This window comes from Protopterus annectens, chromosome 14.part0 (genome assembly GCF_019279795.1).
Source record: "Protopterus annectens isolate FY-2018-M chromosome 14.part0, PAN1.0, whole genome shotgun sequence".
Taxonomy (NCBI): Eukaryota; Metazoa; Chordata; order Ceratodontiformes; family Protopteridae; genus Protopterus; species Protopterus annectens.
In genome coordinates, this window is record NC_056748.1 from 43,899,719 (window position 1) to 43,971,807 (window position 72,089).

The following is a 72,089-nucleotide window of genomic DNA, read 5'->3' on the forward strand; positions in this document are numbered from 1 at the left end:
CAACTCTCAATTCTGTACCACACTCCTGCTTTCTTCAACACTCATGCCTGACTGTCGCAGATCTTCTTTCACACAATCCATCCACCTCTTTGCTGGACGTCCTCGCTTCCTCTTACCTTCTTCCTGTCTGTCCCAAATCTTCCTCACCAGATTGTCTTCTGCTTTTCTACACGTGCCCAAACCACCGTAATCTGTTCTCTTTGATCTTTTCTGCAATTGGAGCTACTTCGGCTTCTGCTCTTGTGTCTTCATTTCTTCGGCTGTCCCACAAAATGCATCCTATCACCTTTCTTAGGCACTTCATTGCCATGACCTGTACCTTCTTCAACTGTTCTGCCTTTGCTGCCCAGGTTTCCATACCATACAGTAGTACTGGTCACACCACTGTTTTGTGCACCTTGCTTTTCAGCTTCTTTGGCATTCTTCTGTCACAGACTACACCTGCTACTCTATGCCAATTGGCTGCAGCCCCTCTGATTCTAGCTTTGACCTCTTCATTCAGACTACCCTTCTCCTCAAATACTCCTCCCAGATACTTGAAGCTGTTTACCTGTTCTACTATCTTCCCTTCTTGCTCTATTCTCACCTTCTTCTGATTTCCCCAATTTGCTGCCATTACCACAGTCTTATCTGTGCTTAGTTTCATCCCATGTGTCTTCAGATTTGCATTCCATTCTCCTATCCTTTGCTGAAGTTCTAGCTCAGAGTCTGTCTGTACTGTCACATCATCTGTATACAGCAGATTTGTTGATCTGTCCCCTCCAACCTGTTTGCTAATGTAGTCCATCACCAGTATGAACAGCAGTGGTCTCAGAGCTGAACCCTGGTGTACACCTACTCCCACTAGGAAACCCTCTATGAGGTCGAACACTGTTTGTACTTGAGTCACTGGGTCCTTGTACATAGCCTGCACTAATTCTACTAATGTTTCTGGGACTTCAAACCACTGCAGTACTGCCCAGATCAGCTTTCTTGGGACCTAGTCATCATATGCTTTTGCTTTCTCCAAGTCTAGGAATGTCCAGTTGGACTCTCTCCTCATCTCTAGCTTCTTCTCAAGTATCTGTCTCAATGCAAACATTGGGTCAGTTGTGCTGCATCCTAATCTGAATTCAAACTGCTTATCTCCCAGCTTACATTCTACTACTTTGCGTATCTGTTTCTCAGTCACCCTCTGCAGAACTTTCATGCAATGTGATAGGCGTTTTATGCCTCTGTGCTGCCCACATTTGTGGATATCACCTTTGTTCTTATAAACTGGCTCGAGTATGCTTATTCTCCAGTCATCTGGATTACGTACCCTTAGGAACCATTTCTCCTCTATCTCACCCAGCATCTTTATCATATCTACTGTGACCTCATCTGAGCCTGCTGCTTTCCCCAACTTCATCTTCCTTAGTGCTGTTCTTACATCTTCTAGGGTGGGCTCCTCTTCTTCTCTCATCATAGGCTGTTTCTGGGGCAGCACAGCTTCTGTGGAGTTTTCTTCATTCAGAAGCTGCTGTAAATTCTCCTTCCATCTGCCTTTGATGTCCTGTGGACTGGTGAGCAGGTTGTTTCTGGCATCCCTTATGAAGGGTGTCTGACTATCTTCTTTATCTTTCTGTCTTTGCCTTGTGACCTGATATAGTTTCTTTGTTCCCCTTACTGAGTCACTTTCCAGAAGTTGGTACAGTGTCTCCGATGCCCTATCCTTTGCTATTGCAACTTCTTTCTTAGCTTCTTTGTTAGCCAACCAGTAGTCCTTCCTAGCCTGGGAAGTCTTTTCTGTCTCCCACTTCTTCCTGCACTCCTTTTTTCTTTTGATGACTTCCTGGACTTCTGCATTCCACCACCAGATTTCCTTATGTACCTTATTTCCATACCTGGCTTGGCCACATATCTTTTCTGTAGTCCTAACACATGCTGCTTTTAGGTGCTACCGTTCTTCTTCAACTCCACCTATTTCCTCCTCTTCATGTCATGCTAGAGCCTTGAGTAATTCCTTGAACTGCTAGTCAACTTCCAGGTCTTCAGCCTGGTCTCTGTTGACCTTAGAGCCTTCTCTGACCACTGCTTGCAGCTGATTGTGGCAACTAGTGGTTTCTGCTGTGGGCCAACTGTTTCACTGGGGATGACTTTGCAATCATGGATTCTGCCCCGGTGCCGTTTCCTTACTACAAGGCCAGTGATCACTGCATTAATGCTGCCAATTTTTTGTTATACTTATGGCACTATGCTTAAAATTTGCAGGTTTTCTGCTCCTTTAAACTTGCCAATTGGTTGGCTTAATCATGGGTGTGATCTGTAAACTGAAATCTCAAAGCCATATCCTCAAGAGGAGGAGAAAACGTGAATATATAGGTGCATGGCATCAGTAAAAGTGGGGGTGGGAGAGGGAAGTACCCTTGTGCTACAGTTTAAACCTGTATATACTGTATTTCTTTTGGTATTTCCTTTGAATTATCACATAAGAAATACGTATACATACATTACACATAGGTACAAAGAAATAGGCATACATACATTACACATAGGTACAAATACTTCAACAGAAAAGAAAACAAACTGAAATGTTTCACTTTCAGGCATCATGCATTGCATATATATTTTATCACTCAATCCAACATTACATAACTTGATGAGTTCCTGTCTTCCCTTAGTCTTTATCCCTATTTTGTATGTATTGTTCCCACAAATTTTGTTTATTTCTATGTAATTTGCTCCGACCCTTTTTTGAGGATCCCACCTCCATTTCTTTTATCTCCTTTACAATATAGTACTTAGGTTTCGGTACCGTACAGTGGTACGAGTCGCACAACTGATTTGTACACCTTACTTTGGCATTCTTCTGCCACACACACTATTCCTGCTATTCTGTGCCAGTTGGCTGCAACTCTCTAAATCTATCTTTGACCTCCTGATTCATATTTCCCTTCTCCTGCAACACTTCTCCCAGATACTTAAAGCTGTTAACCTGTTCCACTATTTTCCCATCTATCTCAATTTTTAGTTTGTTCTGATAGTCCCCATTTGCTGCCATGATAACTGTTGTCCCTGCACTCACTTTCATCCTGTGTACCTTTAATTTTACATTCCCCTGTCATTTACTAAAGTTCCTATCCAGAGACTGCTTGTAGTGCCATATCATTAGCATATAACAAGTTTTATTGACCTGTCCCCTCCGACCTGTTTGCTAATTTTGTGTATCATCAGTATGAACAGCTGGGGGCTCAGAGCTGAACCATGATGTACACATACTCCCACTGGGAAGCCTCTGTGAGGTTGAACACAGTATGTACTTGTGTCATTGGCTCCTTGTACATATAGCCTGCACTAATTCTACCAATGTTTCTGGGACTTTGAACCATCTTGTAGGACTGCCCACATCAGCTTTCTTGGGATTTGTCATATGCTTTCTCCAGTTCTAGAAATATAATGAAAAAACTGCAGATTTTAATAACATGATAAAGAAACAGAAGCACAGATGGCTGATTACAAGTCACAAGTGTGTCCCACAGAGTTACTAATGGAAGTTACACAAGATAATCTGATGATTTGCAGTGGATAATGTCACATGGAGACCAGGCTGCTATAACGCTCTTAAGACTACTCTGGCTCATTTGTGTCAGTCCAAGAATACACAAGACCCAAAGTTATTCTCAGCAAAAAACAGGATAATAATCTTTGGCACTCATAAATTCCTCAACTCAACTAACAAAACAAGACAGGCTTGCTGTTGACAATGTAGCACTTTTACACATCCTTGAATTACCCCTTCCCATCATTGCTAGTACTGTTCCCAGAAACATTCAAAAACTACAAACAGTGTAAAATCACACGTGCCACCTTACTGCTGAAGCAGACATGGAGCTCCACCATTGTTAGGCAGTCAAGCAGGCAGGTTAACTTCTGATTTCCCAAAGATTTGTCCTTCTCATTGGCATACTTTTTTATACAAGGTCATTTGCATTGAAATGAACAAGTCCTTACAGTGACTAATTTCTGTCAACAATACCCCAGGTCTCTCAAATCTTCAGACTTCTGAATTATGACACTTGACATCTGACATTACTGTCTTGTCTGTGCAGACAGCTTTCTGACACATGGACCCCACAATCTGAAATTCACTCCCTTGCACCATCATTCCAGCTACCTACTGTAGCATCCGTCACCAGTCATTTAAATGTGCATCTACAGCATCAGTCTGACTGTAGATGAGTGGGCTGCTCTTGTTTAAATCGCTGCAGAGCAACATTACCAGCAGCATAGGTGTCATGCGTTTTCTCTTGTATATACTTGTACCCCCCAAAAAAGGGTTAAACTTTACTATTGTAAGCTTAAAATATCTGTCTTCATACACCATGACAGTTTCTTTTTTGCATCTTTTTGTATCTTCATCAGTTTCGTGTATTTTTTCTATGTATATTACTGTCACCATGATTTTGTTTAGTATTTTTAGTATTTTTACTTTCTGTTAATAATTATGTCACTGTACTGGAGCTTTTGTCCTAGGGTCTCCCCTGAAAATGGGCTTTTTTAATCTCTGTTGGACTGACCTGGTTAACAGATGTCAAATAAATAAATAAATGTTTTTGCCTTATACTGTTTTTTTTGTATTATATTTCAAATGACATTTTGTATGTTATTGAATTTTTTGTTGTATTGCTTTAACTAGATTGTGAGAGAAAAAGGCCTCAGTGTGAACTAGTTCAGCTGCCTGTTAAACTAAAATTAATTATATAAGCTAATAGGCTAGGAGTCCTGAATACTAAAGTTTATTCAAGAGGAACTGCACTTTACATAAATGGGTGGTGCAGTGATGCAGCGGTTAACGTTGTCACCTCACAGCAAGAGGTTTTCCAATTCGATTCTCAACTGGGGTGTCTTCTGTGTGGAGTCTGCATGTCCTCCCTGCATTCATGTGGGTTTCCTCCAGGTACTCTGGTTTCCTCCCACATTCCAAAGACACACTTCTGGAGCATTTCTCCCTGGCCTCTACTGAAAATAGACTCTGTCCTAGTTGGACTTTCCTGGTCGACAAATGTTAAATAAATAAAATAAGAGTTCAGGCTCATCTAAACAATATTGGAAATAATCAGATCTTTCATATTCTATCTCAAAGTCCTGCAGAATTAATTGTTTGATCCTTCTGTCTCAGAGTCCTGCAAAGCTAATCTTTTAATCCTTCTATTTTAGAGTCCTGTAGAATTAATCATTTGAGTCTTCTGTTTCAGAGTCCTGCAGAATTAATCATTTGATCCTTCTGTTAATTGTTTGATCCTTCTGTTTCAGAGTTCTGAAGACTTAATTGTTTGATCCTTCTGTCTCAGATACCTGCAGAATTACTCAACCCTTCCTCCATATCCTTTGTAGCCACAATGTACTCTTTAAAGTCAAGCACTGAGATATTCTGTCCATCACTAGTCCAAATCTGCAAGAAAACTTGCCCCATTTAAGAAGAAAAGACCTTTAAAGTATCTGGATACATTAAGCTAAGCTTTAGATTTTTCAGTTTACTTGCAAACCTAAAATCAACAAGTTTTGTTCATCTCTTTAGCTGTTTGATCTAAGTGGTTACTGTTAAAGTGCATTCAATGATTACTTATAGAAGAAACTTTACCAGGCTGATCAAACTGTGATAAAACCTGCTCTGCAACATAGTGTAACTGGAACCTCAAAATATTTTGAGTATGTCCAGCTATTAGTCCTGGTACCTTATATGCACTCCAAATTAAAGTGTTTCACCAGGTAACCCAAATATTCCACCAACCTTCATATAGGCTACACAGTCCAGCACTTATTTCTAGGAGTCTGGTCACATAATATTCTTTCTTCTCACCCTTTTCTCTCAACTCCACCGATTTGGATGCATGGAAATACACGCCAGCACATTTGCTCAACAATTCTAACTTGCTCTTTTGAGATCTTGCTCTTTTGTTGCAGTGACAAAATGGCTTTTGCTTGGTTATCAAGTAAAGAATCCTCATTGGAATCAATCATATCCATTTTTGTCATAACTCTCAGAAATGTATTCCTTTCCAAGAAAACCGTCTGTACTGATCCGTCCATCATAGCTGTAAAGGCAGAAGTGTTGAATTCCTTCTCCTTAGAGATGGTCTCTTTCATCCAGATTACTATGTAAGTGTGATGCTCTCCAAATCACAGTTTTGCATGCTATTGCTCTCCAAACTATACTCTTTCAGCAATTTAATGGATTTATATCACTTCACCTTTAACTGTAACATATATTACTTCACCTCTAACTTTAATACACTTTACTATGAAATAATAATAATACTTTTAATCTTCATTTTATCAACATCTGATTGGGGAAGACACCTATCATCAACATAAGACACCGTTCATTGAGAGGCACCATTACATCATGGTGAGTTTTTAGTTTTGGAACGTTCCAAGGCAGAATGGAAGTTTCACTTCTGCATTTTCAAAGTAAGAATGCTATGGAGGTTCTTCAGAATGTAAGTATTGTATTGTCTCATCAAAAAGCAGGGACTTCAGAGAAGCCCTGTTTATGGTGAGCAGAACATTTATTTCTTTAAGTATTTGTTTACCGGGGTTGAAGCCGCGGTGGTACAGTGGTAGCATTGTTGCCTCACAGCAAGAGGTTCTCCTGATTGATTCACAGCTGGAGTGCCTTCTGTGTGGAGTCTGCATGTCCTCCCCGCGGTTGAGTGGCCTACGAAAGACATGCGTGAATGGGCGTGCCTTCGATGAAGGTTGGGCGTCAGGCTGGCAACTCGGCACCATAACAATCTACTGCCAATCATTAGCGGACCGGAGTTCCGCTGTGGTGACCCCTAACTGGGGAAAAGCTGAAAAGACAAACAACATTTGTTTACTGGGGTTGAGCACTGATCCATCTTGATGATTTCCAGGCTCAACCCATGGAATTCAAACCAAGTTAGCAGAAAACAATTACAAATTCTAAATAGCTGTGACAGAATTTACAATAATTACTGCATGTAACCAGAGCTGTTGGGCATGCTCCATTTAAAGAAATCCCAATCCCTCCGAGCTACACACTCTAGGGACCTAAACCTTGTCACCACAATAAACAGAACATGCTGGAGGGATAGATTCCTGTCCCAGAGACTTCCCATACTCTGGAACAGACTACCTATGTATGTCAAACAGAGCTCCTCATTAGCACTCCAAGAAAAATCTTGATGATTGGATGGGTAATAGGAAATTCACCCCAGGGATCACTTCTGTGGTTCTGCTTGACAGGGGGCACAGGAAACTAATTTTCTTGGGTGGCGAAAGCCAGGGTACCTTTTTGGCTAGGCTTGTATAGGCACTAGGGCCAATAGCCTAGTACCTACCTATGAACCTATGTACAATAGATATAAAGCTATGTGTTAGCAAAACACAGATATAAGGACTGTTTAACAGACCTAGTTTCCAGGTAAAACCTGGCCAAGCAAACATTGGTATCATACGAAAAAAAAAAAACACTTTCAAGATATATAAAAATGTATATGATTTTGCAGATGCAAACAATTACCCCCAGTACCTGTAGAGATTATTGCTATGACAACATATGATAATACAGTTAAAAAATGCTGTCGCTGATCCAGAAAGGAATCCTAATCCTGCAGTGTGAGAGAGTTACTGGTGTTTATATGGACTTATGTGTTACAAAGAATGTGTGTGTGTGTGTGTGTGTGTAGAAAGGCCTGGTAAGAAAAGCGGGAGGAGTAGAATGAGGTCTGAAGGAAGGAACTGGAACATGAATTTGGAGAGAGAATACGGAAAAAAGGGAATGTGGCTAGAAGTGGATAAAGTTATACACTACAGACAGTGATGAGTGTATGCAAAGAAAAAGGATTTACAAAACCAAGGAGGACGAACCACTGTCTAGGTGGGTGACACATTTTTCAAGCATTTTACTGGGACTGCATGAAAAGGTTGTTTTTCAGTTCAACACAAAATTTCTTGAGAGATAGAATGGATTGTATATGTTCTAGAATGGCTTCCCAAATTTTAGGAGTGAGGACAAAGAAAGTGATATTGGTGCATTTTAGCTTAGTTATACCTTAGTTTGTAGGGTATATAGATGGGGGGGATGAAGATTGAGAAAGATCTCAGGTTACATGGTTGGAGGGATTTTTGCAGTTGTTTCTTTGCAAAACAGGGGGAACTTTCATGACTGCTGAATCTGAAGACAAAACTTTATTAAAATTTTCAAGATCTGATATGTTTCATATTTTTGAATACTCTCTGTTTTATGGATATTTCTAGTGCATGAAAATATTAAAAAAAAGTAGGAAGATGGTTACTGAAAGTGTTGCTGTTACACATACATCTGTAATATTGCCTGAAGCAGATGAACAAGGATTTAAGTGTAATAAGCTCTCATGAGTAAAGGCGTTATTGCTTCTTGGAATGAGAGTGATTTTTATCTTTCTTTCGATCCCTGATGAGTTAGTTATTGGCAAATTCTACTCACAGATGCCATCATTCAGTCATCCATCAGGGCTTTTTCTGCTATGACACCTTAACCCCACCCTCCGGTTGCTGATTTGAGCACCTGCATCACCACAGGGGCCTACAGTACCTTCTTTTACATGTACACGATTCCACATGCATACACTGTCACCCCTAGTTTTTTCCCTCTTGTGTGCCAGGCAAGCTTCTCTTTGCTAAGTGGAAATTGATGAACCAGAAACTCTAATCTCCCTCTACCTGAATGGGTGAGCTGGCATTTGCAACGCCCTCATACACCTCCCCATCAGCTGCCAGCTCTTAATTGAATTCTGGAGAAAGAGGTTCGAGTTTTACACAGAGCTGGCTAGTGAGAATAATAAATTAATAATTTAATACTACTACTAATAATAATAAATTATACAAGACCCATAGTTGGTAAGAAATGTGCTGTTCCTTCTCCTGTCAGTGTTTAGATTTATATCACCTAATACAATGAACCCTGACTTCACAACTGAAGTAACTCAGTGCAGGTCATTTTCAGTAACAAAAGCATGAAAGTGTGGGGGTAGGGAAGAGACACAGGACACATCGCAATATAACTCTGGTGATTTTAGCCTGAATGAAAAGGGACTTCATGCACACACATAACAAATGATCTGTATGTCAAGTGAGGTGGAAATAGTGAAGAACAACATCACAAGCTCTTGTGATTTTACACAGACTACAGGATGTTATGCATTGGTGAAGCAATGTCTGAGTCTGGGATGTTTTGTGTGAGCCAAGCTTTGGACAGATTCATAACATACCTCTCAAGTGTACCTCATTATGTGAAATGTTCCTTAAATTGGGGTTTTAAAAAGCCTATGTTCCTCAAAGTTCCACATTGAAAGGGTCTGTCACACATTCAGTGCTAGGAATGTATTTTAACTGTTATCTGTGGTAAATAGTACGGAATCATATTAATTCATCAAAAGAGCTTTTTATAAGTAAAAAGTGTCACATTTTAACCATCCTCTAAGTTTCCTAGTTGAAGCTGTCAGTGAGCTGTTAGAAAGGGTTCCACATTTTGCCCATTTGTTCCACATTATGAGAGATAGTGTTCCTCGTTTTGGAGATAGAAGGTCAAGAGATATGATTCACGATGCTAGGAAAGTAAAAATGCAGTCCAGCTTTGCAAGACATGTTATCTGTTCTTGATAGTGTGTACATTAATATGTACCTGTTTAAGGCCTCTAAACATTGCCTAAAAGTTGTTAGTAGGGTCCAAATAGTGCTGTTTGTGTGTGAGGCTGGTTTGTTGATAAATGTTTCCTGAAAGTAAAGTAAGTGCAGAAAATGATGCAAAACTGTATGAACAGGGTTTTCTAATAGCTTTATACAGAGATTTTCTACTAAGAGATAAATGGTAGTTTAAATATTACCATAGAAAGCAAATCAACAATAAAACAGAAAAGTGCAAATAGCATACTGATTTTAAGAACTTTATTCTCGGGGTACAACCTGACATACCTCTCAACCTCCTAGTGCAAAGAATCCGGACAAAGCCTAACTTAATGGGTGGACAAAGGCCCAAAGATAAGGACAGGCTTTAAACATTGCTCTTATAAACACAGGAAGTTGCTAGAATAATAGGTTGTAACAGCACACATTTTCTGAATGACTATGAGGTCTGTAACTGAAATGTGTGCCATTATTTGATGACTTGATTCCTTGGTAATTTGCAAGAAAACCACAAATTTTTGTAAGGAACAGACCATAATATGAGGCAAAAATCTGGACATTCTGTGAAAATCTGGACATTTGAGAGGTATGCTACCTAGCAGTTGGGAATTCATCAGGACAAATAGATGTAATAGCACCAACACAATAATATATAATTACACAATGCCATTCCTTTCATATATTTGCATATAGGTTCATAGGTAGGTACTAAGCTATCTGTCCGAGGGCATTTTTAAGCCTAGCCAGAGTGTGCGGCTTTCGCTGCCCCATTGATTCAATAACTGAGCCTCTGACAAGCAGAGCCAATGAAGTGATCCCAGGGGTGTATTTTCTGTTACCCATCCACTCATCAAGGCTTCTCTTGAAGAGTGTTAGTAAGGGGCACTGCCTAATGTAGTTAGGAATTTTGTTCCAAAGCATGGGGAGTCTCTGTGACAGGAATCTATCCCTCCAGCATGTTCTATTTATTGTTGTGGTGAGGTTTAGCTCACTAGAGTGTGTGGCTCGCAGTGACTTGCATTTCTTTAGGTGGAGCATGTCCATCAATTCTGAGTTGGACATGGCTTTGTAAGTCAGGCAGAGATCACCTCTGAGTAAGCGATATGCCACTGAGTACAGCCAGAGTTTTTTCAGTTGGGCTGCATAGGACATATGTTTGAGACCAGTAATCCTCTTGGTGAGGTGCTTTTGTGGTCTTTCTAGCTGTTGAAGTGTCTTGTGAGGTATATCCCAAATGGGGCATTGTATTCTATGATGGGTCTGATGAGTGACGAGTAGAGCAGCACTATAACCTCTTTATTTCTAGATGCAAACCCCTTAGTAATTAGATGGGCCACATAGAAGGATTTCCTAACTACTTTGGCAATATGATTGTCAAAGGAGAGATTACTATCTACCTGGGTCCCCAGATCTTCTGTATTAAGGGGGCTGCCGTCCATGTGGTAATTCATGGGTGTTTTGTTTTTCCCAAACGGGATGACTATGGATTTTTTGGCATTTAGCTTGAGGCCATGACTTTGACACCAGGTGTCTGTCTCAGTAAGGCCTTTTTGAAGGATGTCCGTGTCAGCCGGAGAGTCAATTATGGCTCCCAGTCTGCAGTCATTGGCGAACTTAGTTAGCCATAGTCCTCCTGTGTTTGCCTGTACTTCTGAGAAATACATGCTGAACAGTAGGGGTCCCAGAACCGAGCCTTGCAGGACACCACTTGTGACTGGTTTAGAGTCGGACCTGGGGCCTGCTATTCTTACCATGTGAGTTCTGTCTGTAAGCCAGTTGGCAACCCATCTTGTGACGTAGGGGTTTATGTTCAGGCTGGTGAGTTTTTCTATAATACCCGAGTGAGGAATGGTGTTGAATGCCTTGGTGAGATCAAGGTAGGCTGTGTGAACCACCTTTCCCTCATCTATGGCCCTGGTGACTGTCTCGAAGAAGTCAACCAGGTTTAGTAGGCATGATCTGCCCTTAACAAAGCCGAACTGGGTCAGGTCAAGTGTTTGGAAGATCCCAATGTCTTTGTTAATGAGTTCTATGATGATGCGCTCCATAGCCTTGCAGACCAGGCTAGTCAGGCTTATGGGGCGATAGTTACCAGGGTCAGTTGTGGCCCCTCCTTTTTGGAGCAGAATAACCATTGCTGTGCGCCATTCTATGGGCACATAGCCTGTGGAGAGGTTGAGGTTGAACAGCGTGTTTAGGTGGAGGGTTAGTTCGTTCTGTAGTTCGTGCAAGATGCTGCCTAGGACACCATCTGGCCCCATTAATGCTGTGTTTTTGGCTTTTGAAAGGGCTGTTTTCACCTGTGCTTCCGTGATTTCCGGGATACTACACTTTTCCGGTATTGTTGTGGGCCCTTTTGAAGGTGAGAGAGAGGTGAAGTTTGCACTGAATCTATCTGCCAGGATGTTGGCAATATCAGTAGGTTCCGTATATTTTGTGCTGTTTTGCACTAGCTCAGAGCATATCTGCGAGTTGCCACTTAGATTCTTGATATAGCTAAAGAAGGCATTGTGGTTATCTTTCTAATCCTTGGCTATTTTTTCTTTCGAAGTTAGCCTTGGATGATTTTATGAGGGACCTTAGTTTCTTACTGATACTGATCAGGAATGTCTTTCCTTCTTGGGATTTGCTTTTTTTCTGAAATAGTTTCCTCCTTCTGTTGTATAACCTGTTTATGGCAGGGGTCCACCAGACTGGTTTCCATCTCTTACGGGAGTGAGTCTTGGTTTTGCTAGGGATGGCACGATCCATGCATCCTTGTAGGTGCTCATAGAGTGCAATTGTAAAGGATTCTGCATCTTGGGCAGTGTTATCCTTTAGCGTGGGGGCTGTGAAACTTACCACCTCTGCCTTAAGTAAGGTGAAGTTTGCTTTAGAAAAGTTTTTCACTGTGGTTTCCTTGGTTGGGGATGGTGGTGGGGTGTGGACATCCAGGGTGATTAGTTTATGTTCTGATCTAACCAGTGATGGGTTGACCTCCGGTACGGAACACCTGTCGCCCATGTTGGTGATGACCAGGTCCAATATGTTGTGGCCTCTGGCAGGGGAGTTTACCAGCTGATCCAGGGCATTTGAGTTGATAAATTCCAGGAAGTGCTGAGCCTGGGAGATTGTACTCAAGTAGTTTTCCCAGTTAATGGTAGGGTAATTGAAATCGCCCAATATCAGGGTGTTCGGTAGGACCTTCATGTTTTCCAGTGTCTCCAGAAAGGCGGAGTGGTGGTCCTGGGTCATGGTGGGTGATCCGTAGCAGGCCACAATTTGCATTGCAGATTTGCTCGATGTTAGTTGCCCATGCATGATCTAAGAGGTATCATGCTGTGCCACTAACCTGGAGGTGTGAGTATCCTTGATGAATATGGATACACCCCCTCCTTTTGTGTTTCGGTCCGTGTTCTGTGGCCAAAATGTGTGGTATGAGTTGTAGCCCAGTAGTGCTGGAGTGCTCTCTGGAGTCTTGAACCAGGTTTCAGTTACTGCACAGATGTCGATGTTCTCCATACTTAGGAGTGCTTCAAGTGCATGCATTTTGAGATTTAAACTCCTGGCATTGAGTAGCATAACCCTCATTTTTTTACTTGTGCTGTTTACGGTGGTGGGTTTGAATTTTGAGCCTTGCCTAAAAAAGGCACTATGGGGGCAGCAAGAGCCTTGGCCATTATTCAAAAGCCAAGGGGTGACAGGTGCAAGCCATCTCTTGCGAAGCAACGCGACTTGTCGAGCATGTCATCCCAGGCTGACAGACACTGGATCCCCTTTGAATTACACCAGAAGCTTAGCCAATTGTTGAAATTGATCATTTTTTCTTTATACTGAGGTATCATTCTTGGTGAGGGCAGGATGCTGGTCAGGGTCATTCCTGCCTGGGCTACATGATCTCCATGTCTCTTTTCATGTAGTCCAGGGAGGTACATTTCAGGTCATTCACACCAACATGAACAATGACAGAGTCATATTTGTACTTGTTCTGGAGGGACCTGAGTGCTTGTATTATGTGGCAGATTCTGGCTCCTAATAGGGAGCTAACATTAACCTTCTCCTTGTCCAGCCTAGTGAGTGGGGCATCAGTGTGCCTGACTATTGAGTCACCTATTACTAGTGTGTTAGGTATGTTATTTCACCTTAAGGGCTATGATTGTGTGGCACATTGATTTTGTGTTTTATGTGTTGTCTGGTTTGTGACGGGAGGTGCAGGTTTTATGGGTGTCTAATTTGGAGCTCTCTGATGCTTTTGCAAGTTTTTATTTAGAGCCTCCAAGTATGATTTCATGTATTTATGTGTATTTTTTGCCAGTGCTGGTTTAGTAGGTCTATGTGAGGCTGGAGGTGTGGTGCAAGTGTTAACCTTCTCCTCATGACTGTCTGTTCCAGTCTTGGGTGGAGAGACCTTAGCCTCCAGTTTGGCTGTATAATTGCATCTCTTGAATATGTTAGTGTTTTGTGGTAGGAGGAGAGGGCTGTCTGTGTACATGAGGCAGTTGTAACATTACCTCAGGATACGCAGATTCACCAGCTGGACTGGAGAGTACACCTGAAGTTGCCCTTTGGTCATGCCTGAATAGTAGGTTGAGCTGCTTAGTCGCTTAGTTGGTGAGGGGTGGATAAAGAGCCTTGCCCTGCTGGGCAGTCAAGTGTCGGGGTATATTAGTGCTTGCTATTAGGTCTGAGCAAGTGCTAGACTGTAGGATGCTTTTTGAGTGCTTAGGTTGAGAGAGTTAGACTAGTTTCAAGTGAAAAACTGAAGAGGAGACTTAGTGGAGCCGGGAACAATTTAACCCTAACTAACCGGTGCTGCCCGGCGCACAAAACCATGCAACCCGTTTTTTAAACTACTAACTTCTGGGCTGGAACCACTCCTCCAGAGACAGATGGCTGCTCAAAGTTCCCCTCTCTCACAGGTGAACAGAGAAACTTCCCTCTATCCAAGTAAGGTATGGGCAACTCAGAAACTTTTAACACAGACCTGAATTCAGCACTAGCCTGAAAACTGGACCATACTAGCTTAGAAAGGCGGGAAACAAGAATTTTTTTTTTTGAAAAGATAAAGCAAAAACAGTAAAAAGTACACTTAAAACAGCTTTAAACGACTACAAGCGATCAGAAAAGGCTATGACACGTTAGTGTGTAGCCTACAACAGTTAAACAATTTATTCAAACAAAAAACAACTTTTTAAAAGTGCAGGCAGTCAAATAAGTACAATATGTGAAAAAAACAAGCTTTTAAATCACAATAAGTGCTGGAAAAAATCAGCATTTAGGCAGAAAATAGTTAAGTACACCAAGAAAATACAGAAAACTGATAATCACTCCAAAGACTCTCTTTTAAGCTAGAAGGCTTGTATCAGTTTAAGGCTTTCTAGTGCTTTCCAGTAGATTAGTTACAGGAAAGATGGGAAACAAGCGCAGGTGTGGTCTTTTAAACCAGAAAGTTGAAGGAGATTGACAACTTCCCAAATGACCAATAAACTACAATTCCTGGGCCAAGAACCACTCCTCTTGTGGTAGACAGGCTACCTAGTACTTACCACTCCTACTGATAAGCTAGAAGGCTGCACTCCAACACAAAGGCTTGGGGGGCTCAGAAGCTTACAAACAGTCCTGGATACAGCAAATCTGTACCTGGACTAGACTAGTTACAGGAAAGGTGGGGATCAAGTGCAAACATGGGTTTTAGAACCAGAAAGTTGAGAGAGATGGAAAAAAACTGCCCAAACGGTCAATAAACTACAATTTCTGGGCCAGAACCACTCCTCTTGTGATAGATAGACTACCTAGTGCTTACCACTCCCACTGATGAGCTAGAAGGCTTCCTTCCAACACAGAAAGGCTTGCGGAGCTCAGAAGCTTACCAACAGTCCTGGATACAGCAACTCTGTATCTGGACTAGGCTAGTAATAGGAAAGGTGGGAAACAGCGCAAGTGCGGCTTTTAAACCAGAAAGTTGAAAGAGATGGGAAAAAAATGCCCAAATGGCCAGTATCTACAATGTCTGGGCCAGGAACCACTCCTCATAGGTTCATAGGTTCATAGGTAGGTACTAGGCTATCGGCCCTAGGGCCTATACAAGCCCAGCCAAAAAGGTACCCTGGCTTTTGCCACCCAAGAAAATTATTTTCCTGTGCCACTGTCGAGCAGAGCCAGAGAGGTGATCCCCGGGGTGAATTTCCTATTTCCCATCCAATCATCAAGATTTTTCTTGAAGAGTGCTAATGAGGAGCTTTGTTTGATATAGATAGGTAGTTTATTCCAGAGTATGGGAAGTTTCTGGAACAGGAATCTATCCCTCCGGCATGTTCTGTTTATTGTGGTGACAAGGTTTAGGTCCCTAGACCGTGTAGCTTGGAGGGATTGGGATTTCTTTAAGTGGAGCATGTCCAACAGCTCTGGGTTTGACATAGGTTTGTATGTTAGGCAGAGATCACCTCTGAGTAGGTGATATGCAACGGAGTAAAGCTGGAGTTTTTTGAGACGGTCTGTGTAGGGCATCTGTTTGAAGCCGGTAATCCTCTTTGTGAGGTATTTCTGTGGCCTTTCCAGTTGTTGTAGATGTCTTGTGAGGTACATACCAAAAGGGGCATAGTACTCTTTAATGGGTCTAATGAGTGATGAGTAGAGGGGAACAATGACCTCTTTTTTTTGGATGAGAAATCTTTTGTGATGAGGTGTACCACGTAGAAGGATTTCCTGATTACTGTGGCGATGTGATTATCAAAGGAAAGATTACTGTCCACCTTTGTCCCAAGGTCTCTTATCACACTTTCAGTGTTAAGTATACTACTGCCTATGTTGTAGTTCATGGGTACAGAGTTTTTACCAAAGGGGATGACAATGCACTTTTTGGCATTGAGCTTGAGGCCATGGCTTTGACACCAGGCATCCCTCTCAGTGAGGCCCTTTTGTAGGATGTCCACATCGTTAGGAGTTTCGATTATGGCTCCTAGTTTGCAGTCATATGTGAACTTCATTAGCCAAAGACCTTCTGTGTTAGCCTGTACTTCAGAGAGGTAGATACCAAACAGGAGAGGACCCAGGACTGAACCTTGTGGTACTCCACTTGTCACTGGTCTGAAGTCAGATTTGGAGTCTGCTACTTTCACAGTGTGGGTTCTTTCAGTGAGCCAGTTGGCAACCCATCTTGTGACATAGGGATTTATACCTAGTTTAGTGAGTTTATCTATAATTCCAGAGTGGGGGATGGTGTCGAAAGCCTTGGCAAGATCTAGATAGGCTGTGTGAACCACCTTACCCTTGTCTATGGCTTTGGTGACTGCTTCAAAGAAGTCTATCAAGTTTAGGAGACATGATCTGCCTTTTACAAACCCGAACTGGGTGGGATCCAGAGTTTGGAGATTACCAATGTCTTTGTTTATAAGTTCCATGATGATACGTTCCATGGCCTTGCAGACCAGGCTCATCAGGCTAATGGGGCGGTAGTTGGCTCCCCCCTTGTGGAGTTGGATAACCGTTGCTGTGCGCCATTCAGCAGGGACAAAGCCTGAGGTGAGGCTATGATTGAACATGGTACTTAGGTGGGGTGCCAGTTTGTTCTGTAGTTCATGTAGAACGCAGCCTGGGATGTTGTCTGGTCCCATGGATGCTGTGTTCTTGGCTTTGAAGAGTGTGGTTTTTACCTGTGCAGCTGTGATTACAGGAACTTTGCATTCTTCTGGTATAGAGATGGGCTGTTTAGGAGGTGAGAGGGGGGTAAAGTTAGCACTGAACCTATCTGCCAGGATGTTGGCAATATCAGTTGGGTCTGTGTATTTAGTATCATTGTGCTGTAACTCAGAGCAGATCTGAGCGTTGCCATTGAGATTCTTGACATAGCTATAGAATACTTTGTGGTTGTCTTTAGAATCAGTGGCGATTTTGTTTTCATAGCTAGCTTTGGAGGATTTTATCAGGGATCGCAGCTTCTTACTGAGGCTGACCAGGGAGCTCCTCCACTCATGGGATTTTACTCTCTTTTGCAAGAGTTTCTTCCTTCTGTTGTACAGTTTGTTTATGGCAGGGGACCACCAGATTGACTTCCTTTTTTTTGGAGGATAGCGTCTTGGTTCTGTTTGGGATAGCACGATCCATGCACTCATGTAAGTGCTTATAAAGTGCAATTGTGTAGGATTCAGTAGTTGTAACTGTATTGCCCATCTACATGGGTGTCAGGAAGTTCACCACTTCTGTCTTAAGAAGCATGAAGTTGACTTTGGAGAAATTTTTTACCATGGTTTCCTTAATGGGGGGTGGAGGCAGGATGTGGATATCTAGGGTAATTAGCTTATGGTCAGATCGGACCAATGAGGCGTTGACTTTAGGTGTGGAACACTGGTCACTCATATTAGTAATGACTAGACTAGGATATTGTTGCCCCTGGTGGGGGTGTGGATAAGTTGATCCAGGGCATTGGAGTTTATGAATTCCAGAAAGCGTTGAGTGAAGGAGTTGGTACATGAGTAGTTTTCCCAGTTAATGGTGGGGTAGTTGAAATCGCCCATTATTAGGGTGTTTAGTTGAACCCTAATATTTTCCAGTACATCAAGAAAAGAGGAGTGGGAATCCTGGGGCATGGTGGGTGATCTGTAGCAAGCTACAATTTGGATTGCAGGTTTGCCCAGAGTTAGTTGCACTTGGATAACCTCGGCTGCATTATGCTGAGCAACTAGCCTGGAGGTGTGAATATCCTTATTGAATATGGACACACCTTCGCCTTTGGTGTTCCGGTCCAGGTTACATGGCCGAAAAGTGTGGTATGAGTTATAGCCTGGTAGTGCATTGTGGTACCTTTTGTGGTAGATAGGCTACCTAATGCTTATCACTCCCACTGATAAGCTAGAAGGCTTCCCTCCAACACAGAAAGGCTTGGGGGGCACAGAAGCTTACAAAGAGACCTGGATACCGCAAATCTGTACCTGGACTAGACTAGTTACAGGAAAGGTGGGGAACAAGCGCAAATGCATACTTTTAAGCCAGCAATTCGAAAGAGATGGAAAACTGCCTAAACGGCCAATAAACTATAATTTATGGGCCAAAACCCACTCTTCCCATGGTAGATAGGCTACCTGATGCTTACTACTCCCACTGATAAGCTAGAAGGCTTCCCTCCAACACAGAAAGGCTTGGGGGGGGGGTCAGAAGCTAACAAAGAGTCCTGGATACAGCAAATCTGTACCTGGACTAGACTAGTAACAGGAAAGGCAGGAAACAAGCACAAACACAGGCTTTTGAATCAGAAGGTTGAAAGAGATGGAAGAGCTTCCCAAACGGCCAATAAACTATCATTTCTGGGCCAGAAACCTCTCCTCCTGTGGTAGTTAGGCTACCCAGTGCTTACCACTCACACTGATATTGAAATTTAGACTTTCTGCATTTGATCTTCATTACATTGAGTGTGCGCTTTTCGAAGTAAGGCATGGCACCGATTTTAAAATAATGCATGTGTGTTAATGTAAAAATCTGGTAGCCTGTGTCTCGTTTAGGTTTGCATGTTATAGGGATAGATCTTTTTACATTTATTTTGTCCATGAGATTTCCAGCACTTTTGACATTTATTTTGAGAGTGAGATTTTTGGAGCCATATGTTTTCTGTGTGCGACTGCACACATTGCTATTAGGGAACTTGTGCTTTTTCTCAATGCTGTGTGATCTCAGAGTCAGTATATTTAAAGTGCTAGTAGTAGTGGGGGAGGTGGGTATAGTGGACCAAGACTTTTTGCTTGCTTTTTTTATTTCTGTAAGTATAAGTTGTAATTGGTAGCTTGATTAAATTGTTTTGTTATACTGAATCATCAATTAAATGCAAAGGGATGATTAACAATCAACCCTGCCTACTCAGTAAATTACTAAACCTGTGTGTACTTGTATTGGTATGGTTGTGCTGTTTTGGTAACACTAAAAGCAGAGCAGAAGTAGAGTCTGGCAATATGTGATTGGAGTTGTACATACATGAGCCAAACCACTCAATACATCTGGAGAAGTTATTATGGGATTAGAAGGAGTATAATTATAGGGAGAGAAGTTATAACGGAATTAGAGGGAGTATAATTATAGGGAGAGAAGTTATAATGGAATTAGAGGGAGTATAATTATGGGGAGAGAAGTTATAATGGGATTAGAGGGAGTATAATTATAGGGAGAGAAGTTATAACGGGATTAGAAGGAGTATAATTATAGGGAGAGAAGTTATAATGGAATTAGAGGGAGTATAATTATAGGGAGAGAAGTTATAATGGGATTAGAGAGAGTATAATTATAGGGAGAGAAGTTATAACAGAATTACAGGGAGAGAAGTTATAATGGGATTAGAAGGAGTATAATTATAGGGAGAGAAGTTATAACAGAATTAGAGGGAGTATAATTATAGGGAAAGAAGTTATAATGGGATTAGAGAGAGTATAATTATTGACAGAGAAGTTATAATGGAATTGGAGTATAATTATATGGAGAGAAGTTAAAACGGAATTAGAGGGAGTATAAGTATAGGGAAAGGAGTTATAACAGGATTAGAGAGAGTATCATTATTGAGAGAGACATTATAATGGAATTAGAGGGAGTATAATTTTAGGGAGAGACGTTATAACGGGATTAGAGTGAGTATAATTATTGAGAGAGAAGTTATAACAGGATTAGAGGGAGTATAATTATAGGGAGAGAAGTTATAACAGAATTAGTGGGAGTATAATTATTGGAAGAGAAGTTATAATGAAATTAGATGGAGTATAATTATAGGGAGAGAAGTTATAATGGGATCAGAGGGAGCATATTCATAGGGAGAGATGACTGAGTGTGTTCGATATTCAGGTATGTTTCAAACAGTGTAATTCCTGATAACAAGCAGAAAGTGTCTAAGGCAGGATGAGATTCAAATCTGCCAGTGCCTGGAGAATAGTGATTGCCATAATTAACACTGTCAAATACTGTATGTATTAATATTGAGCATTTTTTATTAGTACTGAATAGTCACCAGATGAATGTACTGATCAAGAAAAGATTCCATTTTCAGACATTGTTAAATCCCCTCTGCCCACATATTTTTGTAGGGGAAGGAAGTAACACAGTAGATTGTAAAATGACACAAGAAACCCATTTCCAATGCTGGTGTGAATGCTGTACTGTATGTTCCACTGAAAATGACTGTAGAAAACACCAGCTATCTTATACAAACACAAAGGTGAAATCGATCTGTGGAAAATAAAAAAGCTGAGATCATTTGTAGCTGCTGTTTTTACATTCTAATTTGGTCTCTTCCTATAGATTACCTATTGTGAAAGCCTACAGGCAGAATCATGGTGTTGCTATATACCTTCTGTGCAGTGTATGGATTCACCTCACTGATATGAGAAATAAATTGTTTAAGATTAGTTAATTACTTATCACTTTAGCTTTTTCTTCTGGATTCATATAGAAGATTTCATTTGGCATAATCCTGCATTCATGTGACTTGGATGTTTATTGCTATGTTTTGTTATTCACCTACATTATTACACTTACCATTTTAAAGGACAAAACAGCTTTCTGTAAAACTTACCATCAGACAGCACAGCTTTAATTAACAGTCAAGAAGATTCATGACAAGTGAAATCACATTATTTTATTTTTGTTTCATCCTTGTTAAGCATATTCATTCCTTAACAAAGATCCTTTTCATTTGTCTAATACAAACACTGCATGCTAAAGTACCTCACCTCTGTTAACTTTCTTGTCTGCATTGAAAGTATGAGGTTTCACTGTTTATATCCATATACACTGTCCTTCTAGCAGATTTCCTGACTGAGAGCTCTTGTTCTGTGAGCCATGATATTATTCGTAATACTTTTACAGAGCTATTCTCCTTCTGAGACTAAATTCTTCAATCCGTAGTGAGACCTCACTGAGCTGACGTACATTGTCACAGTGTAGTACATCTGTAACTTGCCCAATAATTGTGAACTAGTTGAGTGTCAAACCTATGTTGCCTGTATGAAGTTGTGGCATTTCTCCAAATGGTAACACAGATCTTGAGATTTACAAATAAAACTGGATTATGTTTTCATTAAACATTTTATGCATCAGAACTGCTTACAAAATGTACCACAAGAAGTATGTCAAGGAATGTGTAATGTCCTATTTGCATACTTTTTGCTGTAGAAGCAAAATAAATTCTTGGTAGGAAACTGTTGACTCACTAGCATCTTCCACCAGATGCTGCATAAATTTAAGGTCTGCAGTGCTCCCGTCTCTAGAATAAAAAAAACATAAAAAGATAATTAGCAAATGATTTATATGCTGCCTGAAGTACAGATTGATAATGAAACTGTGATTATAGTTAATAAATCTATTGGATCAGAACTGCAAAAGGAATATATCATCTTATAAAAAAATTGTAGACAACTTATTTTCATTTAGTTGTAAAGTATGTTTTTTTTTTTTTTTTAAATATAAAGTTAATAGATTTTGCCAAGAACACATTTAACATACCTGGGCAGGGACATCAGCAGACAATAGGCAAGAGGGGGCTGGAATTTAAATAAAACTGGCAAACAAACCAATGTTGTTGTTGTTGTGTCTTTCGGCTTGGAGCAAATAACTAGAGAGGAAAAGGTAATAGATTGGGAAGACAACAAGAGCTTAATTGGACTGCCTTTCCTATCAAAGATTGATATCAGAGTATAGGCAAGCAGAAAGAAATAGGGGATCCTAAACGAAAGACCAGCACTGGTAGAATTTTTAGCAGAATCTAGAACAGAAGCTGCTGTTAAGAATGGAATAATTAGTAGAGCATATAAAATATTGCATGATAACTATTTAGGATCTTTGCTTGGAAGTGTATACATCGGTATTTTATACCGCAAGTAGACTCTAAAGAATTTTTCCTCAGGTAGACAACAAATGTTGGGGGTGTGATGGGGAAGAAAGATATAAATAACATATTTTCTGGGAGTGTAATGAGTTGGCAGACTTTAAAGTTCTCTGCAGACTGCTCTGTCGGAGATACCGGGTGAGCAAATTGGTGTAACTAAGGAAATTATTTTTTGAGCTATGATACAGAATCAGAATTGCCTACACATATTAAGGCTTTGCTGAGTCTAAAAAAAAAAGCAGTCACTAGAAAATGGAAATCAAAGTTTATACCAACTTTACTAGAAGTAACAAAGATAGTAACAGAGATAAAACAACTGAAATTGGGATCTTTAGAAAAGGGTAGAAGCAAATTACATAGCAAAAAATGTGAAATGTGGGATCAACAAATGAAGAAGAGGATTGAGGTTTAAAAGAAGGCAAGAATTGAATGAGCTATGTAATGTTTAACTGACAATGGGTATATTATAAGTGATGCATAATGTTTGCAGCTACAGTTGTGTCAGCATGGATTGCAATGTATAATGTTTGCAAGTGAAAAAAAAACAGAAAGAAATTTAAAGTATGGAGGTAGGCAGTGTTCAGTACTACACATAAGCTAATGTGCCAATTTGCTGAAAATAATTCTTTTGCACAGACAAAAACTCTCATGAAGTTTGTAATACCTGCTACAAAGTACCTCATGTGCCATCAAGAAGCACTGTTTTAAGCTAATATTCTGCACAGGATAGGAACAAAAAATTAAATTAGAAGGCTTTTGTTAGGAGTTCTAGCTATTGTGTAAAACTATCCCAGCAAACATAGATATGTCTGCTTTTTTGTTGTCAAGTTGAAGAAAATGGTTATGAAATATTTATGAATATTATTCTATAGGACAGTTTCAATTTGTTGTGTATGACAGGCATATGAACATTTCGTACACATTTCCCAACAATATCATGTTCAAAAAAATACCAAAAATCATTTTCAAAAAAGTATAACATATTCTCAGCTGGAGCTGCTGAAATTGCATATTTCCTGGTCATTGCAAGACAGACATACCCATTTGGTAGTTTTGGGGTTGCAGGAACTGGTTATAAATTATTTGCAGTAACCTGCAGTCATGTAAATGTATATCCAATCTCAGTTTCTCTGTTATGATAGCTGACAAATACCCTAGTTATATGTCCTGGGATATTGTCTGTCGGGTCCACAGCCAGGTTTATTAAAGATGTATGACAGCTTTCAGAATGTAACCCCCTCCTCTTAAGTGTTGAACTCCCCAACACCAAATCCTACGTTTTCACTCCTAAAAAGACAACATTAAGCAAAAACTGTAGGCCATTCAAGAATTCTTAAAAACAAGTGTTTAAATGCAAGCACACCCCATTGCACCAAATGAGATTATTTTTAAAAAGTGTACGCTGTTGAGTATATGGAGTATGCCTGGCTACACCCCTGATGTCCATAAGTAGTTCTATATTAGTTTGCCATTATGGGGCAGAGTTACCTGCACACTAGCTGCTAGTGATAGAACAGGTTATAGGATAACAGTGTAGCAGCCAGCTGTGTGATGTCAGTTTTCCAAATGCACACCCTTAAAAATGCTATCTCATCTCAGTACTTCCACTGTGACTCTCACAATTATAAATTTTACTCCGATAATGTACACATCTGTGAGGAAAATAAACATCCTACAATTTGTACCAATTTCTGCAGTTATTGACTAGCAGATTATCAAGTTCAACAGAGTAATGTTTGCTTGGATATCACGTTTTTCAGCTTAATCAAGGGATTCAGTAACATCAGTCACTTGCTTATGAACTCAAGGTTGCCTAGAATGAGACTGGAACAATTAAGCATTATGTGGTTTTCCAGATACCTTTGTAAATGCAAACAGATACTTCAGAAGTAAATGATTGTTATGCTAACTGAAATTGCTACTGGGATCCTACAATAGTCTGTACTTGTTTAGCTACTGTTTTTTTTTATTTTCATAAATGTGTAAGCAGACATTATGGCAGCTTTCATCTGTTTTTTCATAACACAGATGATTCTCCAATTCTGTGTCAAAGCGTTTCCTTGTGGAATACAAATCTAAACTTCAGCAATGCTTTACTCTGGTGTCATATTCAGTATGTAAAATACTTCAAGGTAACTACAGTGTCAGCATAGGGATAGAGAAAATTGCTTCTGTAAATTATTTGGGTAAATTAAAAGCTGAGGATTACATTCAAATTATATCCCAAAATTCTGAAGAACAACTTGACAGGTTATACCAAATTCCATACTTCATTATGGCTTCTGCCATGAAGGCCCTATTGCATTACTCATGCCTAACATAGTTGTAATGCACGCAGACATCACATGTAATGTGACTGTTGTTGGACAATCATCACAGTCCCTTTGGTCAGGTGCCACTCATCCATGCCGACTGACTGAGTGAAGCTCTCATTGATTATGCATATGTATGAAGTGTGCAAATTGATGCACAGTGTGTGTGAACACCTGTGCATCAGATCACTGGGTCTGTTTCTCTCTTATGTTGTAAGTAGTTGTTACTACATAGCAGAGGTGTGTGTGTGTGTGTGTGTGTGTGTGTGTGTGTGTGTGTGTGTGTGTGTGTGTGTGTGTGTGTGTGTGTGTGTGTGTGTGTGTGTGTGTGTGTGTGTGTGGTCACTAATTTGGTGTGCTCTGTGCAAGTAGGTGTGTTTAGTGGGTATTCTACAGGTAGTACAGTGGTGAGTGTTAGTACTATGTGAGAGTTCAGAACTGCATGTGTGTGTGCATGATCACCATCTGCATGCAGCAGAGGTTGGGAGTATGTGTAAGAGTGATTGAAAGTATGGTTTGCACTGAGAGATTAGAAGTTTGCAGTGTTTGTGTGGTCAGAGTGTTGTGTGAATGTATAGCAGTGTGTGTGTGTGTGTGTGTGTGTGTGTGTGTGTGTGTGTGTGTGTGTGTGAAGAGTACTTGCATTCAGGAATGATCAGTGAGTTTTTGGAAGTGTTTATTGCAGTATGTAGGCTGTGTAAAAGGCATTGTATGAGAACGTTGATTGCATGACTGTGTCCTATCTGGCACTTGCTTCAAGGTAAATGTAATCTTAGTTGTAAGAAGTGTTTGGGATCTTTTTTGGTCTGTGTTTGTTTTGGATGGATGTGATACTGAATGGTGTGTTGATTGAGAGTGAGTGTGTGTGTTCATGTTTATAATGTATGTGGCCTCAATTTGTAATGTAGTTGACAAATAGGATGTTGATTTGTTTTTTCTTTTGACCAGCTGCTCGTCACCTAGCCTGGCACTGATGTTTAAGACCAGACCCAGTTTGATGACAATATTAAAAACTGCCTGCAATAAAGCCATGACCTTTTAAAGGTGCTCTACATAAAATGAACAATGCTGTAGGATAAACTTTCACCTTAAAGAGAGAGAGAGAGACGGAGAGAAAATGGGCCATAGGGCTGTCACTCCAAAGGGAAAAATTAGTCAGTACAGCATCTGGAAAGAGGCTACATCATGAAGTGTGGGACTGGTAGAAGAACATAAAAAAAAAATAACATCACAGATTTCTTCATTCTACCTCCACCCCCAACTTCCACAATGCACACACATTTTAGACTAGGCAGTTGGATGGTCACAGTACCGTAGACCAAGGTAATCTCTAACAAAGTTTCTATTCATGTGCCTCTGACAGTCCACTAAAAATCTAAAGGTTACAATTATATTGTAGCAAAGTAGGTTTATTTCCAAACAGGATAAGCAGCACCTTGAGAATCACAAATACAAATCTAAATGTGGCAGACTAAATGGCTAGTGCATGTATATCTATCTATCTATCTATATATACATATATATAAAGTACAAAATTGGCAGGTCCTGAGTTTAGACGGTTCTTTTGGAATATTCCCCATCTTCAATTTACACTTTTTAACTGACTGTTACATCATGTGATAAACCTTTCTTTCTTCATCTAAATGTAGAAACTATTCTGTAGGTAGGTACTATTCTGGGAGGTTTCTGGTCTCATGACAATTACTTCTCACATTTATACATCCAGTAAATTTCCTTATGCTTGATTAATACATTATTCACACAGTACATATTACAGAGCAACATCAAAGCATACCACAGGCATACTCATCTGCCCAATAATATTTCTACCTATAGTTCTAGTCATGCAAAGTCTGACAATACCTTTGTTCACACTGCAGCCTAACAAACGAAGCACTGTTGTGCTTACTTAATATCAAACTGCAGCATGATGCCTGAAGTAATTTCAAAGGACACAATTATATTTTCTGTTTTAGCTTGCATAGATGTAATGCCTGAAATAATTTACTGAAGAAATCCATCCCAACACTTCTAATTTAGCACTCTGCCAAAAAAGTTCCCCCTAATTTGTGACCTTGTTCATTAATTACATTTTCATTTACTCAGGAAAGAGGGTGTAGGAGGCCAAACTCAGAGCTGTATTAGGTAACCAGAAAATGTTTCACTCTTATCATGAACAGGCTTGACAACATTTTCTTCATCCAATCATTCTTGCTCTCAGATCAACACTGAGAAGTAACTCAGTGGGATAGGCAGAAGGTATACAGAAAAATGAATGTCAGACTCGCACTTTGGCTGGAGTGTTATGATTCACGCTATGCATTTCTATACATTACTTGTTTATAGCTAATTTACCTGTCCTATTCTGAACTGTCATCATCATTAAGGTCCTACACATAAAACAGCAAAATTAGAATTATAAATGCTACAGCCATGAACATTTCAAAAGTCTCCCTCCCCGACCCAAATACAGATTGATTCGCCATGCCCATGATAAGCTATCGACTCTTTTGGCATGTGAAAAATTTACAACTTGCCAAAGTATAGTCAAATGATTTCCAGTCTTATTTCACTACCTGGTATAATCATGCAGTGTTTGTATCTCACATATTCTTTCTTCTCTCACGGAGAATAAATACATCTCTCATCTATCTGTGCGAACTTTAGAAGTATATATCTGCTTAACTTTGTGTTAAAAAGATAAGTATTTAACCTCTGTGAAGTTGCTGTATATATTAACCATTTGCATTAACCCTATATACACTTTTACCTTTTATACTGCAATTTCACAAACCCATTTACAGCTTGTATTTCTCCTCTGTTTGTCCTGTCATGCATTAAAATGATGTGTTTGCACAGTTATCTAAGTAAAATGTATAATGTTTGGTTGGTGTTGTTTCATTTCCCATATCTCATGGCCACTGCTCATTAAATAATAAACAGATATGAAACCTTATTTATTATATCTTAGATCCCATTAAGTAACTTTTGTAACTCATTTCCTCAGGCATTCATGTCACAATAAACATATTTCACTTTTCATGCTAATGCTTGAATAATGTCAGCTGTGGTGCTATCCTGTGAAATCCGTTTGATCATACACACATACCATGCAGAATTATTTATTGGTGGGTCTGTTTGTATTTGGTTACTGGGAAGGTTTCTCTGGGTCATGCAAGACCCCTTTTCAGTGGAGGGCTAGGGATAAAAACTTTGAAAGCATATTTAGTGAATGACAAACATACAAAAAGATTGTAACTGATCCTTTATGAGTACACATTGTAAAAATCTGTCTGGCAACATCGTAAACTAAACATATTATGATGTGTTTTGAAGGAACTGCCTTTTCTGTTGACAGAATTCTAACAAATTCTTGCTGTGCTTTAAAAATCCAGTAAGGTCATTTCATCTGATACCATTATTTTCAAGAGAAGAAAGTCATCAAATAATCAGTCCTTAGGTCAGTATCACTATAAAACAGAAACTGTAATCACTAAAAGTGTCTCACTTTTCCTAAGTAATTAACCCCACAGATGCACAGACATAAAATGCCATTCAGGCCACACCTAACTTGGTCTGATGCATCATGTTTAATTCTGCAAGTAGTTCTCTAAATCAATTTGTTTTGTCCTTTAACTGGATCATCTTTTTCCCCTCTGGCTTTAATTAGTCCTATGCTATTCATATTCCCCCTCAAATGTATTTGAGAATTACTAATAACACATTCCTGAGCCTAAGCTAAAAAGTCTGAATAAGAAAATTACTTCTGGATTGAAATTTTATTTAGTCTCCTGTAATTTCAGAAAAAAAAATATTTTGTGGAAAATCCACAAATATGCGTATGTATAGAATAACTTGGATACATTTCTAATGGACTGTTTATCACTGGTTTGAAACAATTGACAATACTTGTTGTTACCACCTTCTACAGGAATGAAGGTTGGTATATTTATCTACCCATAAATTCACCTATAATGAAATTCCTTGTAAAACCCATGCTGTGTTTTCTTTATAAGCTATTAGATAAACATAAAACATTATCTGTAGTTTTCTGACACATTAAGCAGAAAATAAGACACTTTTATTAAAAATCTGCTATATACTACAAAACATCTAATCTCTTATGTGCCAGATTAACAGTTACTAGTTAGCCTGGAATTGAACTTCAATCATAGGATCTTAGGTATATACTATACTAATGACCACAGGTGCCTTTATAAGCCTAGCTATGCACCCCAAATGCAGCCAACAAGTTTTGGTGCCCTAGATGTTATTTTAAGGGATATATGTAAGTTAAGGTATGAGTGGTCAAGCAATTACAGACTGCCTTTGTCCATTAGAGACATATGTGCCAAACCAGGGCTGAATTTCTAGTTTCCCATCCACTGGTCAAGGTGAGACTTGAAGCTTCAAGGAAGAACATGGATGGGAAGCCTGTTCCAAAGAAGGAGTAGTCTCTAACAGAAGTACCTGTCCCTCTAACATGTCCTATTAATGTCACAAGCAAAGTTTAAGTCCCTGGATCAGGTATTTATAATGCTATTTGTTTTGTGGATATACAAGAAGTCCATCAGAGCAGGATCCAGGGATACCATGTATGCCAGACATAGATTACCCCACATAACTCTGAATGAGACAGAGTATAGGGATAGGGCTTTGAAGTGGTCTGCTTAGGACGTATTAGTACTCGTGTCTTCTTTTTATGAGGAACCTCTATGGGAATTCCATTTATTACATGTGTTTGGTTAGGTACATACTGAAAGGGGCACTGTGCCCAGTGATGTTTGTGATGAGGGCTGAATAGTGAACAAAGATGACGGTACATACTGAAAGGGGCACTGTGCCCAGTGATGTTTGTGATGAGGGCTGAATAGTGAACAAAGATGACGGTACATACTGAAAGGGGCACTGTGCCCAGTGATGTTTGTGATGAGGGCTGAATAGCAAACAAAGATGACGGTACATATTGAAAGGGGCACTGTGCTCAGTGATGTTTGTGATGAGGGCTGAATAGTGAAGAACTGAAAGGGGCACTGTGCTCAGTGATGTCTGTGATGGTTGAATAGTGAACAAAGATGACGGTACATATTGAAAGGGGCACTGTGCTCAATGATTGTGATGAGTGCTGAATAGCGAAAAAAGTTGACTTCCTTGCAGCTAGATGCCATACCCTTGCTTATGCATTGAGCAACATAGAATGATTTCCTTTCTACCTTAACCACATGTTGGTCAAAAGCCAGGCTACTCTCTACATGTGTACCCAAATCCCTGACTACTGGGTCTATTCTTAAGGGTGTGTTCTCAATGAGGTAGTTTCTTGAGTAGCCGACTTCTCAAAGGGCACTGTTATCCATTTTTTGGCATTAAATTGTAAAACATGGCTCTGACAGCAGTCATTTGTCTGTGTTAGCCTTTATTGGAGGATATTAATGTTTTGCGGGGGGGCGGGATTTTATGACAGCAATAGTCTGCAACTTCATCAACCAAAGGCCATTATGTTGGCATTAACAAGTAGATGCCAAAAAAGAATGGACCTAGCACAGAGCCCTGAGGGACTCTACTAGAGAATGGCCTCTTTGTGGAGGTGAATTTCCCTATCCTAACATCCTGGGGGGGGGGGAGTCTATATTAAAATCTCGAAGTCTGACAATATCGAATATGATATTGTCGATACTAGAATAGTGAAAGCGCACTACATCGAACATTTAAATAAAAAATCTCCGTAGGGGAGATTTCCGTTTACTTCAATGTAGTGCATTCTTGGAGTTGGTATATTTAAGTGTGGGGGGGTGTGTGGTTTTGATGGTTTAAGACTTTGATCACTAAAGTTCAATCTTTAGTGATTCGAAGTTTTAAACCTTCGAGATTATAATATAGACCTCTTCCTGAGTCCTCTCATTAAGCCAGCTGGCTATCCAGTTGGTGATGTCAAAGTCAAAGTAAACTTCATTGTCATTCAGAAATCACACAAGTGCAAAAACTGAACATAATTCTGTGTCTCCCGACTCAATGTGCAGACAACATATAGACTATTTTCACAGACATTTGCACATACAGTGGATATAAAAAGTGTACACACCCCTGTTAAAATGCCAGGTTTTTGTGATATAAAAAAATGTACAATAGGTTAGTTGCATAAGTGTTCGCACCCTTAAACTAATACTTTGTTGAAGCACCTTTTGATTTAATTACAGCATTCAGTCTTCTTGGGTACACACCTGCCATCAATTAAAGAGACTCTGGTTAATCCCAAATAAAGTTCAGCTGACCTAGTAGGATTTTCCTGACATTTACTCGGATGCCTGCTACAGCAAAAGCCATGGTTCACCGAGAGCTTACAAAACTTCAAAGGGATCTCATTGTTGAAAGGTATCAGTCAGGAGAAGGGTACAAAAAGATTTCCACAGCATTGGATATACCATGGAACACAGTGAAGACAGTCATCAAAAAGTGGAGAAAATATGGGACAACAATTACGTTGCAAAGAACTGGACGTTCCTCCAAAATTGATGAAAAGACAAGAAGAAAACTGGTCAGGGAGGCTGCCAAGAGACCTACAGCAACACTGAAGGAGCTGCAGAAATTTCTGGCAAGTACTGGTTGTGTACTACATGTGACAACAATCTCCCATATTCTCCATATGTCTGGACTATGGGGTATTGTTGCAAGACAGAAGCCTTTTCTTACACACAAAAACATCCAGGCCTGGCTAAAATTTGCAAAACTTTACATCAAGTCTCCCAAAAGCATGTGGAAAAATGTCACAAAACTAGAAAATGGGTTGTTTGGCTTAAAAGACCACGAAAATACAGAATTGCCAAAAACTGCTGGAGCCACGGATGTCGGAAACAGTATTTTATTGAAAGCACTACAAACACCGTTAAAACACATAAACTCTTTATACCAAAATTGCGTTTTCGTCTAAACAAACCAACTTCATCAGATACTCTCCTTAAAACAAACCATCCTTTTGTAAACTATTCAAAGTTCCTAATCCAATCAGAAACAATTAATTAATTAAAAATTCATTGTATTCTTTTCCTATATACATTCAGCAATGCCTACTTTAAAAATTCTATAACTTATTTAATCAATAAATAACCCCAATACCAACATTTATGTGGGAAAATGTATTATGGTCTGATGAGACCAAAGATGAACTTTTTGGCTACAATTCCAAAAGGTACATTTGGCCCAAAAACAACACTTTGCATCACCAAAAGAACACCATCCCCAAGGTAAAGCAGTATCATGCTTTGGAGTTGCTTTTCTTCACTTTTGGCTCAAAACCTTCAGGTGTCTGCTAGAAAGCTGAAGATGAAGAGGAATTTCACCTTTCAACAAAACAATGACCCCAAGCATACATCCAAATCAACAAAAGAATGGCTTTACCAGAAGAAAATTAAAGTTTTGGAATGGCCCAGCCAGAGCCTAGACCTAAATCCAATAGAAAATCTGTGGGGTGACCTGAAGAGGGCTGTGCACAAGAGATGCCCTTACAATCTGATAGATTTGGAGCGCTTTTGCAAGGAAGAGTGGGCAAATATTGCCAAGTGAAAATGTGCCATGCTGACGGACGCCTACCCAGGAAGACTGAATGCTGTAATTAAACAAAAAGGTACTTCAATAAAGTATTAGTTTAAGGGTGTGCACCCTCATGCAACCAGCTTACTGTACACTTTTTATTTTTTATATTTTTCCGCTAACATTTGTTTGTTTTTCAATTGAATTGCACAGGTTAGAGATCAAATTAAAGGTGGGAACAGCTTTGAAATGATTTATTGTGGTCTCATTTTTTTATATCACAAAAACCTGGCATTTTAACAGGGGTGTGTACACTTTTTATATCCACTGTACAACACCTAGCTATTACATCATGGACATGCATGCAGACAGACTAACTAATACTGCACATAATTAGAAACACATTTTAACACTTTTCTCAGTGAACAGTTACTTGCATGAGACTTAGTATTGCACAGGTTCTTGGTTCTTGGTTAAGACATTGCACTGCTCCCTGCACAGAAAGAGACATTTGAGCATTGCACTGTGAACATTAGAGCATTGCACTATGGACCTTAGAGTGTTGCACTATGGTTAACTTATGAATTTGCAACATGTATTGCACTGAAAGAAGACATATTTGACTGCATTGCTACTGCTGTAGATAGCCTATAAGTTACAGTCATGGTGAATATTGCACCATCTATTAGATGAGACTGGTAACCAGGTTAAAGCACAACATGAGACAAGCTACTGCAGTTTCTACAGACCCAAATGGCCATCACGGAGTACACTTCAGCAACCTGATGACATTAGGGAAGAAGCTGTTCCTGAATCTCGTAGTTCTGCAACGTATGCTTCAGACGTGCTTTCTGATGATGGATGCAGGAACAGTCTGTAAGCAGGGTGAGTGCAGTCTTTAATTATTTCTCCGGTCCTGCTGAGACATCTGGATAGGTACAAGTTATGGATAGATGGTAAAGTGGTCTTGGTGATCCTCTCAGCTGTCTTCACCACTCTCTGCACACAGAAGTAGAGCAGCTTCCATACTGTACCATGAGGTTGTTCATCAGGATGCCTTCTATAGTACCTCTGTAGAAGGTAGTAAGAACTGTCGCTCAGAGATTTGCTTTCCTCAGCCTTCTCAAAAAGTGCAATCTCTGGTGTACTTTCTTGACTGTGGCATTTGTATTTGTGTTCCAAGACAAGTCCTCATCGATGTGCACCCCCAGAAACTTTGTGCTTCTTACTCTTTCCACTGTTTCCCCATTGATGGTGAGGGGAGAATGCTCCTTGCGGTTTTTCCTGTAGCCCACAATTATCTATTTTGTCTTGTTCACATTTAGTGCTAAGTTGTTAATTCCTTACTAGGTAATCAGTTGTTCCACCTCATCTCTATACACTGTTCCATTATCATTACTGATGAGGCCCACCACCGTTGTGTCATCAGCAAACTTGATGATGTGATTTGTATTGTACCTGGCTGTACAATCATGTGTTAACAGGGTGAACAGCAAGGGACTTAGTACACATCCTTGTGGAACTCCATTCTTGAATGATGCTAACTGAGGAGTTATTTCCTGCGCACACTTTCTGAGGTCTGTCCGTGAAAAAGTCAAGAATCCAGTTACAAAGTGGAGTGTTGACGCCTAGTTGGAGTAGCTTCATTACCAGATGAAGAGGGATGACCGCGTTAAACTCAGAGCTGAAGTCAATGCATAGTACCCTTGCATAGGTGTTTTTATTCTTAAGGTGTTCCAGTGACAGATGGAGTGCTAGAGAGATGGCACCTGCTGTAGAGCGGTTTGCTCATTAAGCAAGCTGCATAGGGTCAAATTCAGCAGGCAGCCCATATGTTATGGTGTCCTTGACCAGCCTTTCAAAACACTTCATCACTGTGGAGGTGAGGGCTTCAGGGCAGTAGTCATTTAGGCAAGATGGTGGAGACTTCTTTGGTAATGGAATGAAAGTTGTATCCTTGAAGCATTTCAGAACTATTTGCTGACTCATTGAGTTATTGAAGACATCCATGAGGACATTTGTTGGTTGGACCGTGCAGTCCCTGAGCAATCACCCTAGGGTGTTGTCAGGCTCAGCCGCTTTTGTAAGTTTGATGTAAGGGTTCATATCTAATTTAGTGAATTTGTCTTCAGTGCTTGAGTGGGATATTGTGTCAGATGTCTTGGCCAGATTAATGTAAGCAGTATGCACCATTTTGCCCTCATCCGTTGCTTTGGTGACCTTCTTAAAGTAGTCCACCAGGTTGAGTAGGCGTGACCTGCCTTTGATAAAATTAAACTGATTTGGATCCAGTGTCAGAAGGTTTCCTGTGTTGTCATTTATCAAATTCATGATTATACTTTCCATGACTTTACATACAAGACTAGTAAGGCTTATGGATCAGCAGTTTTCCAGGTCCATGAATGACCCACTCTTATGCAGATGGATAACAGCCATGCTTTATATTTATGGATCAGTACTTTCCCAGGTCCATGAATGACCCACTCTTATGCAGATGGATAACAGCCATGCTTTATATTTATGGATCAGTACTTTCTCAGGTCCATGAATGGCCTGCCCCTGTGCAGAGAGATAACAGCTGTGCTTTATATAACCTGAACATTTTATTTGGCTTTTACTATAAACAGGGTCTATATTAGAACATCGAAGTTTGAAAACTTCGACTGTTCTAATATTGAACCCTATTCAGCGAAAGCTGAAAACATCGAACATACAGAACAGCGAATTTTTTCCTAGGGAAAAAAATTTGCTGTTCCAAAACGCACACACACACAACACAAGCACACCAAACAAACAGCAATCCACACACATACACCTAAATTCTTACACCTAACCCTACACTAAACTATACACACACCACTAACTATCCACTTACCTTAACCTAAACCCTAATCCTAAGGTCCGTCACTATCACACACTCACCTCACCCGCTCCCTAACCCTAACTCACCTAACCCGCCCTAACCCTCACGTCCACACAATCGCACAGTTACCTGAACCCGACCCGTAACTTTCCACCACTGCGCTAAAAATACCAAAGGAACAGAAATGGACAACCAAATTCTTTCCCTAGGAAAAAAATTTGGTTTTCTGTTGCTTCGATATTTTCAGCTTTCGCTGAATAGGGTTTGCTATTAGAATATTCGAAGTTTTGAAACTTCAATGTTCTAATATAGACCCCTATAAAGATACATATACACAAAATAAACTTTGTTGTCTTAAATATTTCAGACATGTAATAGGCTGCCCTGGTTTATATTTAGATTTTAACACTGGCTAATGAATAACAAAAACAATAGAAATGTACTCCTATTTAACCCTCTGTTTTTCTCAATAACTAGTGTCTGGTATAAAACTTAACTTTGGCTAGAATCTGGAACTGTGGAAACTTCCTTGCCTTTCGGCTGCACTGTATGTTAGACTCAGTCTGTCCTTTTGCTCCACTTGGAGGTCAGTGAAACTCTTCCTATATTCGTTATGTAGTTAGCTTTTGCTTAGTTCTGGAGATGTGCCTTTTTTGCATGTACCTTGTGTAAGTATATTGATAATTAGTTGTGCCTAATACCATATATGTATGAGCAAACATGTCTGTTCTATAATCCTTTTAATTAAATCTACCACTATTCCCAGTTTAAGTAGAATATCCATTTTCATGACGAGGAACAATGTGGATTTATTCAAAACAGCTTCTGTAAAAAACTCCTTTAAATTTTGAAATGTACGCCTGCATATATTACCTTCCCCCTTTACAAAAGTAATGTTTTAAAACCTTGCCTGTCACTATACCTCACAAAAAAATCAGAATACTTTCAGTTTTGTTTTCAGTGGATATTGCAAAACAATGTTTATTTTTGTAATATCCAAGGGCCTTTTTGGATAACAACAAAAGCAACACCTTTTTCATTGTTTTCCCAGGATAGCCAAAACATTTTATTTACTATTTAATTCTCAGAAATACTTAATCTTTTACATTAATGCAGATGCCTATCATAAATCTTGTGATGTTCCTCTCCAATGTCTGTGAGCCTACAAAAAACATATACTAAATATGTCTGAATCTTTTTTTCACTCTGTAAACGACACTTATAATCTTGTAAGCAGACAACCTTGCAATTAAATTATGTGGTCAAACCCCATAAAAGGGCATAAACATGCAATTCATTGCATGATTACACATATAAAATTCTTTCATGAAATCATTACCATTAAGAAGTGCTATGTGAAATAAATCAAAAAATATTTGCTTCAAGCTGTAAATGTTAAATTTTTACTCTAAGGAATTAATCATCTCTCACAGTTCAAACATCCAGTGTTTTTTTAAACTGAGTATGTCAATGTGTGGGACTATGAATGTATAGATGTGTGTGTGTGTCTGCGTGCATGTGTTTGTGCTTGTGTGCATGTGTCTGTATGTGCACCCACCTTTGTGCAAGTGCACAGAAAAATATCCTTTAAAAAATCATGCAGAAAATATTTACTTTTGCCATTTCTCCTTTGCCTGTGAATTGGCAAATATAAAATGATACATTTATGCTATAAGCAATGTCTCTCAGTTATGATAATATTACCTTTTGTCCTAGAGTACCTAATATGTGAGATGTAATATCAATATTCACGTAAAATAGCAGAGCATTACTGGACAACCCCACCCTCATTTTTTTTTCTTTTTGCATTAAAACAGAATGACACAAAACAACCTAAAAGTCTGAAAGTGTACATAATAGGTGAATGGAAGTGGAAAGAATTGAACTTTGCACTCTAAAACAGTATTTGAGCATGTTACATAATCATCCAGACTAACTGCCAGTAAAAATTGTTGTCCTTTTTAAAATGTAAAATCTAAAACGTATTTGCCATTTTCCGTAGAATCCTGGATTTGCAACTATGAAAAACCACTGGCCAAATATTCAAGTTATTTTTGAATTATGAAAAGCATGTCTGGTGGCCACTTATATGTCAAATATCAGGAAAATTGGAATGTTACCCACCTGACAAATAGCCAGTATAGTAACGTTTCTGTAGTTCTTGTCAAAATAAAACTTCTAGTCATTGTCAAAACATTTTTGCTAACTTTATGAAAAGTAAAGGTTATGCTTTTTCTATCTCAGCTTGTACAGAAATAGTTGTAATATGATAACTGAAATAATTCAACCTAAGAAATCCATTCGGACACTTCTGCCTAAGCATTCTCGCTAACAAAGGAGAGACTACTGTCCACCTGTGTCCACCTGGGACACAGGTAGATAGTAGTCTCTCCTTTGATAATCACATCACCACAGTAGTCACAAAATCCTTCTACATGGCACACCTCATCACAAAGGGGTTCAACTCCAGAAAAAAAGAGGTCATTGTTCCTCTCTACTAATCCCTCATCAGACCCACTATAGAGTACAACGCCCCGTTTAGCATGTACATCACAAGACATCTACAACAACTAGAAAGGCCACAGAAACACCTTACTAAGAGGATTACCAGCCTCAAACAGATGCCATACGCAGACCATCTCAAAAAACTCCAGCTCTACTCCGTCGCTTATCACCTACTCAGAGGCGACCTCTGCCTAACATACAAAGCCATGTCAAACCCAGATCTGTTGGACATGCTACACTTAAAGAAACCCCAATCCCTCCAAGCCACATGCTCCAGGGACCTAAACCTCACCACCACAATAAACAGAACATGCTGGAGGGATAGATTCCTGTCCCAGAGACTTCCCATGCTCTGGAACAGACTACCCATTCATGTCAAGCAAAGCTCCTAATTAGCCTTCTTTAAGAAAAATCTTGACAATTGGATGGGAAATAGGAAAATCACCCCGGGGATCACTTCTGTGGCTCTGCTAGATAGGGGCCAATGAAAATAACTTTCTTGGTTGACGAAAGCCAGGGAACTTTTTTGGCTATGCTTATATAGGCCCCAGGGCTGATAGCCTAGTACCTACCTATGAACCTATGAACAATTAAAAGTGGAAGTTGTGAGTTATAACAACCCCCATCTTTACAATTTGGAATATTGTAAAGTCCAGATTGATGAGATGTGGCAGTAATGTAAGACGTACTAAATATCGCATATACAGCAGGAAATGGGTAATAAGCTAAGTGATGATGTGACTGAAAGCAAGGGGGAAAGGGCAATACTTCATCTTACAGCCTGGGCTTAAAGAAAGTCATTCGTTTTAAAGGGTTAGGATGCATTCATTTATTTATTTATATAACAGAGTAGGGAGCACTGATCCACTTGGTACTTTTTTAGATTCAGTCTGAGGGCACTGCCTGATTTAAGTGACTTGCTTAGAGTCACACAGTAGGCAAATGAAGGCTGGGGGAATCAAACCTGGGGACTACAAGAAGCATTCGCTATGCATAGGCTGTCGGAAGGAAGTGAGGCTGACAGCAATGAGTGCAGCACTTGAAGGTTAATAAACGGATTCAGAACTGGTTAGGAGATACCACTTTTCAGCCTTCCCTTGTGCTGCTCAACAGCTATATCAAGGCATACGATGAAGAAGCAAACTGGAAACAAAACACCAGTGCCATGGAATACACCTGCATGAATGCCCCTTAAAACATTCAATCTAAAACACAGGGCAAAAAACAACACCAATGACAAAAATATGAATGTGTTACAAGAAAGATTGAGCAGTTTCTTTCCGTAACCTGGAACTTCTTCAGAATCTGTGCAAATTGATACCTCATTTCATTTGATACCCATCTCTTAAAGAAATAAGCAATCGATTTTAAAATATATAACAAGTTTCACCATTAATATCCAAAAGAATAAGCAAATAAGCAAGCACAATGTACTAATTTATCAAATGTAAAAAACTTTGTCACATAAATATAGATCAGATATGAGGACATAAAAGTGAAACCTTTTAAACCTTGTAAGTTGTTTTAAATTAAATTAAATACATATTAAGTGTTCATAGAAAACTGTTTTGTAAAAAATTGAATGGATTAAATATCGATAATATTTACAATAATTCATCATTTATTAATGTTGTAATAACCATCTTTTAAGAAGAGGATACATGGATACCATTTCATTAAGACCTGGTGGATGTTTGGGATTCAACCTCAGTTGCCATATTAGCTCATTGAATTCCAATTTTAATTCCCAATCACCACCTCTGGGATCAATATGTACCTTATCCAATATAAGAAATTTGTGCTGACATACACCTCTACATGTAAGGGAATATTTAAAAATGCATTATTAGTAAATAATAAATGATGAATTATTTTCATTGTTGATATTAAATCAGTTCAATTTTATTACAAAATGGTTTTCTATGAGCATTTAATATTTAGTTAATTTAATACAACTTACAAGGTTTTAAAGGTTTCACTTTTATGTCCTCATGTCTGATCTATTTTATATGTGACAAAGTTTTTTTTATTTGATAAATTAGTACATTATATTTACTTATTTGCTTATTATTTTGTATATTAGTAGTTAAACTTGTTATATAATTTAAAATAGATTTCTTTAAGAGATATATATTAAAAGAAATAAGGTACGATTTAGTACAGATTCTGAAGATGTTCCGGGTTACAGAATGAAAGTGCTCAATCTGTCTTGTAATAAATTCATATTTTTGTCATTGGTAGTGTTTTTCACCATTTATGGTATTGGATTGAATTTTTCAAGTGGCATTCTTGCAGATGTAATCCATGGCATTGTCTTTTGGTTCCAGCTATCTTTAATAGGTTCATAGGTTCATAGGAGGTTACTAAGCTAATGGCCCTAGGGCCTTTACAAGCTCAGCTATGTTATACCCATGTTCCCTAACTGACCTTAGAGGTTAAAGGTAGATGGTCTTTATTCAAAGAGAAAGTCTATGATCAGCACAGACTGCCCCTGTCCTTAAGGAATATAAGTGCCATCTGCGGGCTGAATTTACAGTCTCACTCCATTGTCCACTGTTACAGATGTGCTGAACAATCAGTTCACTCAGCAGCAGAACTCTTTCAGCAGTACCTCTCTGTACAAAATTCAAGTTCTGTAGGGTTACAATGTACATTGCAGGGAGCTGCCATGATTCACTTGAATGAATTGTCCTGTTGTACTATGTACAGAACCTGTTGCACTATGTACAAAGCCTGTTGTACTATGTACAGAACCTGTTGCACTATGTACAGAACCTGTTGCACTATGTACAGAACCTGTTGTACTATGTACAGAACCTGTTGCACTATGTACAGAACCTGTTGTACTATGTACAGAGCACAGTATGCATGTCCTGCTTACAGGATTATGCTTTATGTCTATAAGTACACCAGCCTCTTCTCAGCACCAGTACCAGATAATGTGCATTGCCTGCTCTCTCTCACTCCTGATGTTCCTTATTACATGCATATTTCAGGTCTTGTGGTTTCCACATATCACGTTAACATGGCCTGTGGCACTGTTACTGTAGAACATTAATTAGTTGTGCATGTTTAATGATGAATATAACTGTTTAGACGAGTAACCAGTAACAACCACTGAATGGAGTTATGTGCCACTATCTGTCCATCTTTTTGATGGACAGTCCTGTTTTGGGTAGTTGTCTCCAGCATAAATACACGAAAAATGCAAAAGCCGTAATATTTTAGGGAAAAATGTTTTCTAATGTTCCTCTCAGTGTTGCAGAAAACTCGAATACCATACTTGAAACACCATAATATGAATAAAAACTATATAGTGACTATTGTTTATAATAATGAAAGAAATAAGTCTTTTGCATTGATTTTGGATATTGTCTTTCTTGTAAAATTCAAGTTTCAGTAAGAAATATCCCATTTTCAACACTTAAAAGGTAACAGATATGCCAAATTAAGTTAGAGTTAAAGCTCTGATAAAAGAGTCTTAATCTGTATCTGTAGAACATTTAGGAAAATGTGTTTAATTTGTTCCAAAATATGTTTAGTTGAGTACAAACTTAAGTTTTGTTTTTCTAATGTTTAACTTGGTATGTATACATCTTATATTCTTCAGCCTTCGGGACCGTATATCTACCAGAAGATTTTGCAGTGAAAAAACTGACTCCACCTCATAATGTCCACCATTTGATCATTCAGAAACTGTAGATTACTTTTTTATTCATGGAGTTATTGCCTTGTTCATTAGTTGTTTTTGTTTTTCTTGCTTGATTATTAATTGATTAACTTTTTATTAACAAAATAAATCACAATGAGCTCTTTTAGGTTACACACAGAGGTAAATTGAGCTGAACGTTTTGAGCTGATGTCCTTAGTGTAACTGGCACCTTGAACTGGCTCATTTTGTGAAAGTTGTGCAGCTTCTGCTGAATCATGTTTTGTATGGTGTTCAGCTTAACTGGCTTATTCACTACCTTCTTGTATTTGAATAACACAGCCAGCGGCTGTTTCCTGGTTTCCTTGTTTAAGCAGGCATCATTCACTCATACTTTCTTCTTCTACACACAATGTGCAAAACTTACTTTAACTTTCACATAGTTTGTTAGTTCACCAGAGTTCATTAGTTCCAGCATCCAGACATTAACTTGACCTCGCCTCATATACTGTCATATGAGAATGGTCTTGTCTTATCCCTTTTAAAAATAACATTGTATGTAAGTTCACTATATACTGAGTATTGACCAGAAAAATAATGTTGATAATCATATACTGTCAGTAATACATATTAACTGTATTGTTTGATGCTCAAGGTAACATTCAGTAAACACTAATTCATGATACATATCCATTTACATTAATGTAATTATTGCAATATTTGATTGTTTTAAATAAATGCACTCTGCTTTCTGAAACATACAGATCCACTATATGCATGTATATGGGCTCATAATACTTTATCGAGTTTTTGGAAACTTGAAATTCATATGGTCAAGACCATATGATCGAGTTTACAAAAACTCAAAAAAAAAATCTGCATTTTTTTACAGTCTCGCAAACCCCTGCACATCATATATACCAACTCCTCGATCGCACTACAGTGGGGATAAGGGTAAATTCCCCAATCCCGAATATACCATGATCTACATAGAACTGCTTCAAATGGGAATTTATCCTTTTCCCCACTGTAGTGGGATCTTAGAGTTGCTATATATAACTTGCAGGGTTTGTGAGGGTGCAGTCCCTCACATGGGGAGTGTAGGGGGGGCTTGCCCCCCTGCAAAACCGTAGATTTGTATTTTTGGAAACTTAATCATTTGGTCCCGACTATAAGAATTTTGAGTTTCTGAAAACTCGGTGAAGTAATATAAACCCATGTGATATATATATATATATATATATATATATATATATATATATATATATATATATATATATATAGTTGTCTATCTAGCTAATCTATCTTTATTGTTTGCTGAACTATGCCTTTATTAGAAATTCCTGATGTAAAAACTCCATCTAAAAACAACCTCAAGGTTATGCTGTTAAATGCTACGAGTCCTAACAAGAAACTGCACTCACTGGAAGCAGTCCTCACTTTTGAAGACACACTTGTTTCTGCAGTCACGAAGACCTGGTTCAAGGCTGTGGAGTGCACCCCAGCCATACCGGGTTATACATCCTTCCGCACATTCAGACTACAAGCTGAAGGCATGAAGACCGAAGGAAGTAGTGTACCAATATTCAATAAAGAGAAATACACCTCCAGATTGGTTAAACAGTATGATTCCCTGGAGATACATCAGGTCCAACTAACTGTTGGTAGGACACCTGTTCAAGTCATTGCCAGCTACTGGGCCCAGTCCCTGAATCAGGACATCCACTCTGTCTATTTGGATCTACTTGAGTCTATCAAGATACATCCAAACACCATGGTTTTGGACAACTTTAACTACTCATCCATTGACTGGGTAATTTACTCGTGCTCAAACTCAATGCCCAAAGGTGCCTTCACATTGTTAACTCCAATACCCTCGATCAGCTGGTTGACACCCCTACAAGGGGTACCAACATCCTGGAAGTGGTGCTTACCAATATGGGGGACCACTGCAGCACCACCACTGTGAGGTCTTCCCTGGTGAGATCTGACCGAAAATCAGTCTCATTCGAAGTAAGTATCACATCTGACCCCCCCCTCCCCACAGCAACTAAACTAAAAAACTTCTCCAAAGCAGATTATAACCTCTTACGGGATGGTATAAATAGCGTCACTGCACCCCCTCCCCTCCCTGATGGAACTGGCAGCTATGCCAAGTTCTACACCAATGCTTTATACAAACACCTGTATAACTGCATTGACTCGGACATACCTGATAGGACCAAAATAAGCTCCTCAAGGAAGAGCAAACCTGCCTGGTGGACAACCACATTAACAGGCTTTACAATAAGAGGAAGAAACTGCTATCTAAGACTAAGAGGGAGCAAGTCCTAAACTGGAAACACTCCCTCCTGAGCTTATACAAGCAAATAAGACTTCTTGTGAAGTCTTCCAAAACAAACTACAAATCCAGATTAGCTTCCTCAACTAAGGACAACCATAAGGTGAACTTTAGTTACATAGGTTCATAGGTTCATAGGTTCATACTAGGCTATCTGCCCTAGGGCATTTATAAGCCTAGCCGGAGTATGTTTGGCTTTCGCCACCCATTTTAAATTTATTTTGCTATGCCCTTTTTCGAGGTTAGTATACTGTGCCTCTGTCTAACAGTGACACAGAAGTGATACCTGGGGTAAACCTATGATCTCCCATCCACTCATCAAGATTCCTCTTGAAGAGAGTCAATGAGGGACTCTGCCTAACCTGGACTGGGATTTTATTCCAGAGTGAAGGGAACCTCTGGGTTATGAATCTGTCCCTCCAGCATGTCCTATTTATTTCAGTGCTGAGGTTCAAGTCTCTCGAGCGTGTAGCTCGATGGGATTTGGATTTTTTGAGGTGCAGCATGTCCCTTAATTCCGGGTTGGACATGGCTTTATACGTCAGGCACAGGTCGCCTCTGAGCAGGCGGTATGCCACTGAGTAGAGCTGGAGTTTCTTTAACCGGGCAGCATATGGTATCTGTTTGAGCCCTTTGATCCTCTTGGTGAGGTACTTTTGGGGTCTTTCCAGTTGCTGCAGGTGTTTGGTAAGGTACATCCCAAAAGGGGCATTGTACTCGATTATGGGCCTGATGAGGGATGAGTAAAGAGGCACGATGACCTCCCCTAATCTAGATGTGAATCCCTTCATGATTAGGTGGGCTATATAAAATGTTTTTCTAACCACTTTGGCCACGTGGTTGTCAAATGAGAGATTGCTATCAACTTGGGTCCCCAGGTCCCTAATTACTTCTTCTGTACTTAATGGATTACCACCTATGTGGTAATTTGTGGGCACTTTGTTTTTGCCAAAGGGGATGACTATACACCTTTTGGCGTTTAGCTTGAGGCCATGGCTCTGGCACCAGTTGTCTGCTTCTATGAGGCCCTTTTGGAGGATGCTTGTGTCGGCTGGAGAGTCGATTATGGTGCCCAGTTTGCAGTCATCTGCGAACTTGGTCAGCCACAGTCCTTCTGTGTTGGCCTGTACTTCTGAGAAATATATACTGAACAAGAGAGGTCCCAGGACTGAGCCTTGTGGGATGCCACTTGTAACTGGTTTGGAGTCCAACATGGCTCCAGCAATTCTAACATGTGGGTTCTGTCCTTGAGCCAGTTTGCAACCCATCTAGTGACATAGGGGTTTATATTTAAGCTGGTGAGCTTATCTATAATGCCCGAGTGGGGTATTGTATCGAAGGCTTTTGCGAGGTCCAGGTAGGCTGTGTGGACCACCTTCCCTATGTCAGTGGCCTTGGTGACTGTTTCAAAGAAGTTGACCAGGTTTAAGAGGCAGGATCTGCCCTTAACAAAGCCGAACTGGGTAGGATCCAGTGTCTGTAGGTCCCCAATATCTTTATTTATGAGGTCCATGATGATCCTTTCCATAGCTTTGCAGACCAAGCTAGTCAGGCTTATGGGGCGATAGTTTCCAGGGTCCGTTGAGGCACCACCTTTGTGGAGAGGGACCACTGTTGCTGTACGCCACTCTTTGGGTACATATCCTGTAGTAAGGCTGAGATTGAACAGTAATTTTATGTTTGGGTTTAGCTCTTCTTGGAGTTCATGTAGGACGCAGCCCGGGACACCGTCTGGTCCCATTGATGCTGTGTTTTGCTTTGGAGAGGCGGCTCTTACCTGAGCATCTGAGATGTCAGGGGGGCAGAACTCTGCTGGGATAGATATTTGCCCTTTTGGTGAGGAGGGGGGGAGAAGTTTGCACTGAACCTGTCAGCTAGGATGTTGGCAATGTCTGTGGGTTCGGTGTATTTTTTGTCATTTTGGACTAATTCTGAGCATATCTGGGAATTCCCACCCAGGTTCCTAACATAACTAAAGAAAGCCTTGTGATTACCCTTAGTGTCCTGTGCAATTTTTCTCTCGAAGCTGGCCTTAGACGATTTTATGAGTGCCCTTAGTTTTTAGCTAATACTGATCAGAGATGCCTTCCCTTTTTGGGATTTTGCTCGATCATGTAGTAGCTTCCTCCTTCTATTGTATAGTTTGTTTATGGCTGGGGTCCACCAGACAGGACGTCTGCCTTTGGAGGATTGGGTCTTGGTTTTATTTGAGATTGCATGATCCATGCATTCCTGAAGGTGTTCATAGAATGCATTTATAAAGGATTCTGCTGTCTGGGCCGTATTTTCCACAGGCCCGGGGGCTTTGAAGGATTCCACCTCGGTTTTGAGGAGTGTGAAATTTGCTTTAGAGAAGTTTTTCACTGTGGTTTTCTGGGCATGGGGTGGGGTCGGGATGTGAATATCCAGTGAGATCAGTTTATGGTCTGATCTTACCAGTGAGGGATACACTTCTGGTCTGGAGCATAGAGTCCCCATGTTGGTGATGATCAGGTCCAGTATGTTTTCCCCTCTTGTGGGAGTGGTAACAAGTTGTTCTATAGCATTTGAGTTTATGAATTCTAGGAACCTTTGGGCTAGGGTGTTGGAGCTAGAGTAATGCTCCCAGTCTATGTTTGGGTAGTTGAAGTCACCCAATATAATGGTGTTTGGAGAGACCTTCATATTTTTCAGTGTTCTCAGGAAGGCCAAGGGGGTTCCTGTGTTTGGGAGGGTGGTCTGTAGCAGGCTATAAACTGGAAGGCAGTTTTACCCACTGTTAGTTGCACATGGATAGTCTCTGATGCTTCGTGCTTTGCCACCAACCTGGAGGTGTGGGTATCTTTGATGAATATCGATACTCCCCCTCCTTTTGTGGTTCCGTCCAAGTTTTGGGGCCGAAAAGCATGGTATGAGGTATAACCTGGTAGTGCTGGGGTGCTCTCGGGAGCCCTGAACCAGGTTTCTGTTACTGCACAGATATCGATGTTCTCCATGCTAAGAAGAGTTTAAAGTGCGTGCATCTTGAGGTTTAGACTTCTGGCGTTGAGTAGCATTACTCTTAGTTTCTTATCACTTGTGATACCTATGGAGGTGGGTTTGTCTTTTGAGCCTTGCCTAAAAAAGGCAATATGGGGGTAGCAAGAGCCTTTGCCAATATCCGAAAGCCCAGGGGTGACAGGTGCAAGCCGTCCCTAGCGAAGCATCATGGCTTGTCGAGCATACTATCCCAGGCTGACAGGCATTGGATCCCCTTTGAATGACACCAGCACTTAAGCCAATTGTTGAAATTGATCATCTTGTCTTCATATTGTGGCATCATTCTTGGTGAGGGTAAGATGCTACTCAAGGTCAGGGTCATACCGGCTTGGGCTACATGCTCAGAGAGCTCCTCTATGTCTCTTTTCATGTAGTCCAGGGAGGTACGTCTCAGGTCATTCACACCAGCATGGACAATGACTGAGTCATATTTGTACTTGCCTTGGAGTGACCTGAGTGCTTGTGTTATGTGGCGGATCCTAGCGCCCGACAGGCTGCTCACCGTGACCTTCTCCTTGTTCAGCCTGGTGAGCGGGACGTCAGTGTGCCTGACGATAGAGTCACCTATTACAAGTGTATCAGGTGTGTTGTTTAGCCTTAAGGGCTGTGAGTGTTCGACACACTGGCTTTGTGAGATATGTGTTGCACGTGTTTTGTTTTGGGGTAGCGGTTGCTTGGGTGTCTGCTTTGGAGGTCTCTGCTGCTTAGGCAGATCTTTATTTAGAGCCTCTGAGTATGTTTTTGTGTGATTATGTGTTTGGTTTGCTGTTGTGGTAGGTCTATGTGAGACTGGAATTGTAGTGAGTGTGGTTTCCTTCTCCTCCTGACTGGTTATGCCAGTACTGAGTTGAGAGAGCTTAGCCTCCAGTTTGGCTATATGGTTGCATCTCTCACATGTGTTGGAATTTGTTAGGAGGAGGAGAGGGTTGTCTGTGTACATGAGGCAGTTGTAACACTGCCTCAAGATTCCCAGGTTCACCAGCTGGACCGGAGAGGAGATTGACAACTGACCTTTGGACATGCTAGAATAATATTGGGAATTCCTTTATAATTGAAAACAAGGGCCAATGAGGAGTGAGGGTGTAGTGCTTTTAATTTTTAGTGCTGACTTATATAATTGCTTTAGTGAGCAAGTGCCAAGTAACTTCAGTGCAATGTGTTACAGGTAACTTAAATGCAAAAACGACAAACAGTAACTTTCTTTCAAGTGAAACAAGGAAATAAGTACAGTAAGCAATGCAGATATCACTAGGGATCCACAGAAGCGCTGAGAAGCCACATTTTAGGTGGAATTAGCATTCCAGGGAAATAACAAGCAAACAAACAACAAGCATACAAACAAAGCTAGATTCAGCAGGCCTGGATCTAGTCTATGCTACAGCAAACAAGGTGTACCAATTTCAGTAAGAAACAGTTCAAATATGCAGGCACTATAAACCTTTAACCAGAAATTCCCAGCTCAGAAGGGCAGAGTCCAGCCTCTCCTCCCACAAGAGTGCAGACCACGGACTTTCTTAATGTAAAATAACTGGCCTGAAGCCCAAGTGCATAAACCAGAACTAATACACTTTAGGAATAACAGACACTGAGCTCTCAATCAGCAGTTCCCAACTTAGAAGGATGAAAGCTACCTGTCCTGCCACCACAGTGCATGCCACAAACCTTCCTAATGTAAAACAACTGGTCTAAAGCCCAAGTGCTTAATCCAAAAGACTTAGAATGATAGCTACACTTTAATCAAGTTACTACCAAGCAGTAATAAATACAATTGAATACTTTAAAGAATGCCTGGATTAGTGCTCAAGTTATACAAACAAAGCTAGATTCAGCAGGCCTGGATCTAGTCTATGCTACAGCAAACAAGGTGTACCAATTTCATTAAGAAGCAGTTCAGATAGGCATGCACTATAAGCCTTTAACCAGAAATTCCCAGCTCAGAAGGCCAGAGTCCAGCCTCTCCTCCCACAAGAGTGCAGACCACGGACTTTCTTAATGTAAAATAACTGGCCTGAAGCCCAAGTGCATAAACCAGAACTAATACACTTTAGGAATAACAGACACTGAGCTCTCAATCAGCAGTTCCCAACTTAGAAGGATGAAAGCTACCTGTCCTGCCACCACAGTGCATGCCACAAACCTTCCTAATGTAAAACAACTGGTCTAAAGCCCAAGTGCTTAATCCAAAAGACTTAGAATGATAGCTACACTTTAATCAAGTTACTACCAAGCAGTAATAAATACAATTGAATACTTTAAAGAATGCCTGGATTAGTGCTCAAGTTATACAAACAAAGCTAGATTCAGCAGGCCTGGATCTAGTCTATGCTACAGCAAACAAGGTGTACCAATTTCATTAAGAAGCAGTTCAGATAGGCATGCACTATAAGCCTTTAACCAGAAATTCCCAGCTCAGAAGGCCAGAGTCCAGCCTCTCCTCCCACAAGAGTGCAGACCACGAACCCTCTTAATGTAAAATAACTGTCCTGAAAGCCCAAGTGCTTAAACCAGAATTAATACACTTTTAGAATAACAGACACTGAGCCCTCAATCAGCAGTTCCCAACTTAGAAGGATGTAAGCTACCTGTTCTGCCACTACAGTGCAGACCACAAACCCTCTCAATGTAAAACAACTGGTCTGAAGCCCAAGTGTTGAAACTAAAAGGCTTAAAATGAGTTACACCAAGCAGTAATAAATACAATTGAGTACTTTTAAGATGATGCAAAAGCAAAATAAAGTAGGAAGAAACACAAGTACAGTAAAAGCAGATGAATTTTTTTTTTTTTTTTTTCAGAAAAGTAGCAAAAGCAGTAGTAAATACAATTCTCATGCAGTGCAAGCTGGCACACTTGAATATGTAGCAATACTAGTCCACACACAGTTTGAAAAAATGTAATTAAATTAAAAAGGAGTAAAAGCAAGTGCAGAAAGGGTTAATTAGGTAGAATGCGGTAAAGAGATGGGCCTGGGGGAGTGTCTTAGATCAAATCTACAGTGGGGCGGGCACTGCAAAAGCCACCAAATTTAAACTACAATCAAGAACTGGGAGGGGTGGGTGGGGAAAAACAGTTTCAACACAGATGTGAGGAATGTACAAATTATAAAGCCAAAAAATATATACTGTTCTCTCTCTCTCTCTCTCTCTCTATATATATATATATATATATATATATATATATATATACAACAGATATCTAAGCAAACAATTTAGCTCTATAATACAGAATAACACAGAAAAGTATACTCAGCTCTATATATTTGCGGATAGTTCTGTAAGGCTGTCTCTCAGACTAAGGTTCCAGTTTGAATACAGATTGTTAATTACATCCGTAACCTGAAATAAAAGGCCCCAATTTGTGCCAAACTGGTAGTTAATAATACCATATACTGAACCTGTGGACATAGCAAACCTGCTGGCTGACAGGTTCTGTGAAAACTTCACTCTCTGTCCCCACCACACATACCCCATGACATCCATACCATTTGTCTCCTACCTTGTATCTCTAAAGAGCAGGTGATAAATGCCCTCTATTAGGCCAAAAACACAGTATCTATTGAACCTGATAACATCCCAGACTGCATCCTACATGGGCTCCAACAAGAATTTGCAACACCACTGGGTACTCTTTTCAATTACAGTCTAAGCACCAGCTTCATCCCAGCTGAATGGAAAATGGCCACCATTATTCCCTTGCACAAAGGTGGTGCTTCCACTGACACCAGGAACTATAGAACTATTATCCTGACTAGCCTCATCTGCAAGGCCATGGAGCAAATCATCATGGACCTTATCAACAAAGATATAGGTAATCTCCAAACACTTGACCCTACTCAGTTTTAATTTGTCAAAGGGAGATCATGCCTGTTAAATATGGTGGACTTCTTTGAGACAGTCAGCAAGGCCCTTGATGAGGTGAAATCTGTGCATACAGCTTACCTAGACTTAGTCAAGGCTTTTGACACTATTCCCAACTCAGGCATAATTGACAAACTCACCCAGCTAGGTATCAACCCTTATATCATTAGGTGGGTCACTAACTGGCTCACTGATAAAACACATATAGTCAAAATAGGGAAATCCACTTCCAACAGCAGACCTATAACCAGTGGTGTTCCACAGGGATCAGTCCTGGGACTTCTGCTGTTTGGAATCTATTTCTCTGAAGTACAAGCAAAAACTAAAGGTCTGTGGCTGATAAAGTTTGCTGATGACTGCAAACTGGGAGCGGCCATAGAATCTACAAATAATGTCAACATTCTACAAGAGTGTCTTAGACAAATAAATGATTAGTGCCAAAGTCATGGCCTTAAACTCAATGCAAAAATAAGTATTATCATCCCTTTCAGTAAAAGCAATGTTCCTGCTAACTACCACATCTATAGCAACACCGTAACTATGCACTCAGTGGTGAAAGACCTGAGCAGACAGGTTGAGAACAATCTTACTTTTGATCACCATGTCTCCACAGTGATAAGAAGGACATTCTATATTGCTCATCTCATAAGTAAGGGCATTGCTTCCAGACAAAAAGAAGTTATAATCTCCCTGTACTCTTCCCTCATCAGGCCAATAATTGAGTACAAAGACCCTTTTGGTATGTACCTTTCCAGACACCTGCAGCAATTGGAGAGACCACAAAGGTTCCTCACAAGGAAAATTCAAGGTCTTCAGCATCTGTCCTATGTGGATCGTGTGAAATCACTGTTACTTTATTCATTTTCATACAGACTACTCAGGGTAATCTCTGCCTTGCATATAAGGCAATCTCTAACCCTGCATTATTGGAAATGCTGCATATCTGCAAATCAAATGGTACACGGATTACTCGCTCTAAAGATCTTAACCTGGTATGTGACATTAATAGAATTTGCTGGAGGGACAGATTTTTCTCCCAGAGGTTACCACATCTTTGAAACAAACTCTCACTTCATGTCAAACAGAGAACCTCATTGGCCCTCTTCCAACGTAATCTGGATGATTTGATGGGTAACCATAAATTCACCCTGTGAATTCCACCAGTGCCCCTCTTGGACATGGGCATTAGGTGCTGATCATGGAAATAAGGGTACATCTTGACTAGGCTTGTAAGGGCCCTAGGGCCATTAGCCTAGTTACTTCCAATGAGCCTATGAACTGTCTGATCATTAGAAAATTATTTTCACAAATGCACAATGTAATAGATGCATATTCTCTGCATGTAGTTTGTTTCAGTATTCAACAATTATTGCACATGCTTGACAGTTTTAACTTAATTATTGCCTTGAAAAAAGTTTGGAGACAAAACTATATTTTATGCCATATTAGTATGACTTCTTAATCTGTCCAAAGCAGACTGCCTTGGTTGTTTCACAAAACAGATAACTACAAAAAGTTTTTGCTATGTACAGTGACTAATTTCTTGCCTCTTTTATTCAATATTGTATTCAGGCAACCATCTTGTTTATGGCTCAGGTCAGTTCAAAGTTTCTTTCCACGTAATGTATTCCTGTTTCCCCTTTATCGTTTTAACGTTACTGATTTCACGAATGAAGATGGCTTTCACTACTCATGCTCTGCCATCACCAATATCTGTATTTGCCGTAAGCATACATAAATATAAATAAACACATGGATCTCAGTCGCACTTCTATCCATAAGCATGTATAAACATAAATAAACACATGGATCTCAGTCGCACTTCTGTCCATAAGCATGCATAAACATAAATAAACACATAGATCTCAGTCACACTTCTGTCCATAAGCAAGCATAAACATGAATAAACACATGGATCTCTGTCACACTTCTGTCCATAAGCATCCATAAACATGAATAAACACATGCATCTCAGTTGCACTTCTGTCCATAAGCATGCATAAACATGAATAAACACATGGATCTCAGAGTTGCACTTCTGTCCGTAAGCATGCATAAACATGAATAAACTCATGGATCTCAGAGACGTACTCCTGTCTATAAGCATGCATAAACATGAATAAACACATGGATCTCAGAGTCGCACTTAGCATGCATAAACATGAATAAACTCATGGATCTCAGAGACGTACTTCTGCCCATAAGCATGCATAAACATGAATAAACACATGGATCTCAGAGTCGCACTTACGTCCGTAAGCATGCATAAACATGAATAAACACATGGATCTCAGTCGCACTTCTGTCCGTAAGCATGCATAAACATGACTAAACACATGGATCTCAGAGATGTACTCCTGTCCATAAGCATGCATAAACATGAATAAACACATGGATCTCAGAGTCGCACTTCTGTCCGTAAGCATGCATAAACATGAATAAACTCATGGATCTCAGTCGCACTTCTGTCCGTAAGCATGCATATATATGAATAAACTCATGGATCTCAGAGATGTACTCCTGTCCATAAGCATGCATAAACATGAGTAAACACATGGATCTCAGTCGCATTTCTGTCCGTAAGCATGCATAAACATGAATAAACACATGGATCTCAGTCGCACTTCTGTCCATAAGCATGCATAAACATGAATAAACACATGGATCTCAGAGTCGCACTTCTGTCCGTAAGCATGCATAGACATGAATAAACCCATGGATCTCAGAGACATACTCCTGTCCATAAGCATGCATAAACATGAATAAACACATGGATCTCAGAGACGTACTTCTGTCCATAAGCATGCATAAACATGAATAAACACATAGGTCTCAAGAGTCACACTTCTGTCCATAAGCATGCATAAACATGAATAAAAACATGGGTCTCAAGAGTCACACTTCTGTCCGTAAGCATGTATAAACATGAATAAACACATGGATCTCAGAGACGTACTTCTGTCCATAAGCATGCATAAACATGAATAAACACATGGATCTCAGAGACGCACTTCTGTCCATAAGCATGCATAAACATGAATAAACACATGGATCTCAGAGATGTACTTCTGTCCGTACGCATGCATAAACATGAATAAACACATGGATCTCAGAGTCGCACTTCTGTCCATAAGCATGCATAAACATGACTAAACACATGGATCTCAGAGACATACTTCTGTCCATAAGCATGCATAAAGATGAATAAACACATGGATCTCAGAGACGTACCTCTGTCCATAAGCATGCATAAACATGAATAAACACATGGATCTCAGAGACGTACTTCTGTCCATAAGCATGCATAAACATGAATAAACACATGGATCTCAGAGATGTACTTCTGTCCGTACGCATGCATAGACATGAATAAACACATGGATCTCAGAGACGTACTTCTGTCCATAAGTATGCATAAACATGAATAAACACATGGATCTCAGAGTCGCACTTCTGTCCATAAGCATGCATAAACATGAATAAACACATGGATCTCAGAGATGTACTTCTGTCCGTATGCATGCATAGAAATGAATAAACACATGGATCTCAGAGTCGCACTTCTGTCCATAAGCATGCATAAACATGAATAAACACATGGATCTCAGAGATGTACTTCTGTCCGTACGCATGCATAGACATGAATAAACACATGGATCTCAGAGTCACACTTCTGTCCATAAGCATGCATAAACATGAATAAACACATGGATCTCAGAGATGTACTTCTGTCCGTACGCATGCATAGACATGAATAAACACATGGATCTCAGAGTCGCACTTCTGTCCATAAGCATGCATAAACATGAATAAACACATGGATCTCAGAGATGTACTTCTGTCCGTACGCATGCATAGACATGAATAAACACATGGATCTCAGAGTCGCACTTCTGTCCATAAGCATGCATAAACATGAATAAACACATGGATCTCAGAGATGTACTTCTGTCCGTACGCATGCATAGACATGAATAAACACATGGATCTCAGAGTCGCACTTCTGTCCATAAGCATGCATAAACATGAATAAACACATGGATCTCAGAGATGTACTTCTGTCCGTACGCATGCATAGACATGAATAAACACATGGATCTCAGAGTCGCACTTCTGTCCATAAGCATGCATAGACATGAATAAACACATGGATCTCAGAGATGTACTTCTGTCGGTACGCATGCATAGACATGAATAAACACATGGATCTCAGAGTCACACTTCTGTCCATAAGCATGCATAAACATGAATAAACACATGGATCTCAGAGTCGCACTTATGTCCGTAAGCATGCATAAACATGAATAAACACATGGATCTCAGAGATGTACTTCTGTCCGTATGCATGCATAGACATGAATAAACACATGGATCTCAGAGTCGCACTTCTGTCCATAAGCATGCATAAACATGAATAAACACATGGATCTCAGAGATGTACTTCTGTCCGTACACATGCATAGACATGAATAAACACATGGATCTCAGAGTCGCACTTCTGTCCATAAGCATGCATAGACATGAATAAACACATGGATCTCAGAGATGTACTTCTGTCCGTACGCATGCATAGACATGAATAAACACATGGATCTCAGAGTCGCACTTCTGTCCATAAGCATGCATAAACATGAATAAACACATGGGTCTCAGAGTCGCACTTATGTCCGTAAGCATGCATAAACATGAATAAACACATGGATCTCAGAGATGTACTTCTGTCCGTACGCATGCATAGACATGAATAAACACATGGATCTCAGAGTTGCACTTCTGTCCATAAGCATGCATAAACATGAATAAACACATGGATCTCAGAGTCGCACTTATGTCCGTAAGCATGCATAAACATGAATAAACACATGGATCTCAGAGATGTACTTCTGTCCGTACGCATGCATAGACATGAATAAACACATGGATCTCAGAGTCGCACTTCTGTCCGTAAGCATGCATAAACATGAATAAACTCATGTATCTCAGAGTCGCATTTTTGTGCTGCTTTACTTATTCAGTTTGTAGGTCGGTGCACCCAGGCAGTACTCATTTATAACTATATCAGTCCTTCCAATGCAGATGAGAAACCCTAAGTATCATGACACCAGGGAACTACATTGCTAATCGCAAACAACCAAAACACAGTAAGGGTAACATGACACCAGGGAACTACAGTGCCAATCACAAACAACCAAAAAACAGTAAGGGTAACATGACACCAGGGAACTACAGTGCCAATCACAATCAACCAAAACACAGTAAGGGTAACACATGACACCAGGGAACTACAGTGCCAATCACAAACAACCAAAACACAGTAAGGGTAACATGACACCAGTGAACTACAGTGCCAATCACAAACAACCAAAAAACAGTAAGGGTAACATGACACCAAGGAACTACAGTGCCAATCACAAACAACCAAAACACAGTAAGGGTAACACATGACACCAGGGAACTACAGTGCCAATCACAAACAACCAAAACACAGTAAGGGTAACATGACACCAGGGAACTACAGTGCCAATCACAAACAACCAAAAAACAGTAAGGGTAACATGACACTAGGGAACTACAGTGCCAATCACAGACAACCAAAACACAGTAAGGGTAACATGACACCAGGGAACTACAGTGCCAATCACAAACAACCAAAACACAGTAAGGGTAACACATGACACCAGGGAACTACAGTGCCAATCACAAACAACCAAAACACAGTAAGGGTAACATGACACCAGGGAACTACAGTGCCAATCACAAACAACCAAAACACAGTAAGGGCAATAGCTCAAACTCTATGCACTTTTTACAGGAGGGCGACCCTCCCATGTAGAGCACAAGACACCCAGACCTGGCTAAAGTTATATATACCAGCTTCACAGCTGCATGAATACAAAGAAGGGGAAATCGCCCAAAACAAAGTAACCACTGCCAGTAAACAGAAACTTGTACCAGCAGTGATTTCGTATAGAAAACTGTCTTCATCATTTTGTACCTCAGTGACTTTGACTCAGAAACTTGACACTTGTGGAAGTTGACCTCAGTGACTTGTAGATGTCTTGTTTTGTTTTTTAACTGCCCCATGGATTACACAAAGTACTTCAGTCACCTCCTGATACATGCTGCATACTATTTAATATACTGGTTTATATTTGTAGCTGGTACAGCCTAATTCTCTGTGTTCTTGACTGCTGAATCTGTTGTTGGGTGTTCTGATTGCTCTGTTACCATCCAAAGTATTTGCTCATGGTAGGGAAGAATATTGTTAATGTATTGCATTACTTAAATCTTCAGCACTGATTTAATTATTTCCTAGAGACAGAGTCTCTGCTGCAAAGGATCCATTTTGGACCATTCAACCCACTTGGTTAATGATCAGTCAAGCAATAAAGAGACTGATGGCTAAATAATGAAAGTCTTGGTACATTCCAAAGATGTTCTAATTGCAGTCCCAGAGTACCACTGGTCACTTTGCATTTAATTGTATTTAATGTCAGAGCAGTTATTCATTTAATAGTTGAATTACAGATAGCAGATTTCTAAACCAGTGAGACAACCTCACACCACCATATTAGATAGTAACACCAGCTTAAATGCACTAAATTGTAGGGTTCTGTTTACTTGCCTTGTTAGTTTCATTTATATTTTTATCTTTTTTTGTTCCATCCCTCTTCATCTGCCACCATCCAACCCCACCACAGCAGTTCACACCAATTTATTCCTTGATGGGGTGAGAGCTGATTACAATGCTGCAGTCATCCAAACCGCCATAGGATTATAGGATCATAGGAGGTTACTAGGCTAATGTCCCTGGGGCCCTTAGAAAACTAACCAAGAGTTTATCCCTAAAAAGGAAATGTCAGTCAGTACCTGTCACCCCTGTCAGTGAGGGACACAGGTGGAACAACTGGGACAAATTTGTGGTTTCCATACACTCATCAAGGTTGTGCTTGAAGAGGGCCAGTGAGGTACTCTGATTGACGTGTATGGGAAGTCCATTCCAGATATGGGTCAGCCTCTGGGAGACAAACCTGTCTCTCGAGCCGGTTTTATTGATGTCACGTATTAGAGTCAGGCATTTCAAACATGTAATGCTCAAGGAGTTAGACTTGAGATATGGAGCATCTGTAATAGGGCAGGGTCCACAACTGCCTTGTAGGCGAGACACAGATCACCTCTGAGCACTCTGTGTGATACTGAGTAGAGTGATAGTGATTTGAGCCTGACTGCACAGGATAGGTGTTGGAGGCCATGGATTCTCTTTGTGAGGTATTTCTGTGCCCTTTCCAGTTCATGTAGATGTTTGGAGAGGTACATACCAGACAGGGCATTATATTCAATTATTGGTCTAATGAGAGAGGAGTATAGAGTGGTAATAACTTCTTTTTTTCTGGATGCAATCCCTTTACCTATGAGATGAGCCAAGTAAAAAGTTTTTCTGACCACTGCCGCTACATGATGGTTGAATGTGAGATTGTTGTTAACCTGAGTACCCAGGTCTCTCACCACAGGTTGTGTACTTAGGGGGTTGCTTTTGATGTTGTAATCAGTACAGGCTGTGTTTTTTCTGAATGATATGATGACACATTTTTTTGCATTAAACTTAAGGCATTGACTTTGCCACCAGTCATTAGTTGCTGTGAGACCCTCTTGCAGTATGTTACCATCATTTGGGAAGTTAATGACAGCACCCCAACTTACAGTCATCTGCAAACTTGGTCAGCCACAGGCCTTTTGTCTTTGCCTGGACCTCTGAGAAGTAGATGCCAAACAGTAGGGGGTCCCTGGACATATCCCTGGGGAACTCCACTAGTGACAAGTCTGCTATCAGAGGTGGAGGCCCCTATATTGACCTTATCTGGTCTTGTCAGTGATCCAGTTGGCCACACATCTAATGAGATAGGGATTTATGCCAAGTTGTGTTAGCTTTTCAACAATGCCCAAGTGGGAGATTGTATCAAAGGCCTTGGCCAAGTCAAGGTATGCTGTATGTACTGACTTTCCCTCATCCATGGCCTTGGTGACAATCTCAAAGAAGTCAACCCGATTCAACAAGCAAGATCTCCCCTTGTCGAATCCATATTGGGTGGGGTCAAGTGCTTGGTGATTGTCTATGTCCTTGTTTACGAGAGCCATAATAATGTGCAGCATGGCTTTACAGATCAGACTTGTCAAGTTAATGGGGCGATAGTTTTCTGGGTCAGTAGTGGCACCACCTTTGTGTAAGGGGACAACAATGGCAGTTCTCCACTCTGCTGGAATGAAGCCTGTACTTAGGCTGTGGTTGAATAGGGTCAGTAGTGGTACCACCTTTCTGTAAGGGGACGACAATGACAGTTCTCCACTCTGCTGGAATGAAGCCAGTACTTAGGCTGTGGTTGAATAGGGTGATCAATGACAAAGCTAGTTCTTTCTGGAGATGTTGCAGAATACAGCCTGGGAAACTGTCAGGTCCCATGGAAGCTGTGTTCTTTGCCTTGAATAGGACCTTTAACAGAGATGTGAGGTGCGGAACAAGTATCGGGGATGTCAAAAGGGCCTTTGGGGAGGGACAAGGGGGGTGAAGTTTGTGCTGAACCTATCTGCTAGCAGGTTGGCTAAGCAGACAGGTTCAGGAAATTTTCTGAATTCAGTCCTAACCCTGACAGCTGACATGCCAAAGCAAGGATACACTATGCCCATGCACGAGCATGCATACACACATGAAAGAGGAAAGCTAGGGCATGAATGCAGCTTGGCAGAACTAACCAAGCCTCCATGGCCCATTTGCTGCATGTCATACATCTGTATTCCAGCAGGTGTCAGCGTTGCATACACTTGACAACTTCCCTACCCAAACAGGATGAGCTGGCGGTGACCACTCATATCTACCTTCTCCTCTACTGCCCAGTTCACTAATGAGTACAAGGATGTCTACATGTCCATGTGTGTCATAAGCTGGCTTTGTTAGTTTCATTATTATTATTATGTTACAGAACGTTAAAAACTAAACACATGCAGATGTAATAATATGAAATCAAATTCAAATACTCACTTGATGATATAGCAGACTGAGTTCAGAGATTTTCCTTTTCTTAGACACTGGATGAGATTTTGAATAACTAATGATTCTGTATTAGGTAATTCTTGTAGTTTTCGCTGAAAAAGGTAACAGACAGAATTAGTGAGTACCCATAAATGCAAAGGAAGCTTAGTACAGTTCTTATTATAACTTTGCTTGTAAATAGAAAATTATATTCTGAAATCATGTTTTATGGCATCTTCATTAATTTATTAGTTGACCTCCTAGATGTGCAGACTGGGATACCTTCTCAATAAAATAACTGACTTGATTTCAGGCTTGGTTGAAAAACGTAACTTGTTCTTAAAGATGTTTAGGTCTGTATGTTTAACTTTTATTTCTTTTCTTTTGATAATAGCATGGATTATATTCATAGGGTTGATGAACAGGTATCCACTTCCTTTTATCTGACAGTTACAATTTACTGTATGATAAATATTAAAGTACATGACCATTCCTGGAGTCACAGTCCGTATAGGCTTTCTAAAACTCTCTGGGTAGCATTATTGAAACAAAGTGAGTTCCTGCTTTTCCCTTTATGTGAAGTCTTCTAGGTGTCCAGCACTCTGTGTTGCAAAAGGTTAACTATTTTAATGATACTGCCTTCAGGCATGTGCACTTCTCATTTTGCAGGCACCACTGTTTGATGTTCACTACAGTATGTTTTATAGGTTCATAGGTTCATACTAGGCTATCTGCCCTAGGGCATTTATAAGCCTAGCCAGAGTGTGTTTGGCTTTCGCCACCCATTTTAAATTAATTTTGCTATGCCCTTTTTCGAGGTTAGTATGCTGTGCCTCTGTCTAACAGTGACACAGAAGTGATACCTGGGATAAACCTACGATCTCCTATCCACTCATCAAGATTCCTCTTGAAGACAGTCAGTGAGGGACTCTGCCTAACCTGGACTGGGATTTTATTCCAGAGTGAAGGGAGCCTCTGGGTTATGAATCTGTCCCTCCAGCATGTCCTATTTATTTCAGTGCTGAGGTTCAAGTCTCTCGAGCACGTAGCTTGATGGGATTTGGATTTTCTGAGGTGCAGCATGTCCATTAATTCCGGGTTGGACATGGCTTTATACGTCAGGCACAGATCGCCTCTGAGCAGGTGGTATGCCACTGAGTAGAGCTAGAGTTTCTTTAACCGGGCAGTATATGGCATCTGTTTGAGCCCTTTGATCCTCTTGGTGAGGTACTTTGGGGTCTTTCCAGTTGCTGCAGGTGTCTGGTAAGGTACATCCCTAAAGGGGCATTGTACTCAATTATGGGCCTGATGAGGGATGAGTAAAGAGGCACGATGACCTCCCCTGATCTAGATGTGAATCCCTTCATGATTAGGTGGGCTGTATAAAATGTTTTTCTAACCACTTTGTCCATAAGCATGTCAAATGAGAGATTGATATCAACTTGGGTCCCCAGGTCCCTAATTACTTCTTCTGTACGCATTAATGGATTACCACCTATGGGTAATCTCAGAGTGGCACTTCTGTCCATAAGCATGCATAAACATGAATAAACACTTTCTGGCATTTAGCTTGAGGCCATGGTAAACTCTGGAACCAGTTGTCTGTCCATAAGCATGCATATCTATGAATAAACTCATGGATCAGGATGCTTGTGTCCATAGCATAAACATGAATAAAACACATGGATCTCAGTCGTATTTCTGTGGATCTCAGAGATGTACTTCTGTCCGTGCGCATGCATAGACATGAATAAACACATGGATCTCAGAGTCACACTTCTGTCCATAAGCATGCATAAACATGAATAAACACATGGATTGGATCTCAGAGATGTAATTTCTGTCCGCACGCTGCATAGACATGAATAAACACATGGATCTCAGAGTCGCACTTCTGTCCAATGCATAGACATGAATAAACACATGGATCTCAGAGTCACACTTCTGTCCATAAGCATGCATAAACATGAATAAACACATGGATCTCAGAGTCGCACTTATGTCCCAGGTCGCACTTCTGTCCATAAGCAGACATGAATAAACACATGGATCTCAGAGTCGGTTCTGTCCTGCATAGAAGCATGAGCCAGTTTGCAACCCATATAGTGACATAGGGATTTATGCCAAGCTGGTGTTAGCTTATCTATAATGCCCAAGTGGGAGATTGTATCAAAGGCTTTGGCCAGGTCAAGGTATGCTGTATGGACTGACTTTCCCTCATCCATGGCCTTGGTGACAATCTCAAAGAAATCAACCAGGTTTAACAGGCAGGATCTGCCCTTAACAAATCCATACTGGGTGGGATCCAGTGTCTGTGATTGTCTATATCTTTATTTATGAGGTTCATGGTGATCTGCAGCATGGCTTTGCAGATCAGACTTGTCAGGCTAATGGGGCGATAGTTTTCAGGATCAGTAGTGGCACCACCTTTGTGGAAGGGGACCACAATGGCTGTTCTCCACTCTGCTGGAATGAATCCTGTACTTAGGCTGTGGTTGAACAGTAGTTTTATGTAAGGGGACTACAATGACAGTCTCCACTCTGCTGGAATGAAGCCAGTACTTAGGCTGTGGTTGAATAGGCTAGTTCTTTCTGGAGATGTTGCAGAATACAGCCGGGACACTGTCTGGTCCCATTGATGCTGTGTTCTTTGCTTTGGAGAGGACCTCTTACCAGAGATGTGAGGTGCGGAACAAGTATCGGGGATGTCAAAAGGACCTTTGGGGAGGGACAAGGGGAGTTTGTGCTGAACCTGTCTGCTAGGAGGTTGGCTAAGTCTGACAGGTTCAGGAAATTTTCTGAATTCAGTCCAGCTGAGCTGACATGCCAAAGCAAGGGTACACTATGCCAGCATGCGCACACACATGAAAGAGGAAAGCTAGAAATAGGGGGCAATGCAGCTTACAGAACTAACCAGGCCTCCATGGCTCCTGCTGCTGCATGTCATACATCTGTATTCCAGCAGGTGTCAGCTTGCATTGACAACTTCCCTGACCACTATATCTACCTTCTCCTCTACTGCCCAGTTCATTTTGAATAACTAATGATTCTGTATTAGGTAATTCTTGTAGTTTCCTGAAATAGGTAACAGACAGAATTAGTGAGTACCCATACTGGGATACCTTCTCAATAAAATTTCATAGGGTTGATGAACAGGTAGTATCCACTTTTATCTGACACAGTTACAATTTACTGTATGATAAATATAAAAGCACGTTGACATTCCTGGAGTCAAACAAAGTGAGTTCCTGCTTTTCCCTTTATGTGAAGTCTTCTAGGTGTCCAGCACTCTGTGTTGCAAAAGGTTAATTATTTTAATGATACTGCCTTCAGGCATGTGCACTTCTCATTTTGCAGGCACCACTGTTTGATGTTCACTACAGTATGTTTTATGCTGAAACAAATAAAAGTAGGAAGATTTCTACAGATTGTGCATAAGGCTTTAGAAGGAATTTGTTCGGCTGACTTAGAAAGAGACAATGACATAAGGACAATTCATAAACATGAATTGCGCTAATGTTTGACCACATACAGGATGTGAATGGCTGGCTGTCAGCTTTCTGCTTTGGTATACGTATTGCCCTACCATTAGTTTAAAGCACACATGGGGTATTTCAGTACTATGTGCACTACAGATTACTACCATGGATCACAGGAATACTGGGATTCACATAATGCACTTGATGGGAATAATATAACATTTCCATTAAATGTCTAGGCCATGATTCATTATGAACTGCAGCGCATCTAAGCTGTGTGGTGCTTTGCTATCATGGCAAAGGCTGGCTCATGAAAGTTTCATCCTTTGTTGCCATGACTGCAGAATATGTGTCATTAGCAACATATGGTAATGCAGGGATTCATTATGGCATGTTGTCCTCTCTGATGAGACATCAACCATGTCACTGCTTTAGTACTCTAGTTGTGGCAGCGTGCTTCTCTGCACTGCATTTCACACCTGCAGTTCCTTGTTATATTTGTGATCTCTTCCAAGTATTGCCAATTTACTCATTGAATTGCATTAAGCTGAGTAACACATCACTGTTAAGTAGTAATTAGGTGGCACATTATGTTTTTTGAAGTTTTTGGTCTACAGTTGGATGCCCATAAACCCCTGTGATTCACACACTTGTGAATCATGGACTCTGCTGTGGAGATCCCATTACATACCAGCTGCACGCCTGCACTTCTCATAGGTACGTGGTTGGGAAACATTGTTACTCCACTGCATGCATGGGATTTGGTATTTTGTATATCTCAAGCACCAGCTCCATGTTATTGTGAGTGATGACAATAAACACTACCCATCAGAGTTTCTTTGTATATTTTAACCTATATAATTTCAGTTTTCCATCTGAAGTTTTAATTTCTAACACCTGCAATGACCTCCTTTGACCACCCTGTGTCATTCACTCATTCACTTCATCTTTTTTTTGTTATGTGCCTAAACCCCTCCACCTGCCCCCTGCCATAGGTTAACTTCCACTACTGCTTGCCTCAAAAGGTGCGTGTGCATTTCCACACATGACTACCCAGTGGCATGTGGAACATGGCTTGAACAGTTATGAAGATCAGGATCCTCTCAGTGGCCCAACAGTGAGAAAGTTGGAAATTATCACTCCTCTGCCCCCTCCCCTATGCCAAGGGCAGAAGTACCAGAGATATAAATTAAACCCAGGTCATTAGTGCAAATGTTAAGGCTTTATCCATCCTTGCCATTTGTAGCTGGCCATCAGACATGCTTTGTTTATTCATGCCATTCCACTGATATATTGATCAAGTGTTCATTGTATTATTCTGTTTTAGTGTAACAATTGACAGTTATTAAATTGTCATCTGTAACACTGACTGACCAAATCACGCAGCACTAACATGGCTAGAACAGCTATTTCATCAACTGCAGCTCTTTAAGTCAAACTTTTTGCAAACAAGAAATAGGGTCTGTCTCTGAACTGCAACTATCTCAGAAGTGATTTATTAATTAATGTTTGGTCAGTTCTGCTTCCTACAAGAAAGGCATTAGAGACCCTAAACTCAAATACACACATAAGCATACACATGCAAAAAAAAAAATGAAACTATTTAGGGACATGGAAGGGGGAGGTAAGCAGGTGAATGTGATACTCATTCAGGATGAAAGGTATATATATATATATATATATATATATATATATATATATATATATATATATATATATATTTATTGACATTTGATTACCGGGAAACTCTGACTGTGTAGAAGCCTATTTTCCGCGAGATCAGGGGAGAAAATCTCCAAATTATTACAAAACATTTTTAGAACAGTAATTTTATACTCTTCAAAATAAAACAAAAACATCTTCAGTTTAAATAACTATAACAAATTAGACATAGTATAAAAACATTGGTTAAGAATCTTTACAAGGTATATGACAACCATTTAATATTTAGAGACATTTTAGACAGTTTGTAGAGGAATTAAAGGTAAGTTAGTCTGTTAGAAATGGGGATTGCAATATGAAGTGAGGGAAAAACAGGCTTATGGTATATTTAGAGAGAAAGTCAAGGAAGAGAATTAGATAGCAGTAAGGACGTAAGTGAAGAAGGGAGAGTAAGGAGGTATAAGGAATGAACAGGTGCTTGTTCACATTTAGGGATATATAGTTTATCCTGGTTTTGAGCAAGAACAGAGACAGAGTTTAGTTAGGAAGTCTTTCTGAATGGTTTTGAAAGATGTGAGGTGGGGTATAGACCAGGCCTTAACAACCTTGTAGGATTACAGATAATGCCCAGCAGATTTGGTTACTGCGTCATGATGACCGACTGGGAACATAGTTGCATAGAATGTTTTTTAGTGCTGGACAGGCAGACGTATGCTGGATAATTTTATAGGTGGTAAGAAGCCGTGCATATGTTAATTGATGTGGCAGTTCTAACCAATTTAGGCTTTTCAGTGATATACAGTGGTGGATTCTGAAAGGAGTATGTGCTGCAAATTTAGTGACTTTGTTATAGCATTGTTCAAGTTTTAATTTTTGTGAAGCCTGGAGGTAAGTAAGGATGGGAGCTTCACAAAGGAGAGCGGGGAGGAGATAAGTAGTGGCAAGTGTAGTTTTAGTTGTATTGGTGATGGTGGAAAAGTTTTAGCTCTGTAAAGCATCCCTAGTTTTTGCTGAGTTTTTTTATGCAATTTTGTATATGCAGGCGGAATGTAAGATTATCATCCGCTGTCACTCCTAACAGTTTGGTATGAGAAGTGACTTCAATGGTTGTATTATCAAGAGAGAGGATTTTAAATTTAGTTTTTTCATGAGAGGGTTCCGAGGAAAAAAAGTAGTAGTTTCATCTTTTTTTGGGCTGAACATGAGTTGTGAGTTACAAAGCCATGTTTCAGAGGTTATTAAAGCTTCCTGAGTAATATTTTGGAGGTGTACAAAGTTATGCAAAGGAGAGTGTAATCATCTGCATATTGTATTAAGGTGGCCTGTTGTGTGGATGTACAGAGGGTGTTAATGAAAATGTTAGAGAAGGGCACCAAGGATAGAGCTTTGGGGTGCACTGGTGGTAACTGGGTGGCAGGGAGAGAGAGTGTGGAGTGAAATTTTACTGACTGATACCTATCAGACAGCTAGCTTTTGAACCACAGAAGGGTGGGCAGAGAGAAACCTAGTTAGGACATTTGAAGTAGAAGTTTGATGTGGCAAACTGTATCGAAGGCTTTAGACAAGTCTAGAAATAGGGAGGAGACTAGTTTGCCATTACCTCCAGCTTTACTGACAGTATCTACGTAGGATAAAAGAACAGTGCTAGTACTGTGGGAAGGACAGAAGCGACACTGTGTAGGGCATAGAAGTTATTCCTGCAGGAGATAGTCTGGCAATTGTTTTTGAATGCATTTTTCAAGTATTTTAGCGAGGGGAGATACGATTGCTATAGGTCTAAAGTTATTAATGTCTGTTGAATTTCCTCCTTTGTGAAGAGGGATAATGTTTGACTTGTTCCAGAGAGAGGGAACATGGGATTCCTGGATTGGCTTATTTATAAAGACTGAGACAGGATAGGCAATGCTATTGGCTGCTGTTATTCGGTACTCAGTTTGGAGGTCATCAGCTGAAGAAGAGCATGGTTTAAGTTCGTTTTAGAGTAGTTTTATATAGGATATGGGCACAGGTTTGAAGGTGAAAGTAGATGTGGTGATATGTGACTGATGGGCAGGTTTGGGACTAGATGTTGAGGAATCCCTGGTTAAAGATGCTATACTATCTATAGAATAAGAGATTAACTGTATTGCAGTTTTGAGTGGTGAGTTATTGGGAGAGGGGTTTAGGTTGAATTTTGGCTGGGATATAAGATTTTTTTAATGGATGTCCAAAAATGTTTATGGTTGTGTTTAGTATTATACTGAAAGTTATTATAGTAATGTTTTTTGTCTTCATTTATTTGCTTTTTAGTACAATTGCTAAGAATTCTGAAGTTTTCAAGATATTGCGGTGTTTTATATTTTGCATTAGCATTCTACTCATTCTGGATAAACAAATTGCATTATTTGTTTTCACTCTCTTCTTTCTAGGAGGTGCAAATCTATTTAGGATATTTAGAAAATTTGTATTGAATTCAATTACAGCATCATCTAAGGGTGGATTTTTAGGAAGTTCCAGTTAGTAGATGATAGTGTAGTAATGAACATTTCTGGGTTAAACCTGTAAAGGTTGCATGTTGCTTTATAAAAATGCTGTTGAACTGGATGTATGAGATGTCTGGTTGTATAGACTGGGAGATGATCGCTGAGAGAGTCTGACATTGTACCTGTGGTGGATTATTTGCTATGATCTAATACTAGGATCCAGTCTAATAGGGAATTTGATGTCTTGCTATAATGTGTGGGGCTATTAATTAGTTGTTTGAAACCATACAAGTTCATGCCAGATGTAGGGGAATTAGGCTTTATGTCCAACCAATTGACATTCACATCACCTAGTAGCATTTTTTTCTTGTGGAAATGTTAAGGCTATCCAATGTAGGATATATTCTGGTATAGCTGTATTGTCGCCAGGAGGGATATAAAGGACAGTGATACATATTTGTTTATAATTGATTATTTTGAGGAAATCAATAATAAGCTATGCTGAACTGAATTTTGGTGTTGATCTGCTGTAAGGGGAGACGTGCTAGGTATTGGGAAGTATTACAGCAATACCACTACCTTTCCTCTTTATTCGGTCATTACAGATGATATTATAGCTAGGAAGTATAACTTCGGAGTTGTTTCTGTTGGGTTTAAGCCAAGTTTCAGTTATAGCGAGAACTTCAGGCTTATGTTGGGTAATGCAGGCATATAGTTCAGCAGTTTTATTTCTTATATTTGTAACATTTATTGCAATAAAAATCAGATCACCAGGATTGGGGGTTGGCTGTTGTTGGCTTGCAGAAGTGTGTGGGAGAGAATTATCTTTGTATTCATTGTGATAGGTGGGTTCAGGATTAGGGTGTATATCTCATCCTAGAAGGATTTTAGTATAATGGGGAATTATGCATACTTGCTTTTTGGAGAGGATTCTTGCACTTAATTTTGTTTTGGTTTGAGTCGAGGTGCAGTTAATCAGTCTATATTTGGAATAAAGGTGAAGGGCAATATTAAATAAGTTTGGAGTGATATGTAGAGAGTGTAAAGAGGAAGTATGGATAGGTGGTTGGGACACAGTTGAAGAGATATTGAGAGATACTGTTGAGTCATGGTAGGATGAAAGACGGCTCAGCAGGAAAAGAAGAACAGAAGATAAGCTGAAGAGGAGCATAACTAAGTACAGGAATCTGTGTTTTATACATGTCAGGCAGTGGGGACGTAGCAATGAAGAAGGAAACAAGAACTTACAGGGCAGTAGGAGATTCAGGGATGCTGGATTCTGAAAACTGCTAGAACATAGTCAAGGAGAGAAGTATTTTCTATAAAAGAAGATAGGTTATCCCAGTGTCTTATCTGGAAAGTAAGGAATAGAAGGGTATTAAAGACATGACTATAACAATTTAGTCAAAATAAGAATACAGGTGTCTTTGTTAACAGGCAGAGTGGGATATTGCTGAGTGCACAGGTGAGTGAGAGGTTGAGTAACTGTCAGTCAGGTAGACTGACATGTTACACTAGTCACTTCTGGAGTAGAAGGGCATAAGCAGAGAACTGCAGTCATTGACAGGATGGGTGAGGAAGTAGTCAGGTGACTAATCAGTAGTAATGTGCATTGTGGAATGGGGGTCCTTCGGCTGACAAGATGAGGAGGCTACAATGATCACTGGTACGTGGGATGGGAAGGGTGAGGTCCCTTCTCTGTTATCATGTGGTATGTTGGGGTGAGGTGCAGGGGGAGTACTGATCATCATCGGGACAGGAAGGAATGGAGTTGGTAACCTGCAATGCTAGTCTGTGTATGGAGCCATGCACACTGTTAATATGGAGGCCAGATATCTGTTGGCAGGTGATCTGTGTGCAGGTTTTTTTTAGGAGTGTGACTACAGACTCTCTGCCAACAAGAGCCCTGTTTAAGAAATGAATGACAAATTCCATCACATAAATACTCTGTGCAAGCAACTGTCCTTTTCAAGAATTGTGCAAATCCTCTTGTCACTTACACTGGGTACTTTGCAATGCATACCCTTAGTGTATTGGCACTAAGATGTGCAGATGCAGGAGTGAGGGGTCTTTTAACATTCTCCATCGTACCCCTTGCACCTAGTGCAGAAATGAAGTAAGGTGCTTACATCAGGCATAAAAGACTCATAATCCCAGCCACTTGTGAAATATTAATAAATATTGCTATACAGTTTCAGATAGAAAAGTAAAAAATGAATAAAAGTAAGGATGTTATAATAAAGACTTTTGCATCATTATATTCTTAATTTAAATACTTGTTTCGGTCCCATTCCATTCCAATCTTCCAGTTCCTCATTTCCTAATACACTTCTTCTTTCTCCTTTTCCTGAAAGCTTAAGCCTGATAGCTAGGAAGTGCAGTCTGTATGATTAGGAGAGTTTCTGATTTGCCTTATTCCTAACCCCCTCATGACTAGCAAACACAGGACTTGTGATGAACCAAAAAGAAGTCCACATGCCAATGTTATTCAGCTAGGCGGTGGGACAGTGGAGCCCTCCCAAGGTGGCAGCCTGAATTCTGGAATGTCTCCTTGATCGAGCATTTAGATGTAAAGTGTTGTAGCTGAGAAGACAGGGAGTGTTTAAAAAAGAGGGCAACGCAGTAGCACAAAGTCTAAGGTAGGAAAAATGGAAGAGAAATATGAGCCTATTATTCAGAAACTGGATGTCATTATGGCTGACCTGGGGACAGTGCAAGTTACTGTGAGATTTGTAAAGTTGGACATGGAGAGATTAAGAGAAAGAGAGAGAGATACAGAGAACTGGGAGTTAGGAGCCCAAAATCATCAAGTGAAGGTACTTGTCGATAAGCAGAGAAGATCAATTAGAATTAAAAAAAAACAGCATAAAGTGTATGACACAGAGAACATCTTCTGCAGGGACAATATTTGCATTACTGGCATGTAAGGAGGAGAAATATTCAAATTTATGAAGGACTGGGTTATAGTCTTAGTTGGAGAGAGTAGCAGTCTGGACTCAGTAAATGACAAAAAAACACAGGGTAGGAAAGATGGTTGGAAACCTGTATCACAAAGGTAGACTCATCTGGGATAAATATCTTAGCCATTTAACAAGAGAATTTGTCAATATTTGAGCATCAACAAAGAGTGAGTGGCCCCAGCTTTGTGGCATATAAAACAAGCAGGGATGGTGGAGTTATTTGTGTATTGTCATGTATTAAATGTAAAATGGCAAGCTAGGGCTTATTTTGCTACACTTGGAAGGAAAGACCTTTTAAAAACAGGTTTTCTGGGGCAAAATGTGCAGGAGAATGTATAGAAGAAAATGTGGCCAGCAATTAACAGAAACCAGAAATCAACAACTAACCCAACTGTAATGTAAGTAATGAATATTGTGAAGGTGATAAACAAGTGGAAATGGCATCTTTAGAAAAGGGAAGGAGCAAATTTCATAGAAATAAATGGAATTTGTGGGAACAAAACATGCAGAATAATGTTTAGGAGAAGGAATGACGTTTAGGGAAAGCCATGACTTGAGCAACTTATGTAATATCAGAATAAATGATAATTGTTAAGAGGAAATCATGTATGTATAATGCATGAAAATAAAAAAAAGTTTGCTATGGTTTGTTTTCTGTTCTGTTATTGTATGTTTTCCACTGCCATTGTCTACAATGTAAGAATAGGTGTTAAAAAAGAAAGAAACGAGAAGTGAAAGAAGGAAGAGGTGAAAGAAACAAGGTGAAAGAAATGAGGTGAAAGAAACGAGGTGAAAGAAACAAGGTGAAACAAACAAGAGGTGAAGAAACAAGGTGAAAGAAACAAGAGGTGAAGAAACAAGATGAAAGAAATGAGGTGAAAGAAACGAGGTGAAACAAACAAGAGGTGAAGAAACAAGGTGAACGAAACAAGAGGTGAAAGAAGGAAGAGGAGGAAGGAGGTTTGTGGCAGCTGTGTGGGAGAATATGATGCAGGTATAATGTCAAAGAATGCAGCAAGGAAGGGGTTACCCCTAAAGTTCTCTATGGTCAAGGGAAGAGTGGGGGTAGCAGAGCTGAGTGGGAGGGGATGATGAGGAAGTGGTACATACAGAGGAGAGTGACAAGAAGGCAGTGGAGGGTTGAAGGACAGGTTGGCTATGTCAAAGGAAGATGGATGATGGCACTTGTCTGATCACCAGACAAGTAAGGAAAAATGAGTCAGATGCAGATCTTGTGAGCTGAGCTAGTTACCCCAGCAGCTTTAATGCATGTGTATGGGAGAGGGGGGATTATTGATCTAGGATGCTTAGCCGGTGTGACTTCTTATGTTTTACTTTATTTGTGAGCATGTTTTGGCAGTGGAGAATTGAGAGGTGGGAGCACAGATGGATGTTGAAGACTTTGACCACAAGAGGGACAGAAATGGTACTGTGAAACAGTGTACATCCCTAGTCTGTTACAGAGGTTACAGGAAGAAAGGGATCATGCTTCAAGGGTGTTCACCAGTCTGGAAGGCACTCCTTCCATAAAAGGTGGCAATCAGCACTGCAAGTTGAAGGAGGCAAGTCTTTTATTCTTATATTTGTAGACTGAGAACTGATGTTTGTACTTCGTAGACATAGGCCTAAGCTTGACCAAAGGGTGGACTTATGAAATGTGTACAGATGGATAATGGGTATTAATTATTTATTCAAATATAAGGTTTGTTTGACTTTTCAGGCAGTGTTCCTAAGTTAATGTAGGCAAATAAAATGTATAGTTAATTATTTCCAAACCAAATGGTGTTTGCTTCTAACTTGTGGATACATTTTCTATTCTTTATTACTGATAAAAGAGGGGTTCCTATCAGTTCATCGAAACTTCAGCAGTTTGAACACCATATGTTCCCAGGGAAGAATTTGGTTGGCTGTTTCTGCGACTTTGCTATTTTCAGCACTTTGGTGGAAAGTT

At 40.0% G+C, this 72,089-nt stretch overlaps 1 long non-coding RNA gene across 1 annotated transcript; it reads right to left on the reverse strand.

Annotated features, from left to right (window-relative positions):
* Window positions 1-21,215: 21,215 nt before the first annotated feature.
* On the reverse strand, window positions 21,216-59,682 carry LOC122788773. Its single transcript, XR_006362727.1, has 2 exons — window positions 59,585-59,682; window positions 21,216-21,862 (listed from the first exon to the last, which is right to left on the reverse strand). It is a non-coding gene; the product is annotated as an uncharacterized LOC122788773 (long non-coding RNA).
* Between the last annotated feature and the right edge of the window lie 12,407 nt (window positions 59,683-72,089).